Source organism: Rousettus aegyptiacus, unplaced genomic scaffold, assembly GCF_014176215.1.
Source record: "Rousettus aegyptiacus isolate mRouAeg1 unplaced genomic scaffold, mRouAeg1.p scaffold_m13_p_3, whole genome shotgun sequence".
Taxonomy (NCBI): Eukaryota; Metazoa; Chordata; class Mammalia; order Chiroptera; family Pteropodidae; genus Rousettus; species Rousettus aegyptiacus.
Window position 1 is genome coordinate 127150558 of NW_023416306.1, and position 60948 is coordinate 127211505.

At 39.8% G+C, this 60948-nt stretch overlaps 1 protein-coding gene across 2 annotated transcripts; it reads left to right on the forward strand.

Moving 5' to 3' along the window:
- The first annotated feature begins 25372 nt into the window (after positions 1–25372).
- Positions 25373–60588, forward strand: AQP9 (aquaporin 9). 2 transcript variants are annotated; one of them, XM_016160453.2, is made up of 6 exons: positions 25375–25726; positions 46195–46315; positions 51242–51379; positions 52469–52587; positions 53815–54032; positions 58792–60588. In XM_016160453.2, exons 1-6 carry the CDS (start codon positions 25616–25618, stop codon positions 58964–58966), a joined length of 882 nt encoding a protein of 293 aa, XP_016015939.1. In that variant the 5' UTR covers positions 25375–25615; the 3' UTR covers positions 58967–60588. The 2 variants fall into 2 exon arrangements, with proteins under 2 accessions (XP_016015940.1, XP_016015939.1); XM_016160454.2 differs by lacking the exon at positions 53815–54032 and having other exon boundaries at positions 25373–25726.
- The last annotated feature ends 360 nt before the right edge of the window (positions 60589–60948 follow it).

The window sequence follows — 60948 nt, forward strand, 5'->3', positions numbered from 1 at the left end:
TAGAGTTACGACTGCTGCCCCAGTATACTTCCTTCCTTCCTGCACGAAGTTGCTCCTGTCCATGAACAGAACTTCATCGGCCTCAGGCAGAGGCGAGTCCTTGAGGTCTGGCCGCGAGGAACACACAGCATCAGTGAAATCTATGCAGTCATGAACGGGGGTCTCAGGGTCTGAGTCTGGCAGCAGATTGGCTGGGTTGATGACAGTAGCTTTGGATTTTAGCCATACATTTGGGGTCATCCAGTGCTTCCTTGTTGTTGAACATCTTCTGGGCTATCTCAGCAAGTTGGGACAGGTTCATCCCTGCAAAACCTTCTAATTTTTCGGATATTAGGGGCTGCCTGAGTAGCAAAGGCCATATTAATTTCCTGCTGGTTCTCAGGGGCCTCAGGGTCAGTGGGGGTGTATGCCTCATTCAAGAAACGCTCCAGGGATTCCTGAGGTCCCACTCTATATAACTTCAGTTACCTTAGAAAGGTTAGTTCGCTGGTGAGCAGCCATCCTATTAGAATCTGGTGGTACTGATCTAATGTCACTCTCCCTGCCTGAGAATTATGTCCGCAGTCTGGGTGAGTGGAGAGAAATTCCTCCTTAATCTGTTCCCCTGCTTCCTCAACTCTCCTTCCTCCCATGGCTGTCTTTTGTGTTTCAGTCCAAATGTGTCCACGTTTTTCTAAGGACAAGGGAGTAATTAAAAGCTGTTGGCAATTGTCCCAGGTGGGGCAGTGAGTCTGAAAGACACTTTCTAAGAGTACCATTAATGCGTGGGGTTTCTCACAGAAAGGCAGATTCTGTGCCTTCCAATTGTACAGGTCACTAGTCGAGAAAGGCACGTAAACCATAAAGGGCCTGTCTGTGTGCTGCCCCTGGGGTGGTGCTTCTCGCAAGGGGAGGATGGCGGGGCGGTGGTATCGGCTGGTGCCCCGCCCGGAGCGGGAGCAGGAGGCCCATAGGGGTTACCTGCTGGCCGTTTGAGGAGGTGAGGCGGTGCTATTGGACCTCTGTTGTCCTGGATTATAAGGTGGGGGAAGGCCACTGTCCTACGGTGGAGATTGGAGGACTGAGGGACTGGGCTGTCTAGGAGATTCAGTTGCTGCATGTTTCAGTGTGCCCACAACTAAAATTTGTGGCCCCAGAGGCAGGCCACACTGGCGGAGACAAGGAGGGGGTTTCTGAACAAGGTTTAACCACTGATCAATGTAGGGAAACTGATAGGGATGTCCTGAGTCTTCCGAGACAACCTTCCAAACATTCCTCACCAAACCCTTGTCAAAAGAGCCCTCCGGAGGCCAGTTTACATCAAAAGACAGCCACTCAACTTCACACAATGTTCTTAGTCTGCCTGGAGAAAACTTTATGCCATAGTCAGCTCCCTTTACAAACCCTTCTTTGAAATGTCACAGGAGACACCCTAAGGGTGTCTTCTGTGAACTTGGGCTTCCCCCCATCGCATGCGCAGAAAACACAAAACAGAAAACACAACACAGACTCTCAGACAAGAACAATTACTGAGATGCGGATGGACCCAGAGAAGTCCACCACCTATAACCTAGACAGGACCAGAGACAATAAACAGAACCCAACAACAAGGCACAGGAGGCAGCGTCCCGTGGCCTGGCCATGGTCTGGGGGATACAACTGTGTTCAGTCTCTCCACAGACCCCCAATGACCAGTCAACAGAACCAGGAAGGTACCTTTTATCCAGACGCCGAGGCCTCGAAGATTCCAGATTCCCGTTGGGACCAGGAACAAAGAGCATGTCCTGAAAGTTGCATCCTTGACAATTACATTAACCCCATCACGGCATTCAAGGACCCTGGAACGTCTCGGGTTGGCCACCCCTTCGAATCCGTAAGAGACAGAAACCACTTCGGAGGCCGGTCTGGTCTTAGATCCCAGGGCCACTCCCTGAGATCTCTCTGGGGCCTCCACATGTTGTAGCTGCCAGCCCCCGAAAGACACACGGACCACCAGAACTCAGTGAATTTCCTTTATAATCTATCCCCTAGAGGCCATCAAGGAACCAGGTCTTTGAGCACTGTGTCTTTGAGCTTGGCGCCATTTCCTTAAATAAACTAATACTTTCTTTCCAGCAAACTTCTGTTTGTGTCTCCTCTGGCTTTGACATGTGCAGGCAAAAATGAACCCCTTAAGTTTGGTAACATCACTACCAATGATGATTACTGAAAATAGTTACAAAAAATTGGGAGTCATTTGCTATTTCCATTCTTCCCCCATTTTATGGCTATGCCATATTTATACTGCACATTGTAATATCATATGGCTATTACTATAATCTCTTTTAATCCTTGTTAATCTTAGTTCTAGAAGAACTGTATACCTAATGCTTTCCACCAGTCTTCATGCTGATGTCTCCATAATTACTTTGATTATCCGATGCTTGTTCTTGAGTACATTCTTTCAGAAAGGCTCATGGGGACAATATTTCCTGAGTTCTTATATATTATACCATGCTTGTTATATTTTAAGGTCAGTTTTACTACAGATAGAAAATCCTTGGTTCACATTTTCTTGCCTTCAGTACCTTAAATGTTATTTCATTTTTTCCTGCAATTAAACTGTGGATGGAAAAAAGAGGTTCTATGGAAAGTAACCTCATAGGGTGATTTGATCATAAATTCCTAACTAGGAAGGTACAGGTGGGTAGTCACACCCCAGGCATATAACTTTGCAGTAAAAGGTTTGCCTTCGCCTTAAGTAAGCCCAGTCCGTTGTTTCCCTGCATCCAGGTTAACCCACCTCTGAAATAAACAGTAACCAACCTCAAGAAAGCACATAATCTTGTTAACTATCCTTTAATCCAGTCCCCCACTGGCTTTCTCCCACCTCCATATAATCTTCCTTATGTTCCATCTTTAATTTCAAATACATAAAAGAAGCTGCAATACTGTTATTCTCAGAGCATTTGACATCATGCTTCCTAGCATACATTGCCAATTTGGCCAAATAAACTCATACAAAAATTCTCTACAGGTTTGGATGTTTCTTATTTTAACAAAGCATTGCTGTTGAAAAAGTCTAGTTTTCATTTTATTTCCCTTTTAAGTAACATGCAGTGTAAAAAAAAAAAAGTATTTTGAGAGGAAATAGTTTTAGATTTACAAAAAAGTTACAGTAGTACAGAAATTTCCCATGTATTGTTTACTTAGCTTTCTGATGTTTACATCATATATATCAGAGTATAATTATAGAAACCAGGAAATTAATGCTGTTACAATACTGCTAACTAATCTAAATTATGTTGCTTTACCTCTAATGCCTTTTTCTGGTTTAGGATCCAATTAAAGATTCCACATTGCATTTAGTTGTCTTATCTCCTTTTGTCCCCTGTTAGAGGATTATCCATCACTCTTTCTTTGTTTTTTATGACCTTGATACTTCTGAAGAGAAATGGTTAGTTATTTTCTAGAGTGTTCTTCAGTTTGGATTTGCCTAATGTTTTCTCAACTTAAACTGAGATTATGTATTTTTGGTAAGAGTACCAGAGAAGTGATGTTGTGTTCCTCTCATTGCATCACATGAGAGAATACGTGCTGTTGATATGTTTTATTACTGGTAATGCTACCTTTGATCAGTTGATCCAGGTGGTTAATCAGATTTTCCATTGTAGAGCTACTATCCCTCCCTTCATAATAAATATCTTTTTCTTATAGTAATTTTTGTAGGATCTGACCTCGATAGTGTTGTGTTACTAAGTTTTATATAAGTTCAGTTTTCAAATTTTGTTTTTCTCAATTTCTAGAAGGAAATGTGGTTCAGATATTCAATTGGTTCTTTAATTCCACAGAGTTCCCTCCTTCATTGCTTTCACTGTGTTCAAAGATAGGGAGGTTTGCCTTTTGAGATACTGACTCTGTTCCCCTCCCCTACTTTTACCTGGATCTTCTCTTTCCTTCATACCCATTTTGATTTCACACCCAGCACTTTCTTCTGGTTTTGCAGAAACAAGACCAGTGAGAAACCAAGCACCACTCAGAGAGTTGGAGAACTCAGGTTTCTTACACTGGCAGTCCCAGAAGAGCTAGAGCTCTGAAGATCTGGGGCCTGAGCTTGGGGGTATCCTTACTTTTATAGGGCTTAACAAGCAAAGGCAATACATCTGTTATCTAGACAGAATAAGCAAGGGGAGGGTGAGTCTTCAGTTGATCTCGAGGTCACCTGTCTTTTCACCCCATGCAGCAAGCATGTCTACAGATTACAATGTTAGCCATTTGAAAATTCCTCTTCATTCTCCCCTTTTGATACTCTTTAAATTCTTATAGGGCATCAACCTCTTGATTTTTCTGACCTAGGGGCTGGTACTTCCACAGCATAAGGATCTTTGCTGCAGTTTTCCTCTCTATTATAGCCTCTATAAGAGGCTTCAGTCAAGGGAGGGGGAGGCAACCCTGAGGAGGAGGAGTACTATTCTCACTAAGGTCTTAAATACTCCAAGGTGGAGAATCAACCTCCAAAGAAGTTATTAGGGTCCCACCCTTTCCAACTTTGGATGGGTAGACAATACTCAGATTAGTTAAACTTCCCGCATACCCCCCCTTCTTCTGCTAGCAAGTATAATACAGTGGGGTGGCCATTCATCCTCTCCCCACATCTGTTGTCCCTTTTAAGTAACATGCAAGTAAAAAAAAAAAAAAAAAAAACACATTTTGAGGGGAAATAATTTTAGATTTACAAAAAAGTTATAGTAGTACAGAGATTTCCCATGTATTGTTTACTTAGCTTTCTGATGTTTACATCGTATATACCAGAGTATAATTATAGAAACCAGGAAATTAATGCTGTTACAATACTGCTAACTAATCTAAATTATGTTGCTTTGCCTCTAATGCCTTTTTCTGGTTCAGGATCCAATTAAAGATCCTACATTGCATTTAGTTGTCTTATCTCCTTTTGTCCCCTATTAGAGGATTCACAGCAGTGGGAGTTGCTAATATAACATTGTGAGGGCCAGCCCAACTTGGCTGGAGTGGCTCCTTCTTCTAGTCTTTTACCCATACTTCATCTCCTGGCTGATAGGGGTGAACCCAATTCCCTAAGGGGATAGGAGCTCTTTTTAAAGTTTCCTGAGTGATGTGGCCAGAGAATCCTCCCTAAGGCCTGAAAGTGTTGGGACATTTCTAGGTCAGCCATTAATCGAGGGGCTTTTTTTAACTTCCCTGTCACTGAGGGAGGTCTCCCGTAAAGGATTTCAAAAGGGGAGTAGCCTGAAGGCCTTGGAGTGCATCATGGGCAGAGTAGAGCCAAAGGCAGCCAAGTCAATCCAAGGTAACTGGGTTTCCTGACAAAGCTTAGCTAGAGTGGTTTTGAGGGTCTGGTTGATGCATTCAACTTTCCCCAAACTTCGTGGCCTATAGGCTGTGTGCAGCTTCCATTTGATTCCTAGAGCTTTGAACAGAGTCTGGACTATCTCAGACACAAAGGCAGGTCCATCGTCTTGTCTTATAGAAAAGGGTAGCCTGTATCTTGAAACAATTCCCCTCAATAAGTCCCTAGCTACTTCTCGTGCCCATTCAGTGTGTGTAGGAAAAGTTTCAGCCCATCCGGAGTAGGTGCAAACCAACACAAGCAAGTACCGGTGGCCTCAGCAGGGCTTGAACTCAGTAAACTCCATTTCTAGGTCTTCAAATGGCATTGTTCCAATTATTTGCACCCACGAATTAGACCTTGGCTTTTGGCCAGTGTTGTTTTGTGCACAACCCACACACCTAGCACTGATCTGGGTGGACAGGGTTGAGAGCTTAGGTATGAAATAGTAGCAGCCTAACAGGCTTTCTAACTTTGTCTTCCCTAGGTGAGTCAATTCATCGTGTTGTTTTACTAGCTGAGCTGCCAGAGTAGGGAGAATAGCGTCTTTGATCTGGAAGCTCCCACCAGCCCTCCATCCTCTTAGTTCTCCCTTCACTTAAGTCCCATTGTTCTTCTTCCTTGGTGTATTTTGGGGATAGAGGCAATTCTAGTGCCAAGAGAACCTTGGAGATTGGCTCAGAGCCTGTTGTGACACTTGATTGGTTGGCAGCCTCCTTAGCTGCTTGATCTGCTAGTCGGTTTCCCTTACTAACAGAGTCAGGTCTTCTCTGGTGGTCCTTGCAGTGAATGACTGCCACTGTAGAAGGCTTCCAGACTGCCTTTAACAGTTGGAGGATTTCTTCTTTGTTTTTGATCTCTTTCCCTCCTGCCATCTCTTTATAAATGGCCCCATGTATGTGCAAGGTAGCAAAGGCATGCCTTGAGTCAGTGTAGATTTTGTCCCATTTCCCTTCAGCCTGTCACAGTGCCTGGATGAGTGCCCATAGTTTGGCCCACTGTGATGACCAATTCTTTGGCAGAGCCTCAGCTCTCATTACCTTATCAGTATTGCGTAACTGGCTTTGCGTTGTCCTTCATGGATGAAGCCCCTCCCATCTGTGAACAATACCAGTTCTGGGTCCTGAAGAGGAACATTTGTTAGATCTGGCCTGCTTGAATAGACTCCATCCGTGACCTCCTCACAATTATGGTCAGGAGGCCCCTCCTCAGTGGGCAGAAACATAGCGGGGTTCAATGTTCACACAGTTTCAAGGTGGACTCATGGATTTTCACAAAGCAGTCCCTGATAATGAGTTATTCAGACATTGGTCAGCAACTTATGTCCTTGATTATTTATTACCTTGGAGCCATCCCCGTGCTTCTGACAGAATCCAGAGTCATTCTTCAGTATCGAAGAGAGTTAGGAGGAGCTGACGGCAGTTATCCCAGGTATGCTGATGAGTTTGGAATATGGACCCGAGCAAGTCAATCATTGCCTGGGGTTTCTCCAAATAGGGTGGGGTGTGCTGCTTCTAGTTGAGGAGGTCTGTTGTGCTGAATGGCTGATAATAGAGGATGGGGTGGCCTGGCTGTAGTGTGCCATCTTCTCCCATCTCAAAAGGGCCTCGCACTTCTCAGAGGGGCATCTGAGGGGCCGTAGACTGCTGGGCTAGTTGCATAGCTGAGCGACGATACTGTGGACTTGGACTTGGCGGCCATTCAGGCTGTTAGGGTGGCAAAGGCACCGATGGTGTTGGAGAGCTGGTCTGAAAGAGAACCAAGAACACCATCAGGTGGTACACCTCCTCGTTCGTCTCAGCCCCTACCCCCGGCCCAGCCGAGCCACCAGTCTAGGAGCTCAAAGGTCCAGCATAGTTGGAATCTTGCTGGGACATCCAGAAATGTTGCAGAAACAAGACTGGCAAGAAACCAAGCACCATTCAGAGAGTAGGAGAACTCAGGGTTTATTACACCAGCAGTCCCAGAAGAGCTCTAGCGCTCTGAAGATCTGGGCCCTGAGCTCAGGGGTATCCTTACTTTTATAGGACTTAACAAGCAAAGACAATACATCTGTTATCTAGACAGAATAAGCAAAGGGGAGGGTGAGTCTTCAGTTGATCTCGAAGTCACCTGTCCCTTCACCCTATGTGGCAAGCATGTCTACAGATTACAACATTAGCCATTTGAGTGGAAAATTCTTCTTCACTGGGAGTCAGACCTCAAACTGGAAGGGAGCTTCGTTGGCTAAGTTTGGAGAGTTCATGAGGAGCTACGCTCCCCCAGCTTCTTTGGGCCTTACCGTGGGTCCTTTGCACTCACCAAGTATTAGACATGGCCAGAACTCTCCCAGTGTCAGCTGCTATTTGCTTTCTAGTGAACACCTGTTGGCTGTTTCAAAGTTTTCCTGTTCTCAGTTCTGTTTGATGTTTTCTTGCTTCTTTCTCCTTCCCCTTTTGCAGGAGCCAATAGAACTCATGTTTTGTAGCTATTGGTGGTTTGTTCACATCTGTTTATATTTTGGAAGTCATGGAGAGATCTTGTCACGTACTTTTGTTATAAGCGTTTATATGGACAAAAGCTATGCTGCCACAGTTGGTTTTATGTGCTAGGTTTTGTAGCAGGATCCCAAGAGAGGGTTGGGTATCAGGAGGAATAAGTTGCAGCTTCTACTATCAAAGATTTCATAGTTTAATAAAGGAAACAGAAGCCAAGTTCAGTTAAGATGTGCAGTGTTGATGGCTCTGTACACATATATTATGTGTGCCAATAAAGAGTTGCTTAACTTTGTGGAACAGTGGAATCGTGAGAAGGAGATTAGGGACAGTCTCCTTAAGAGGTAACATTAGGGCTGGGCTTCAAATGACGATTTGAAGTTAACCAGGTTGATGGAGTCAGAGAAGGTGTTCTACACCAAGTAAATCGCATGGGCAAAGGTGTGGAGTTAGAGATGATATGGCATAATCAAGGACCACACCTTAAACCACAGAAATTTAGGAACAGAGATTAGGGCTCTGAGAGGAAATGATGAGCCTAGAGAAATAAGTGAAGCTGAGGTTGTAAGCTGTGGGAAAGGATTACTCTGGGTAGGCATCACTTACAAATAGAAGAGAGATGTGTGCAATTGTCTCACAGTGTGCCCTGCTCTGCCTTGTTGCATGGAGAAATCATTCCAACTCTGATGCCCACTCCTTTCAAGTCTAAATAAACAGGCTCCTGTGTTCCCTACTAATTTTGGGTTATCCAAGTAGTTTGTTTATGGGTTCATTTTTCAGATTGTTCCGCAACCACTGCACACCCTCTAGCCCCAGCCTCTTTATGATTGCTGGTTCCATCTAGGACAACACTGTTCCACTTCCCGCTGTCCCATCCCTGCTCGTAAGTCCTGACTCTAAAACAATATCACATCTGGCTGCTATAGTCATTACAGCCTTCATTAATTTATTCCTTTGTTCATATGTTAAACTTACTAAGCATGTAGAATGTGCCAAAAAGTTGAATAAGAAATTCTGTCTTAGTTTGAAATATCCTCCTAATATAGACACTGAGACAAGGACTAAGGTGCAGTTGGTTTACTGGGGAGATAATCCCAGGAAGAGGAGAGGAGTAGGGAAAGCATGACAGGGAAGGGGTAATAGCCAATAAAGGGTGCATTAATGAGTGGGTCATCACTGTGGACAACCAGGGTTCAATCTCTCTGGGGAATCCTCTTTGGAACCATGTAAAACATGCCTCAGAATCATCCTATCAAAGGCTAGGAAGCTGAATTATTTATCTACAGATTTCCTCTCCTCATTGGTTGAAGTTTGCCCCTGAAAGCATTACATTTTTCACACTTCTGAGCTGCTCTGCAGCCATGCAGAATAAATTCTCATGGCGCAGGAAAAGCCTTCAGTTAGCAAAGATGGTTGACATAACACTTGAGCCAGAAGAGTGTCAGTGCATACAATAGCTGTCAGCTACAGCCTCAGGAGAGCTCAGAGTCAGCAAAGGGGACCTAGGGCAAGACATCCCCATCATCTGCTGCATAGTCCTTGCTTTCAAGAGGGTTTCTTCACATAGGAAGAGATAGGCATGTGAACAAACTGTATGCTGTAGTGCTATGGGTGCAATGGTAGAAAAATATGCAGGGTATGTGTGAGAGAAGAAAGAATGGAGAAACTGGTGCATCCTACTTGGAAAGGGCAGGGAAATGTTTCCTAGAAAAGTCACCCATAGACTCCACCTCATCCCACTGGGTCTGATCCCTCAACTGAGACACAGCCTGAATCAACCAATGGAGAACGGACAACAGGAGAATTATATGATGCAATCTGCATTTTGGAGAGTCACTCTTACAGCAGTGTAGAGGATGGGCTGGAGCAGAATAAGACCAGAGAAAAAGATCCATTAAGAAACTCTAGTAGAAATCCAGGCAAGAAAATATGATAGCCCGGATTATGTCTCTGGCAGCGGGGCTGAAGAGAAGAGAACAAATTTTAGAAGAATAAAGGAGCAAGATTGAAAGAACATGGTGATGGATTACCAAAAGAGTATGTAGGAGAGAGAAGAGTTTAAGTATGTTTCTGGATGAAGTGACTGGGTAGGAGGGGATATCATTCATGGAGGTAAGGACAAAGGAGGGAATAAAGGCTTTATGTGGAAGAGAGTGAATTCAGTTTGGGATGTGAAAAGTTTGAGTTGCCCTTCGGACATGCAAGTACAAATGTAACCAAAGGATGACAGAAAAAAGTGGGGGCGGGGAGGGTTGGGAAATGGAGGGTGGTGTGGCCAAAGAATTTGGAACTGAAAAGAATGATGATAATGGAAATAGCGAGGACTTAAGAGAGACATCTGTTTCCTTTGTCTCAGAGATACAGGCAGAAATGAGGATGTAGCAGAATGAGCCAATGGAAAAGCGTCACAAAGGAAACTGGATTCTTAGAGGAAAATAATTTAGTTAGAGACAAAAGGAGAAGCAAATGGAGAAGGTGGGTGTGGAAAGGTCCTATTACCAGTCAGGGGCTTTGCCCAGAGTTCTAAAGAGAATTTTATAAGAAGTTGACCAGGCACTTTGGACAAGGCCATCAAGGCCAATTGATGGGAAGAGGAAAAGATAGACTGAATGTATTCTCAACTTACTATAACTAAACAACACATTCCATTTGTTCTGCAGATACAAATTTAAACTTTTCTAAATTGTACCCTTTCTCTATCACGTATGGGGAGGGAAGGGTAGCAGTTTGGAGGGACCCTGCAAAATACTTTTAAATATCTTTAAAAGCCTAACTTTTAAATATCACAGGTCAAAATAAAGAATTTTTTTTCAGTTGAGTACTTTTTAAATTTTTTGTCAAACTTTTTTTCTTTGTGTAAGTCACATGATGGACCATGTTTCAGAATAGCTATTGTTGGATAGCAGAGGAAGGACCAGAATGGAGGACTTGGTGTATTTGTGGGATATAGAATTGTTTTCTGGGGAGAAATGGAAGGGAGAAAAGGAACTATTCATTCATAAGCTCCTCTAGGCATTTTGCAGAATGTAGAAGAAACTTTTTCTTTAGAATATTTACTCATCCTCAGCTAGAGGATGAGTCAGAATAATGCATAATTATAGTACTGGTCAGCAATGGCTCTAAGGCTTCATAAAGGAAAGCATTATCAATAATAAATTACATGAAGGAAGGTCTTTGATAAAACAGGAGGAAATTACAGTGGTGGTGGAGAGTAAGGATCTTATTCTCGTCAGGTTAACAATGGGAACAAGGGTAAAGCTGCAAATGATAATTCAGTCTTAGGGGAATAATTTAGTGTCCCAGCTGAGGAACTTTGAGTGTGAAATTGAAGAGATCAATTGGCATGCCCTGGCTAGTGGCCTTGAATGCTGGCCTCAGAGAATGCATTGATTTGATAGGTAAGAGGAAGTCATTGCAAATTTATACAGGAGATGGCAAGATGAGAGTGATGTTAGAGAAATAATTGTCTGGATAGTGAAAAAAGCCAGTTAGGACAACATATTTGGGGTATTGATTCCTATGGTAGGTTGAATAATGGCCCCTCAAAGAAGTCCATATTCTAATCTCTGAAACCTGTGACTTTTATGTTATATGGCAAAAGGGCCTTTGCAAATGTGATTGAGTTAAGGATCTTGAGAGGGAGAGAGTATCCTGAATTACCTGAGTGGGCCCAGTAGGCTCACAAGAGTACTTATGAGAGGGAGACAGATCAGAGTAGTAAGAGGTATGAGAGCAGAAACAGAGGTCGGAGTGATGCAAGGAAGAGACCACAAGCCACAAAATGCAGGCAGCCTCTAGAAGTTGAAAAAGGCAAGGAAATAGGAGCCTCCAGAAGGAATGCAGTCCTGCCAGCACTTTTATTTCAGATTTCTGACTTCCAGAACTGAAAGAGAAAAAATTTAAGCCACAAAATTTTTAGCAATTTGTTTCAGTGATAATAGGAACCTGATACAACTTCCTCTGACAGATTGATAGAAAAACCGCATGTATGCATACCACCGCACCAGTATTTTTAAAACTAATTTCAGGGGTTTTACAGATGTTAAAACTCTATGGACCTTCAAGAGAGTTTTTTTTGTTTTATTTTTTAAAGTTAAAAACTCCAGAGTTTACAGGGTATTTTTAATACTTCATATAGATAATGAAAAAGTTTAAGGCTGTGTCAGTGAGGTAGGAAAGGATAGTGTAAATGTGAGAGATACTATGGTAGAAGACTAAAGAAGAACAGAGATATATAAAAGGTGACTCCAAGATTGTAAACCTGTGAGACCAAAATAATAAATACGTGCTAACAAGAAATGGAGAGGGTGAGAAGACAAGAAAGCTTCTCATGAAAAGATAGTGGGTAAATCCTGTGACACAGAGCCTGCCATGTGGAGAGCCGGGATCAAAGTTCCTAGTTCATTTCAGGACTGAGCATCTCCAAGGGGAGCACTTGTGTGTGCAGAAAACCCAGAGTTGGACTCAGGGTCCAGGTAGTGGGCAAGGACAGAGTCTTTGGGGACTGTTTCCCTAGCCAAAAATTGATGGAGTTGGAGAAGAGATGGAAATTTGATCAACATGGAAACCACAGAGGTGGTGTAAGGATGGTGTCCTCGACCTGTAGCAGAAATTCCTCTAATGAATATGATGAATTGACTCTTACCGGAGAGTCTATCCCAGGACCAATTTTATCCCTAGAGGGAAGGGATTTTAGGAATTCTAGTTCAAGAATTCATTAACTCTAAGGTTAGAAAATTGGTTTTCAGTCAGAGGGTTATTGAGACAGAAAAGTTTGGTTAATTGTTTTTTTTGTTGTTGTTCTTAGGAATAAGAAATCCCGAATTGGTGCCAAAATAACAACAACAGAAACAAAACAAACAAAATGCAAGACAGACTAGTGCCAAAAGGTATGAGCCAAGACTTTTATGTCATTATTTTGGGAATCTAAGGTGACCTTACAATATGCAGACAACTTAAGGAAAGGGTCACTTTGAATTTTATGAGGGAGACAATAGAGAATTCTGGAGAAGAGTGTGGATTCTAGAACTACGAATATCTCAGTTCAAATCAGAGCTCGTCCAGTTGCTGCCCATCCCAGGCAAACGTCCTAATGCCAGGAAGCCCAGTTTTGTCATCTTTAGAACTGCCAGACAATACTTTTCTTTACAAGGATGTTGCCAATGTTACCTGTGGTAATAGTCATGAAGCAATTTGTGTGGTGCCTTGTACATAAAACTTGCTCAATCAGTGGTAGCTGTTATCTCTGTGATTAAGCAGCTGCTAAGTTATATACCTTGGAGATGGTAATGCAACGATGAATGTGCTATCTAATTTAATCTAGTCCTGAATCAAATCAAGAGGGTGTTACTCTGAAACTATAACCCACTCGATTGTATGGTGAAACATCTGAGGTCATTGAGCTATCATAAAGAAAAAGGGCTGTTTGGAATCTAGAAAAAGTATAGACAAAGAGTGGTGACAAATACTGTGTGCTTACTATTCGCCATATGGATCGTGTTATATGAAAGAATTCATTTATTCCTCAGAATAATCCTCTGAGGTCTGAACTATTATAAACCCCTTTCTACAAAGGAAGAACTTCATTTTAGTTTTCGAGGTGCAGAGCAGTTACTAACTTGTCCAAGATTCCACATTTCAAAACATACCTTTAACTCATTACCAGCCATAAGCGGTGGAGAGGAACTGGAAACCCAAGCTCTCTAACTCCAAGGTCTGCGAGTTCAGCCCCATATGCTACTCCCTCTCAAAAAAAGGAATGGGCTCCAGAACTCCTGATGGAGTCATGAGCAATGGACACAATTTTCTGGTTCCTTCCATGGATAGATCTCCACAGTAGAAATAGGTCTGTCAATCAGGTTACTTTCTGAATCCCCTCCAGGACAAAGCGACGGGGCTGGGGTGCTAGACTATTCATTGGAGAAGGATTCTGGTTACTGGGATAGATGTAGGAATGAGCAGGATCAGTGCCAAGAGTTATCTGAAGTACAGAAGCTAGGGGTGAAAATCAGGTTGAGAACCAGGGACCATCTAAGGACACATCAGTTCCAAAGCAGATGAACTGAAAGGTGAAACTAGTTTGAAGAAAAGGGAGTATGAAAAGAGCCAAGTAGATGCAGTCATCAGATTCAGGAGGATCTGGAGCCTGGAGAGAGAATCCTTGAGTGTGGAATGTGAAGTATATCATTTCTTGAAGTGAACCAGCCCCTGGGTAGAAGGAGTGATTATCAAGGCACCAGTTTTCTCTGTTCTAATCCATGTTTCCCAAGCTTGAAAGAGTAATTTGGCACATAGGAAGACTTTACTATGGAAGAGGTTTGTGTTGATCAGCCAAGAGGAGTAACATTTTTCATATTATAAATTAATGAACAGATATCTCATTTATTAGTCAGCACCTAGTGGATATGCTAACTGTGTTAGTCCTCCAGAGTTTAGTCAAATTTGGGTGACACAATAAAATTAAGTTTTAGAGCTGCAAAGCTGAAGACAACATCCTGGCTCTCAGCTGATTCCATTCAAAGGACAATCTCCTTTCAATGGGGAGTTAGCCTCCCCCTTTAACATCTTTTTTAGGTGCAAGAAGTTCCAAGAATTCTGTGTACTAAGAGTTTACTCAGTTCAGTCATTCATACGTTTACCAAATTTACCAGTTCTTAATAGGATTGAGATCATTTTGAAGGCTTACACTACTTTTCATTAATCTTCATGTGCCCAAGATCTATCACAGTGTAAGCACTTGTATACTCCAAAAATGTTTGCTGAACTAAACTGAATCAGTGTGGATAAGAAGAATATATCATACTGTAGATGATATAGGCAATATGCAAAATATGTTTTCAGAAAGTGGATTAAAACCACTTTCAAGACCTTACTTTATCTCTCTCCATCTACCAAAATCATAGTTATTTTAAAATGATAGATCGAATGCTCATTTGGTAAATATAATTGACTGTCATTTTGGTTCAATATTTTCCTTCGTGTTCTTTAGTAACATACCAAATTGCAATAGTCAAAAACCCTTTGATGTCATGGGACAAACAAAAACAAAAGTGACCTTGCTTCATTTAGTCAACACACTTTCCCTTAAACAAAGTCTCTCTGAGCAAATGTTTGAGTAGACATGATCTTCATCTTTGTACCCGGAAAGCCAATGAATCAAATCAATGAACTCAGATCATAGAGGACACAAAAGTCGCGGAGCGCGAAGTCCCCTCAGTGAGTACGCATTGGCTCTGACTATATTTAATTTAGATTGTTCAGTCAAAATGGCGTTGATTTTAAATTTTTTCTCTAGTTTATGTGATCATTAATAGGTCAGTTATTTTGATCCATTCAACTGTTAAAGCAGCTCAGCTATGTGAGGATTTAATCTGTTATTTAGAGCTTAATCTGTAAAAGGTCTACATGAGTAGCCACTATTTTAGTCTCCAGATTCTTTATGTTAAACCAGATGTTTAGAGGTGTTTTGAGGGTATACTCCATTGGTAGATATGTCATTTCAAAACATGCCTTTAACTCACTACCAGGGATAAAGATTTTGTTGCCAGTGAGTGGCCTATTCTATAGTGAGTTCTAGATAATGGACTATTTTAAACTACATGATTTTATTTTTAAATTTCTAGGAGTCATTATGATATATTTTTCACCAGCTAATAAGTTTTAAAAAATTAATTGTATTAATAATAAAACACTTGGTGGATTCAAGAGATGAGGGAAACTTACCTTGCATGTGTGCCTCAGTGTCTCTTGGGAGTCTCCCGGAAGTCTATGGACATAGACTCTTGGAAGTTCTTTAGATTAGGATGCCTCATTTCCTCTAAGAATAAGAAAAAGGTCACCTTTTATTTTGTCCTTTACTGGGAAATGAATTAGTGACCATTGCTGTCTCTCCCCCATTGTGCTACAACAAAAATAAAGTTAGAAGAAGAGGGCTACTTTAAAAAGAGCTCCAAAAACCTCTTATGCACTCTGTGCTTAATAGAGCAATTAGAATTGTAATTTATGGAGCAGCTTCTGGAAGGAAAGCCTTCTGACCTATCACTTTAAAAATCATTTTTTATAAGAGTTTATTAGAGTTCATTTGAGCCAAGCAGAGGACACACCTGGAAGCACGATCTCAAAAGACTGAGAAAAATGCTTCCTAATTTAGTACTTTTATTGACATGACTGACGATATAAGCAACTCTAAGAGTGATAGTTAAATGTTAGAACAAGAAGGCTTTCCCAGATTATCAGGACTGTATGGAGAACACATTGGGCTACTGTACAACAACCAGTAGGTGTTTGGGACTCTCCAATGGTAGAGTCCAAAAAGCAAGCAATGAACTCCTATCCTAGTAGCTGAGAGATTTGGGGGTTTTTCAGTGCCTTTCTCAGGATATCATGTCCAAAATCCTTGCTAGTGGGATGAAGCACGGACTTCAAAGGGAATAGATGTCTTAAATTTTAAGGCCACTATTAATGTGTGGGTCTTAAGACTCCTTACCCTGATCCCCAAGCTGATGAATAATTTAGCCTTCTGAAATACTAAGTTTCAGTTATATAATAGTAATTGCCCTATGCAGAATTGTTACCAATTCACTATCAGCAGGGCATGTGCTTTTGGGTTTTTTTGGGTTTTTTTTATTTTTTTTTATTTTTTTATTTTGCAGTTCTGGAGATGAATTTACACTAGATCACTCCCAGCCTGTGTAAGATTGGGAGATGCACATGGCTGGGGCTGTGGACACCACCTGTGCCATGTGTCATTTGCAGGACCAAGCCTTCTGCTTTACTCTCACGGAGAGCTGTAATTGTACCAAAGGAACTTTCCTCCAATTATACTGTATTCATTCTGTGAAATAGCATACTCATTAAAAAACAAAACAAAACAAAACAAAACAAAACAAAACAAAACAAAAAACTAGGAAAAGTTAAATAAAATATATCCATAAGCCAAAATCTCCTTTCAGTTTGTGACAAAATGGGATTTCTCCACTGTGTCCGAGCGATGGTAGAAGGCACAGTGGATCCAGAGTCCAAAGGTTCCAATTTGAATCCTCGTTCTCCCACTAACTGCATGATTTTGGACAGGTCACTGATCTTTCTTGGACTTCAGTTTCCTCCACTGTAAAGTGAGAGTTCTTTTACGCCCTAGTGCTACATGGGTTTATTCGAAGATCATGAATCACAGGCATACAAATTAATAGATATCTAACAGCCAAGATATTTTCTAACCCTCTAGGTATTTACATTGAGAAACAGCAAGTAACAAGAAATTGAATTTATATCTACCCCTTTTACTTTACTCTATTGTTTTGAGATATAGATAAATAATTTCTGAAAATAAATGTTAGATAATTTATGTTTGATAAATTGTGAAGAACTATTTAAAAAGGTCTGACATTCTGCCCATACTTGATTGTCCATACATATTTATTAAATTGTACTTCTATGATGATCATTTTATTGTGAAATGATTAGTATATATGGTAAAGACAGATAGGTTTTCCTAATTCATGATAATGGAGTACTATACATTAAAATAAGATGACATTTCTAAAGCACAATATTTGACAGGACCAACTTGATGGGGCTCTGCACTTTCTTTTTTACCATTTCCCAAATCCTTACCCACCTCTCTCAGTCTCTAAGACATATCGTTCCTTACCTCACTCCTGAAATCCCCTGACCAAGATGAGGCTATAGATGGGGTGAGTCTCAGGACACGGAGGGGAATGATATAATCTCACAGAATGTCTGTTATGCACATTACTGCTAAATTTTGTTTAAGCTGAAAGTTTAAAAGTTTATTCCTTTAGTCATGTAAAAATTCCCCTGCACCATGGTACTTGGGTAAAAATGGCTACATCAGAATGTGATGTTAACTGAAGGGATTTCTGAAGAGGAAGGGCCACAGGGAAATTTGAATGTCATACCACATATTACAAGTTAGACACACCCCATTACAGTAATATTAGAATTAATTTTGAAAACTTTCCAAGTTTTATTTTAGTTTGAGGCATTTTCAAAGCATACCATGCTGTGAAGAAAATTTTGAGAAAGCTTATTTATTTGTATGACAGATGTTTGCTGTGCTAAACCTTTTAGGCCATGCCAAGAAATATAAAACATAGTTCTTATTTTTGAAGAATTCTGTTTGGGGAGAAAAACACATGTGTGCATACACACTGACACATACAAAGATAAAAAACTGTATATGATTAAGAGCTAAGTGAGTAATTCACATCAGGAGTGGTATAGGCATTTGATTGTAGATTTTGCTGTTTAATGGAATTGTGAAGAAAGGATTCATCAATGTATTAGAAAGTGGACTTGACCTTCAAAAGATGAAGTTTAGATGGGAAGAAGGGTAGAGGAAGGGTGTTCTAGGTGAAAAGATACCACAGGCATGGATTTGAATGCAGAAACAAATAGGGCACTTTGTGGGACCTATATGGGCCCTTTCAGAAGAAATGGAGTGTTTCTTGTTGGGAGTATTGACTTGCAGATTTGAGCAAGTATGGAGGAGCCAGATTTGTGGAAGACCTTGAGTATCAGTTTAGGGTCTTTAGATTTTACCTTTTAGAGAATGGGGAATCACTGGGTTTTAGGAAAAGGAATGTTGTAATTAAATCATGTTTTAAAAAGATTTGTCTCTCACAGACATTCAGGGTGAGTCAATGAACAGAAGGAAAGACAGATACAAGACATATACACAGAAATAGTTTTACTTGTAGTGATCAGTTAGAAAATAGAATAAAAAGGTATAGTTTATCCTAACCCTAAAAATGAGTATGACTGAATATCAAATACCTAGAAATAAACTTAAGAATTTTCAAGATCCAATAGAAAAACAATGTAACTACTTGAGTACATAAAAAAGATGAACAAATGAAGAGATGTGAATTATATCTCTGAATGGGAAAATTCAATATTATAACTTTATAAAGTTAATACTTTTTCATTAATTATAATTGAGAGGGGAAGGAACTTAAAAAATGATTCTAAAGTTCATCTAGCTAATAAATATTTGAAAATAATAATAAGGATGATCTACTCTACCAGAAGGACACAAAAAAGTATAGTAAGACTAAAGTAATTAAAATCATGATTTTACTTCTAGGAAATTTTTATAAAGGAGAGATGGAATTTCAAATCAATGTTGTAAAACTTGTCAAACTATTTGGGAAAATATTAGAATTCCACATTACACTATACATCATAATATATTCTAGAAAAAATAAAATGTTAAGTGCAAAAAGTAAAATCATGAAAATAATGGAATAAAATATAGGACAAAGTTTAATATTTTTTTAATTTGGGGGGAGACAACAGGTCTTTCTTAGCATAAATACCAAGTTGTAAATCATGCAGAAAAGATTTATGGACTTAAGCACATATATTTTCTAAACTTTTATATGGCAGCCAAACACTATCATTATAATTGAAAGATAAATGATTAATGGAAAAGTATTTGCTACATGTAGTAGATAAAGGATTCACATCTTTATATTGGAAAGAGTGACAAAAACTTAATAACCAAAAAATTGAACATTATAGATTCAAAATGGGTAGAAGACATAGATTAAAAGAACAGAAAAACAACTAACACATAAAAGATGCTCAGCCTCACAATTAACCAAAGAAATTCATACTAAAACAATATCATTTTTTAACCATTAGATTGGGAAAAGAATGAAAGGATTTACAATAATCAATATTGAAAAGAATTGGAGAAATATGTACTTTAAAACCAATATATGTATAAAAGTGTATACATATATATGCACACACACTCACGTATATACACATATATACACACACACACATATTCTTTGATCAATAATCCAACTTTTAGATGGTTGTGCTAGGAGATAGAAAAACAAATATACACATAAGGATGTTCATTTAATGGGGAAAAATTGGAAACAACCGTCTTATCAAAAGAAACTTGTTTAAATTATGGCACATTTGTACAATGGAATATTACATAGTCATTAAAAACATGAGTTATACATTGGCATACAAGGAGGAATGGAATATTTTAAGTGGACAAAAACACTTTAGTACATATAGTATAATCCCGCTTTTAGGGGAAAAAAAGACCTATTGAAAATAGTTCTGGAGGGATGTATTTCAACCTGTTAACTGGTTATCTCTGAGGGCTGGGATAAAGAGAATTTTTTTTCTTTTAGTTTAAATACTTCTGAATTAGTTTGATTTTATCAATTTAATATTCTTTTATGTGCAAGGGGAAGTAGTTATTTCTTCTCCAAGTGAGAAAAAAAAAGAAAGTGGAGGAGAGAGATAAATCGTTACTATGAACTGAATTTTGTGTCTCCCCCAAATTCATATGTTGAGGCCTTGTTTGGAGGTGGGACCTTCAGAAGGAAATTGGTTTTGAATGAAGTTATGGGGGTGGAGTCCCCAGGTTGGGATTGGTGCCCTTAAAAGGAGATAAGGAAACCAGGGCTCTCTCTAGCCACGTGAGGTTACAGTGAGAAGGAGGCTGTCTACAAGCCAAGAAGAAGGCCCTTCCCCGAATCCAGGCACACTGGCACCCTAAGCTCAGACTTCCAGCCTCCAGAACAGTAATTAAAAAAAAAAAAAAAAGTTTGTTTTTTAAGTCACCCAGTCTATCGGTCTTGTAGGTTAAACTGACTAAGACAATAAAATTTGAGATGAAGTAACTTTGAAGGAATGCTTTCCAGAATAGATAAGACCCAAGCTTGTTTTAGGCCCTGGGAAAGAAAGCAGTGTGGGAAGAGATTGGGAAGGCGAAGGAACATTAATCAGCTGAGGTCTCAGAGGAGCTGGAGCAGTACGCCAATATCAGGGCTAGCTTTAGAAAGAAAAAGGAAAGCACAAAAGGATAGTATAAATGAAGTTAGGGCATCTTTTTGAGGAGGAGGAACACAAAAGGTATTAGAGCCAATGAACCCATTTGTTTTCCCAATGGACTGGGAGAAAAGATCATCAGCTGAGTGGGAGGGTTGGAACTAGAGCCGAAGGGACGTAGAAGAGGTATATTGATGCTACACAGAATGAAATGGGAAATGGTATTTGAATTATCAGTTATGCCTGTGAGATTCCTAGGCTCCATCCCAGATCTACCAAATCTTAGTCTCTGAAGATAGGTAATCCTAGTGCACACTAAAATCTGGAACCTTTGAACCTTTGAAATAAAAGGTTGAATAATGATATTGGGCCACTTGATGATGCTAGATTACAATTATTTAAAATAGGGTCTATCAATATATTTATATGATTTTCTCCAGCATTACTAATAACCTGGGAAGAGAGTATTTGACAAAAATACACAGCTGGGTATACCTGGAGTTGGGCTTTGGCAATGTGGGTGTAGAAGTTAAGTCGCTGGGTCAATTGAGATGCCGATAAGTACATCATTAACTTGGGTACTCACAAGGTAAGAACAGTGAGGAGAGGGAGGCATTGGACTGGGATTTATGAGGAGGATGTAAAGCAGCATCGTGAAAGTCAGAGAGTAAGTGAAATGTAATAGCTAGAAGTTTTGGTCAATGAGATGAATCTTGGTGTAAAAGATTTTGAAAGAGGAGATGGTGACACAGTTCCAACAGTGGCCATCAAAGGGGCTTCTGAACCAGAGTGGAGATCAAGTTGGCTCAAGTAGAAGTCCAGGAAGTGAGGTCAGGGGGTGAGAATGTTACCCTTATGAGCACCAGGCTTGCTGAGTCTCATGACTGAAGGCAAAGGTGGTGCACTCAAGATAAAACAAGATAGAGAAAAAGAGAATATTAGGGTCAGGGAGGGAGAGAGTCAACAGGAACTAAAGGAGCTGGGTAGACTAGCCCTGGAGATCTAGCATGGCACTGCACCTAGGAGAGCATAATTTTAGAACCCTTGGTGGCACGATAAATCAATATTTTGGCAATGGACAATATTTGGCAATGTGGTGTCTTAGATGTCCATGTGGCGATAACTGGAATTTTGGTTTAGTACTTTGCATATACTTCTATTTTGCTACATGATGTATTTATTTGAAGATCTTTGTCACTTAGACTATATAATTCCTTAACAGCAGAGATCTTTTTTTTCTAATATTGCTGGAAGAATGAATGGAAGAAATTAAACAGTCCCATATTTGTGACAGAAACTTTGGCATGAGAGTGCTTTGCAGAGGTCCCTTCCCAGGTGTAAGAGAGATGTTATTCACTGTTTATCTTCTCTGGATGCTCTTGAATATTTGATTTTATTTGGTGGCTCTCTGGGGAGTGTGAGTGGGTTATGTTTGGTGATGGGTTGTTATTGGTGATAAGTGAAAAGTGTGACTATTGTCTGAAGGTAGAATAAAAAAATAATAAAGGTTTCATTCTTCTCTACCTGAGCATGAAACATTCAGTACTGCAAGGTCAGCCTTTGCTCTCTTCAAACTCATTCTCTAGGTAACCTTACCTTTATTCATGGCTTCAGTTACCACCTCGATGAGCACGCCGGCCTTCCCCTTGAATCCAAACCCATATCATTTCCTTCTTGACATTGTCGATGTTAAAAACATCAAAACCTGTAGAGAATTTTTATGAGCTTTTTTGAGCCAAATTGACGACCACATGCAGGGAAGCAAGATCTCAAATGCTCTCAAGAATAACAATTTTGCGGCTTCTTTAATGCATTTGAACTTAAGGAGGAAGTAAGGAAAATTACACAGAGGTGGGAGAAAGCCAGGGCGGGGGGAGGAGTGGAGAGGTGGGTGGGGGACTGGATTAAAGGATAGTTAACAAGATTATGTGCTTTCTCGAGGGTAGTTACAGTTTATTTCAGAGATGGGTAAACCTGGATGCAGGGAAACAATGGACAGGGCTTGCTTAAGGGAAAGACAAACCTTTTACTACAAAGTTATATGCCTGGGGCGGTACTACCCACCTGGACCTTCCTAGTTAAGAATTTATAATTAGATCACCCCATGAAGTTACTTTTTTTCGTCCGTGATATCTTCTCTCAGAAACACCAGAAAGCCTCTTAGGCTCACCCTGCACAAGCAGAATTCATGATGTTCCACAGCAGTTCTGGTCCGCTTTTAGGATTTGCTCCCAGTTTAGCACCTCCTTCTCCCAGCAAGGCAGAAACCCAGCAATCAATCTTGACGAGTCCCTTTTCCTTATCTTCCATATCCAGTATACCAAGTCCTTCCTATTTTAAAACATAAAAAAACTCTTGAATACTTACTATTTCTCTCCATAGCCAAAGCCACCACCTAGTCCTGAAATTCTGTAAAACCCCGCAATGGGTCTACCTATGTCCGCTCTCCACCTCACAGACACAATTGTTGTGGTGCGATCAAATCAAGACCCACGGAGCCGATTGAGATGAATTGTGAGCCTTTATTAGCTGGCTGGCGACTGACTCCACCACACAGGGTTAGAAGAGATTAGCCCCGGGCTCCCAGAAGAGGCAGTTTACATAGCCACCAGCACATCCCTGAGCAGATCACCACACCCTGGGTAACAGTTGGCCGTTAACATATCCTTGATCAGATTACTCTGGTTAACAGCATCTCCTTGATCAGATTACCACACCCTGGTTAACAGAATCAAAAGTAAATATTTAATACTGGCTTACTGGAAAATTGTCCACCCATGACACGATGATCTTTTCAAAACTCAAATCTGATGTTGTCATGTTCCTGCTTAAACTACCTCAAGGACTTATTATTGATGTTAGCCCTGAATGAGATTTATGAGTCTCGGTATGGTCTGAGCCCTGCCCACAGCTGCAGGCTCATTTTGTACCACTCCTTCACTGGCTGCGGAAGACAGCCAGCAGGGGGTTTGTTTCATTCTTAGATAGGCATTATATCTTTCTTGCACCCAACCCCCAAGGCTTTCTCCGTGCTTTTCCTTCCCCACTTTCTGTCATTTACCCCTGCAGTTCCTTCTGATGTCAGCTCAGATGTGATTTCTTTGGAGGCGCCATCAGAGATCTGACAAGGTGAAATTTCCCTGTTATAGTCACTCATAGAAATATATCCCCTATCTTAATACTGTACATCTCACTTGTGATTTTCTATCTCTCTGTGTGTGATTATTTCGCTGTGCCTATCTCCCTCACTGGACTCTTACTCATTGCAGGGTAAGAACCCTGTGTGCTTTTGCTAAGTGTAGGGCGTATAATGAGTACTCTATAAATATTTGCTAGATGAGTGAGTGTAGAGACAAAAAAACACCCTTGTCCTGTGTTAGCTGTAGTTAGCAATAAAGTTTCGTTTCTCTAATCCATTCACTGGGACTTGGGAATAGTGTGGGCAAAATTAACTCTTCTAGGCAATGATAAATTAAACAGCAGTTAAAGCCAAAATGCTTTATTCTTATTCTGGCTATGCAATGGTGTGTCCTCAGGCAATACATAATTTTTTAGGCCTAAATTCTACATTTTACCTACAGATTGAGTATCTCCTTCTGCCCTTGAATTCTGAACAGCTGTTTCTCCAAGCCTCTCTTCTTTTCCTTCTTGCCTACCTCCCCAAATGCAAATGACTGTTGGCCTCCTGCAAAGGCAGGGGAGGGCCTAAAACAGAGCCAGTTTCTCCAGGGCAGGTGTAGGAGGAAGCATGGGAGCTAATTCCATTAGACTGCCTTTGTATTCAGAAACAACTGCTGGATTCTATTTCTTCGAGGAACTAGTTTTGAAAAACAAGGCTTGAATATTTGACATGACAAGAAACTAGTCCTAAACACTACTGCCTGAAAAGATGTGAATTTATGAAATTGAAAACCTAGGAGCCCTGTTTGGGCATATTTACCTCCTTTCTTGTTTAATTGAGGTGGTATATGCTCAGATTGATCTCTTTGTGGCTCAGTGATCTCCAACCAATATAAACTTTCAAACTGCTATTGCTTATTTCCCATGTATTGGGCCTAAATATTTTATGGTAAATGAAGAGGATTAACTTGATTTTCGTACTGGATTATTCTGCAGAATAAACTCGACAGGTTGCCTTCTTCATCTTTCTGATTCTTAGATTCCAAACTATCCTCAGTAGATGAAGTCAGTTTCAGTAATTGAGGAAGAGAGCCCATCCCGTCCTACTGACTTGCAATGTGAAACTGTCAATAGCCTCTCTGTATATTTATTCCTCCATCTCTAGAATGAACACAGAGGTTCTTACTGCTCTCAGGGAGGTGTCGTTAAATCACCGAAATGATATTGAGAGAAAATGAGTCATTAATCCTGCAGAAAAATACATCTATATTTTCTTCATGTTCTTCAATTTGCATGAAAATCTCCTTCAGAAAAGGGTGTTTACACTGTATGTGTATATGTGTGTGTGTGTGTATGTATGTATGTGTGTGTATATATGTATATCTCTGCTTTGATCATTCCAAACTACACCCCAACAATCCATTTTTGAATTGAAGAAAAAAAAAATCAGAAGCCTACAATTGTGTAACACAGAAATCTCTGGACTGGAGCCCATTGCTGTGGTTTGGCAACATAACCAGCACAACATCTCTTTTCTCATCTCTTGAAGGAAAAAAAAAAAACAAAAAACTAGAAAATACCTTGAGAATAAAGGTAATGATTAATCCATCAGGCACAAAAAAAAGGATAAAAGGGTCATTTTGGGATTTCAGGTTCTAACTTATTCAAATAAGTAACTAGAGCAGGGAGTGACAATTTCGCCAGAAGAGGAGTAAGTCACAGGCTGTAATTCGGACAGTGTTTTTGGAGGCAGATAATCTCATCGGAGATCTGGAATCTGAGCAGTTCTCAAAACTTCCTTTTTCATGTGTGAGTGAAGTAGGGACCAGAAGAAGTAGGTATTGGTGGAAAGAGTGGTCCTTGGAGAAGCCGCACAATGCAGCCTGAGAAGAGACAAAAGAGGAAAAGCCTCAAGCAGAGACTGGTTTTGAAGAGCAGCTTGGCTAAAGAAACACTCTCCGAGTTCTTGGGCACGTTTATAATGATCGTAAGTGTTTCCTGATTTTCTGAATTCCAACCCAGTAACATCTCCCTATCAACCTAGCCGTTGACGGAGAGTTTTGTTTTGGTTTCTTTTCTTTAAGTTCATCATTAGACGCGTGTCTTCCAGGAAACGGCAAGTTACTTCCAGGCTGTTTGGCTACTTAGTGGCACACTATTAGGTTTCCATTTACTAATTTCTTTTATCCATACGCGTTGATGCGGGTAGGAGAAAGGCAGTGAAGGTCCTTCTTTATTTTAGAGATTTACTCAGACTCTAAATATAGCTTTATGGTTAATGTCAGCCATTAGAAATTTTTCTCACTGACAAATTAATTTGTATATACCCTGCTCGTTTCATATAAACATTGAAGTGGTTCAGTCACTTGCAATAAGTATTGACAGTCAATAAATATGGATGGTAAGAAAAAGCTCATTATTACAAGTGCTTGGCAAAGACTGTGTTGACAGATCACTTGACTCTTAATAAATTAAAAATTGCATTAGCCGGAAATATTATATTGTGCAGTAATCCAGTTTTGGCTTTGTACATATATTTTTTTGCCCTTTAATTCAAGCTAATCTCTGAAGATCTTTAAATAGGCATTTACAATAACCTTCCACATATAATAGAAAGACTGATTCTTAGAACCTCACAAGGATTTCGTCCAGGGACTTAGACAAGTTCTTAATAAAAGACTGGAAAGTTTAGTGGCGTGGGCTCTAGGTTTCTGTCCTGTCGCGTATTCTTGCATTCTCTGGATCCTAAATTTTCAGCTGGAGCCAAACCATTTGTTAATAGAATATGAAATCTTTGATTGTTTTTATATATGGCAACTGTTGATTTTAACTTGCTCAAAAATAAACTGTTCAAGGATTTCCTAATCTAGGTATAAATAATTTCATTTTTCTTAAAATTATAGAGCGTTGTCCATAAACTTTGTACATTAAACGTTCTTTGGTAAAGTACAGCATGGCGACTACAGTTAATAATAACACGGTGTGACATATTTGAAATTTGCTAAGAAAGTAAATCTTAAAAGTTCTCATTACAAGAAAAATTATATCTATGTATAGTGATGGATCATTTCACAATATATAAAAATATTGAATTATGTCATACGCGGAAACTAATATAATGTTATGTCAGTTATACCTCAATCTTTAAAAAAGTTCTTCGCTTCGGTAAATACATAAAAATTTAGGAGAATGAGTCAAAATTGAGAAAACATGAACGCAAAAAACTGAACTAGTGAAAAATGAGAGTCATAAGTTTTCTGGTCTCGAGAGCCTCTTTTTATCTCATTAACTCAACTATTTTCAACGCGTTATGGACAATTTTTTGCTCTCATTGGCTGTCCTCACCTAGATGACTTAGGGGAGAGTTAGAAGGAAAAGGAACAATAAAAGCCTATGATTCTTTCAATTCCAATCACTACTTACTGAAAAATAGCCCTCAGGGAGACAGAAAGTTGATGGTTTGGTCCCAAAGAGAATGGTTGTCAGCACCAACTGACTTCAGCGCCACAGTAACATTACCGAACTTCAAGGGTTTGTTTTTGCCTGCATGCATCAAAGCCAAAAGAGACAGGGATAGGGGTTTGCAGCTAAGAAAGCAGAGGTTTATTTAAGAAAATGGCACCAAGCCCAGAGACACAGTGCTCAAAGACCTGGCTCCCTGATGGCCTCTAGGGGATGTAGGAAAAACTCATTAGTCGTGGTAGCTAAGGGAGTTGGGGTTGCAGGCCCTACTGATTGGTCAGGGCCAGAGTAGGAGGCGGTCAATCATTGCATCAGGCCCCGATGTCAGTCATGGTATAGTTCTGTCTGATTTCAAGGGGATGCCCTTAGGGTCATTTTGCCCTAATGGGTGTGGAGCTACAAAATGTTAACTTTAGTTTGATTGAAACTCTGTTTCTGTGGTCCTAAGGCTATTTGATGCTGACCTAAGGGCTTAATGATTAAGGGAGCAGTTGTGCCTTATGCAGAAAGATAAGGAAAGAAAAGAAGCAAGTGAGCCCAAGGGCAGTTTGAACGAAAGAGAAAGAGAAGAGAGAAGTTAAAGTGAAGATTTGCACTGTCATAATAACTCCTTTTCCAGAGAAGTGGAGCAAAGTGTTACAACTTCAGGTGTTCTGCAGAAAACACAAAAGGAAGTGAACTAAACATCCATTTTGCAACCAAAAAAGTTAAAACCTACTTTCTTAATGAGAACCAATTTCATAATCCCATCCTGTCTGGGTTGAGTGAGTGAAAATTGCTTTTAGTCATTCACAATTCTGTTATTAAAAAAAAAAAAAGTAAATGTGAAGGTCTAATTGGCTTTATTAAGCAATTCATCAGTTGGGCAACATCTGTTTAGCAACTAGAAAGGCGCTCAGAGAAGTTGTACAAAATGGAAGGTTTTATAAGCACAAAGAGGGTGGAATTAAGTTAAAAGTGGATTATTTTAGGCAAGGTCACCTTCCTTTAGAGGAAGACTAGGAGTTTTATTAGGAAGATTTTGTAGAAAAGAAAGGATTATTTGGGGGCTAGGATACTTTTCTCTGGGGGAGAAAGAAAAGGAAAGGTTTTTTTACCTTGCAGATTGCTTCTTCTTTCTGTTGATGGGGTGCGGGGGGCCAGTAATGGAGAGGGCTCAAGGGACAGATTACTGGTGTTTGGCCTGAAAATCCTAGACTGGTTGATTTAAGGTTGTGTTTAGGGGAGAGGTTGAAACTGCAGTTAGGTCAGGTACTAAATCCAGTTTTAGTGTCATGGGCTTTCAGCACAAGGATGCTATTCTGGACTTGTGGTTTTTTTGTTTAGCACTACTCATGCAACTAGTAGTATGTCTTCCCATAATATTCAAGGTGGGAACTAAAGGAATAATATCTTAATATTGTATGTTAAAATTAAACTTTATAACTTCTGGTTAAAGCCAATCATTTTTGAAAGGTTTCTATCTATACTGTATATTTATTTTCTAAAGCAAACCCTGATGAAATCTATAATTGTGATTATAAGCTTCAATTTTGTGGAGGCTTATGAGGATGTGTAAATAGGAAGTTTCTGCACAAATGCAATAATTTTTTAACCCATTCGTCTACATGATTTTGCTCAAAGATTTCCAAAGTAATTATCTCTGCTTTATTAGAAAATGTGCATTTCGCCTTGCTTTCTCTAGCAAAAAGCTATGCATGGAGAACAGGGAGACTTAAAAAAGGTGACAGAATATACAAGATTCTCGTTCTTCATGTTTGTGAAGCTGGTTTTTGCCTCAGACCCTAGGAATCTGGGACAAAAACTGCTCTTGGGGGAAGCTTCTCAAACTCATATTTGTTTATCCTTAAAATAGCTGCATTAGTAAGGCTTTATGTTCACTCATAAACAGTTGGGGAAATAAGGGCTCAAAGAGATGAAGTAACTGGCCCAAACCAAAAATGCATTAAACTGGGATTCTTTCTAACTCTAAAACCTATACTTTGCACACACATCGCTGGAATTGTTTCAGCAATGTCCTTGATATAAAGTGAATCAGACTCCTTCTACCTTAACAGTTTCATAGATTGGAGCCATGAGTTAGCTCATGGGCAGTTGAGCTTAAACCTGAAATCAACTGAGAACAGATTGTTAGTTAACACCCTAAAGCCAATGTCTTCACTTTCTCTGAAGCTGAAAAGACTACTCAATACCAGTGGACAGGTTTGAGGCGAAGGTAGAGAGTAGGGATTGTTCAGGCCCACGCATGTGAGCTCACGGCCTTGCAATTTCAAGCTCACATTAAATCCACATTACATGTTAAGTTCCTGACATAGGAAACACTCATTCAATGCCACCTCCATTTTGCCTTTCTTGCTCCTTCCCCTCTTCTAATTAAAGCCCTTGTAGTGTTTGAAAACAGCTGCTTTGTCTCCTCCTGACCATCTTACGGGCCCTTCCCCCAGTATCTGCCACAGAACTCTGCATATACATAAATGGGAGCCCATAAATGTGAGTTGAATTTAAATCTCTTTTTTGGGCTGGACTTTCCAGGATCTCTAGTCATTTCTCATATGTTCACTTTTCACTATTCTGTGTATCCTCCTCTCTCTTCGGACATTTCAGGATTTTTTGATACAGAGCTCATTTTACTGGAGATGCTCAGGTGAACAGCCCAGCAAGTTGTCATGTTTCCTCCTGCAGTGGAAGGGCATTCCTCCAAGGCTACACTTCTGAGCGAGTGGCACCTATTTGTGTACTGAAGAAGACCCTGTGTTCTTTTCTCACCCTGTGAAGTTTGCACATTAGAAATCTACTTTTTGGCATTTCTAAGAATCAAAAAAAAAAAATGCAAATATTTCTTTTAAAAGTAATACCCTTGATATATACCCTGAAGGGAAATAGCAAGGGCAGAGGCCTCTAGGACATAGGATATGGATGGCGTAGGGGAGTGGGCAGTACAGGAGGGAGGGAAGAAATGGGATGGACGGTGCATGAGAAACTTAGACCTCACAGCGTTTCTTATGTCCGCTCCCGCCTCCCTCCACGACTTCATGTCCAAATGTCTTTCCCTGCCAGAGTCACTGAGTTTGTCATGTCATTCTATGAGGGTTCTCAGATATGCTTGCTATGAAAATTCTAGGGCTTTGAAATTATTATTACAAAGTGTGCTCAGATCTTGTCATAGGTTTCCATATTTGAGAGATTTTCAAACAAAAAAAGATATATGATCAGCGTTTAGAGTGAAATAAGAAAGTTCTTAAGATAAGCCACTTCTTAAAATAAGTCTGCTTTGGCATAATTCAGGACAATTTTGGTCTACTGCATTATTTAGAATTCTTAGGTACTGGGAGGACATCTCTGACAGAAGGGTGAGATAGATGTCATTGCCCTTGCGTCGATGGGAAAGATGAGACACAGGCTGATGCAATCACAGCTCCTCTGAATCACGGTAGAGCTCAGTTGCTCTGCCTTATGTATATACTTGTTGTTGGGATTCCACTGTGCCTTTCCGCTGAGAGACATGGGGTGTTTTCTCACATTCATTCCTGTTTATTTTTATATCTTTCCTGGCAGAGAGAGAGGAGAAAGGTGATCAACTCCATTTTCCAGGTGGGAAAACAGGTGTAACATAATTAAGAGGGTCACCCAACGTTGCCCGGCCCACGAATGAGAGCAGGGATTGATATCTTGACTTCAGTCATTCCTAATACACCATCATTTGACGAAAACTGAGAATTAGCTCTTTTTGTGTGTGAAAGCGCGAGAGAACTTTACTAGTTTTATAGCCTAGAATACATTAGAAAGTAGGGGTGTCGAAAGATAGTTGTTGGAACAGACAAGATCATGGCAGGGAAATTTTATAGAAAATCTATTAGCATAGTTTTTGGACCTCTTTTTCACCTCCAAACACATTCATACTTCTTGTAACACCAGAGTTCTGAAGTGGGTCAGCTATACCTTTATGGCTCTAATGAACACACTGACCATGCATTACACTGTGTTTTCCACCAGGGTTTCTATTTTCTGTATTCTCTTTGAGACCACCCTGTGGCTAAGAACAAAGGACCCCATAACTCCTCGTGTTTTCTGCCTCAACAATCCCCTGCTCTGTTTCTTATGTTTTGTTCTAGCTTATTGCTTTGCAAAGGCATGCCCCACTCCAAGCCTTGGGTGTTCAGGAGGAGGGTTCCACACTGGAGCTGTCAGTTCGCCAACAGATAATAGACCAGAAGCCTCTGCTTTCAGCAGTGCTCTGGCTGATTCTGGCCATGGACGGCTAGTCTGCCAGAGGCGTGGAAGGATCCCTCGTCCTCGGGCTCTCAGACATTGCCTTTGGAATGAAATGGTCTCTGTTGTCCTGCCCCTGTGTCTCTCAGATAAGGGAAGAGAGACCCACATGCTCACAGGATGCTCTTTCTAGCATATCAGAACATCAGAGAGACTGTCTACTGTCAATCCCACCGGTTTCTTATTTTCTTATGATTTATTTCTAGTACTCAGCCATTCATGGATTTGCATTTCTGTATTTGGGTGTTCTGTCATTTTTAGAAAGTGCAAGTTTTTAAATCTGAACGTGTGGAAGAGCTAAACATGGAGGGTATGCCCTGTACCTTCAGCAGGTGTAAAGGGGCCTAAAGCAGGAAGTTAAAGACACGTCCATGTGTCTCTCTTCGAATACAGTGATGAGGGTAAAAGATAGCGAAGGGGTTAACATTTACTAAGCATACCCTATGTCCAGACACTTATTATTCCTTGAAAAATCTCATGAGATAAGGGAAATGTTCTTATTTTACAGATGAGGAAATCAATGCTCAGTCAGTTAAGCAACTTGCCCTCAGGCAAGTGTGTGGTGGAGCTGGAATTAAAATCAAACCTGATTTCTCTTCACTGTGGTTTTAGCATTCTCCTGTCTGCTTTAGAACTTTTACTACTGTCATCTGTAAAAATATATTACTCTCTTATAGGTTTTAAACATTTACATACATGGCTTCATAGCTTGTAGACCTTATACAATTTGAGATTTTCCTCAAAAGACACTTTTTGAGATTTATTTATTTGGGGGCATGTAGACGTCAGGTTAATTCATTTTAGCCATTGTGTAATTTAGTCCCCTCATGAACTTTTTTATGTAGTTTGCAATTCGTCGCAATTACCAACACTGTTACAATGAACATCTTTGTACACTTCTGCTTGTTCACGTGTTCCATAGTTTCTCTTGAGTATATACTTAGAAGTGGGTTTGGTGGCCCTAGTGCTTGTAAAATAGCTCTCCAAAGTGGTTTCAAGTTTATACTACCAGCAACAACATGTGAGTTCCCATTTTTCCACCTACTCACTGACCCTTGATATTGTCCAAATTTTATATTTTTGTCCTTTCACCATATAGGAAATAGAATTTTGCTGGTAATTTTAATGAATCCTTAGTGTAGTTAGTCATCCTTTTACATTTACTGAAACTTTAGGTTTCCCTTTTTGTAAATTGCCTGTTTATATCTTCTGCTTGTTAAAAAGAATCTTTTTCTTATTGGTTATAGGATATCAATATCTATTTAAAAATCTACATATTAAAGATATTTTATATTTTCTTATTATGGTTCAGTATCTGATTTTTGTTTTTAGGTCTTTAAATCATTAGAATGTATTTTGATGTATGATGTAGAGAAGGTGTCTCTTTATCTGGAAGGACAGCCAGTTGTTATAGTACCATTTTTGAGAAGCCTGTCCTATCTCTACTGATGTAATGGCCTCTCTATCATTTACCAGTTCACTTATAAATGTGGTTGATGTCCCTGTCCAAACCTGCGCCAATGCCATGTGTTTTCGATAATCACTTTCTAAATTATTGTTTATTCAATATTTTTTATTATTTTTTTAAATATTATCTTGACTACTTTAAGCCTTTAATTCTTCCACATGAATTTTAGGATTAGTTTATCAAGTTCCATATATACTCTGTAGAGATTTTGACTGGAATTGCACTGAATTTATATATCTTGTATAAAACTGATACTTTTATTAAAACATTGAATCTTCTCACCCATAAACATGAAATAGCTCTTCATTCATAAGTCTGCTTTTTACATTTTTATTCTGAAGTTTTATAATTTACTTAGTATGGGCATATATATCTTTCGTAAATATATTTCTAAGTACCTTATGATTATTATTATTGTGAATGGTACATTTTTTAAATTACATTTTTTAATTGGTTATTACTCAGGTTTAGGAACAATATTGATTTTTGTATGTTGATCTTGTATTCAGAAAATTTAGGATAGCCTATATAGATCAAAGCTATCAAATATGATAGCCACTAGCCATTTGTGGCTACCTAAATTAAAATTAAACGTAAGTAAAATAAAAAATTTAGTTTTACTGTCTTACTAGTTCCAAGAGCGTCATGTATGACTACTGGCCACCATATTGGACAACACAGATATAGAACTTTTCTCTCATTGGAAATGTTCTATTAGACTATGCTGATAAGATTTTTTTTCTGAGAAGATGAGAACTTTTTCTTTCTTTCTAGCCTTTAAACATTTAATTTATTCTTATTGTCTTGTTATTGTGGTTAAAACCTCTAATGCTATAATTGTGGCATTCACGTTTTATTCCCAACTTAAAGAATCTGCTTCTCACATTTTACCATTAAGTGAGATAGCTCCTATAGCTTTTAACTAGACACTTTTAATTTGAGTAAAGAAATTTCCGTCTATTCTTCATTCACTAAAACTTTCATTAGAAATGATTATTGAATTAAAAAAAAAAAGCACACCTTTCAGATAAGCATATGAGTTCCTCTTTTAACTGTTGATGAAAATATTACATTGATAAATATTTTTAGCATTAAATCATCCTCATATTCCTGAGATTTATTGCCACCTAATCACATAGCATTTAGTTTGCAATGTTTTATTAAGCATTTGGACTATGATTTTTTTTATTATTATGTTGTCCTAGTTTAGTTTTATTACTAAGTTTTCATTAGCCTCATGAAATGAACTAGAGTTCTTTCCCTCTTTTTATATTTTCTGGAACACTGTATAAAATGAGGATTATCTGTTCCTTGAAGATTATTTTGCATATGCATTTAAAAAGAGAAAGAGAAAGCAAAAGACAAATACACATGTGAGAGGTTTTTCTAAAAGTTATGTCTAATTTAGATCTATTTTTAATTCCATTTTGGCAATTTATATTTTTTACTAGAAAACTATTTCACTTTTGTTTTCAAATATAGTTTTTCAAAATTGTTATTACTTTCAGAAGTAATACAATGAAAGCAATGATTTTTAAATGATTTTTCATAATATTTGCTTATGGCTTTAAAACCTGAGATGATGACTTCTTTTTAATTTTTAGCATGTTTTTTGTTTTCCACTCAGTTTGTTTTCTTATATCCTTTCCTTGGGTTGATCAGTTTTCTCTATTTCTCCGTTTTCCCCTTACTTGCTTTTTCTATTCTTGAAATATTTACCCTTACATTAAAAAAAAAAAAAAAGTTTCTTGAGCAAACAAAGTATAAAATAAACATTAAAACTTTTTAAAAACTTCTAATTATAGTCAACCAATTCATCTTACATGTCATTATTCCCTAATATTTAAATTCTACTCTTATTATTGTTATTGGTGTTCTTAATTGTGAATACTTGCATGAATTTACTATCATATACTAGTTTATTTGCTAATCATTACTGTGTTCATCCATTACTTTTAGATGCAACCTCCTTTGCACAGTTAAAAAAAACTTTTTAGGGAATTTTTCAGGAAGGGCATGTAAGGGATAGACTTTCTCAGTCTTTTGTCTGCCAGTATATGTCTTTATTTCACTCTCAGGGTGCAATGATAAATTTTAGGTTGATGATTGATTTTGCTTGGCATTTTGCAGGTGTCATTTCAACGTCTCTCTCGTTGCTGGTGACAAGTCTGTTATTGGCCTAATTTTGTCCTTAATTATCTACATTTCTCTGGTTTCAAATAAGAGTTTCTCTTTGTTTTTTATTTTTAAATTTCACTATAATACAACTAGGCGTTAACTTATTTTATTTGTAGTGGTCAGGATTCATTGTTCATCTTTACTGTGAAGATTTGTCATTTTCACCAATTCTGGAAATTCTCAGCTTTATCACCTTGCCACTCCCCCAGTCTCTCTATTTTTATCTCTTAATCTCTCCATGACAAATTTTGTGTAGTTGTCTCAAATTTGTCTTCCAATTCACTAATTCCTTATTCAGTTGCATTTAACATCTGTTTAATATAGTCATTGTAGTTTCGTTAATGTTTTCATTTCTAGAAATTCTGTTTTGTTCTTTTTCTTAATTGTTTTTTCTTTTCTTATGTGTTTATTTCTTTTGTCTTTTTAACTCACTAAAGCTTAATATATTTATGGTATTTTATAACTATTCTATCATCTCAAGCTTTGGGGAAACTAATTATTCTGCTTATTTTATCTACTGACTCTCATCCACAATGGATCATTTTCTTTAGTGTTTTGTAAATTTTCACCGTAAACTCTTCAGGAAGGTTTATTTTTCTTTGTGGGAATTCCATATGGCTAAGTGGAAAACTGAAAAAAGAAAATTGAATGTGGATACTTTGTTGAAGAGCACTTTCCCAAAAGAGTGGCTGTCTGCTCCTTTTGTCTGACATGAGGCATGTGACCATGAATGACAGGAAACCCCATGCTTTCTCTAAATAGGCTGCTTCTCAAGTCCTTAGACCCTGAGTCAGTATCAGCTGCAGGAGGATTTTCCTGTCGGCTTCCCTTTATTAATGGTGAACATAAAGAGTCAGACTAGTCTGGAAAACTTCAGAGTTCCAAAGGACCTGGAGAAAAAGTCTATTCTGGGTCACTTTATCCAAAGGCTGCAGACTCCTAAAGCCAAAGTTGATTCTGCCAAACAGAATTCTGCTTTTGACCCCTGGGTTTTAATTTTGACCTAGGAAACTTGGTATTTTAATTCACTTTCAAAGGGGAAGTACTTTTGTTTTCTACTTTCCAGAAGTGGTTTTGGTTTGTTTTTCTTTAATGACACAGTGCGTTGCAACATGTTCTCATTATTTGACAAGAAAGGAGAACATAAGAATGAGAGCAGAAGTTGGATACTCTACTCATCAGCCTTATGATGAAGGTATGGCATAAAGTAAAGGACTATGAGGAAGACACGCCTCATAAAAGTGAGATAAATAAAACGAATCCAAATGCTAAGCAGCCCAGCAGTGAAGGTTACTTCCTTCATCCAGTCAGAACTTTATTCATGTATGAGGTAGGATTGCTACCTCATATGCCAGGAAAATGTGCCCCCTTCCCCCATCCTTCTCCATCTTGATAGATTGGCTGGTCATGCTAAGACACAGACCTGGGAAGGCCAATCAAGACCAAAAGGATCCAAGGGCTTAATTCCTCTCAAACTAGAATAAGCCCGCATGCCTTAGTCTCTGTCTGGAAGTTTAGACATTCTTAGGAGAAAATGTTCTCAGAATCTAGGCCGCTATCTGTAGGTGATTAGTTAAAGAAGTTGCAATGAACTCAGATATAGCTATTAAATATAATGAAGCCAATCTTTAGAAATCTCTTCATCACATACACATTTTTGACAGAGCATACCAGAAAGTATTCATGTTAAGTTACCTGTGGAGCGTAAAATATGAAATCTGGTGTGGGTAATAGACGAATTTCTTATATTTTATTGTATACTCTTTGTAATTGAAAAAATTTTACATGTGCATGTACATTTTCTTCACGCCCCTGTTCCTTGCTAAAAAGCTCACTCAGCAGAGTTTGTCCTTTCCAGTGTTTCAGGGAGTTGCTCAAAATGTGTTCTGAAGAACACTAGTTTCATGAAATTCAGATAAGAATTAAGTGAATGAAAATATGCTGTGCTTCCCAAACATACTTAACCAAGTTAAGCAGTTTTTCTCAACTGCAGAAATTATCAGAGCCTTTAATGTTCACTGTAAATATCTAACAGGGGAATAGAATATATAGCTGCCCCATACATATTTGATCACAGATTCCTTTTTTTTTTTTGAGGAGCATCTTATGGAACTGATGATCTGTGGAATATACTTTGGGACTTGCAGGGCCTAGGATGAACCTAAAACAAACCAACCCCCGGAACTCCTCCATCTTTAGGACTCTTCCAGATTGAGAGTGACCACGGATATTGTTGGGCCACCCTGAATAAAAAAGAACTGTCAACACCTCATCCACACATAGCACACTCAGACCCATGGCCATCCTAATAAGGAATGCACATCTTAAAGTAAATACTTAATTGGGTCCTTATTCTGGTTCTAGGATCATGATCAAGTTCTTGTCCAACAGCATTATTTGGGATGAGTTGAGAGACGTGAATGCCTGGTGTAGATCAGAAAAGGAGAGCATTGTTCTTTTCAACCTAATAGAAATAATGAAGTTTAATCATATTTCATTTCTGGAGGCCCAAGTTGCTCCTTGGTATTCTTTTCTACTCAGAGAGCACTGTGGTTGGCCGTTTGCCCATTCACCTGCTTCTCAAATCTGATTCCTCTCTTTTTATGAGCCTGCCCTAATGTCATCTCTTTCCAAGTACAGCTGGTCCCTCAGAAATGATTGATCTCATACGGATATTTTCTCAGGCTACATGCCACCAAATACTTTGTTTTAAAACAGAATATCCAGAGTTCAGTCTTGGTTCTTTGTGACTATTTTTGTTATGACTAAGAAAGTTTTATTTTTTAATTGGAAAGCTGACTGGAAAGCCATGCATCATATATGCATTCTGTCCTCATAAAGGGAGGGAGCAGACCCACTGAGAAGCAGCAGTTGCCACAAGAGAAACACAGGGCTGGGAATCACAGAACCTGGCCCCAGAATTGGATTCTACCACTTATCAGCTATATGAATTTTGTCAAGTCATCCAGTCTTCCACTTTTTAAATGAGGATTAAGTTTTGGGAGGAATAATGGAAGCAGTGTATATGAGAGTGCCTGGATCAGCGCATACATGCTGTAAATGGTTGATCATTCACTCATCCAGAGGTCAAAAGTACGTGCAGTCACACCTGGGCCTTTTCACTTACTACCTGTGTGAACATTAGAAATTCTCTTGACTTCTTAATCTTTTTAGGCTTCATTTCCTTATTTGTGAAATAGAGATAATAAGAGGACAATACTCAGGGTCATTGTGAGGACTAACCGGTTAATGTATGGAAAGTGCTTAGCTTATATTGAAGAAGAAATTTCAGGATTTTCATTAAAAGCTAATCAGCTTTTCTGTTCTGCTTCTGTAAATGTGTTTGCTACATGCAAGAGCTCACTGCAAAGCTCTTTTGCACCTTGTCCTACTTGGCTTTTACTCAACAAAATGTAACTATTTGCACTGTTTGTACCCCTAGCAGCTCCCATGTTCTGTAACAATTTGTATCTGTCAGCAACCCCTTGACAGCTCCCCAGCCTTACCCATGTTTAACTTGTAGTCCATAGCAACTCCTACCGTTTGTAATGGTTTAAGTTCAAACTGATCGATTACCTTGTGTAAAAACTCTGATATATAAGCAATGTTGCAACTGAGCCCACTGCTCAGATCTTCAGAGCACTAGCTCCTCTGGGACCATGAGTAATAAACCTGAGTTCTCCTTTCTCTCCGAGTTACTGCTTGGTTTTTCATTGGACTGGTTTGGGATTTTTCCACAACAATATAAAGCACTCAATATATATTAGTTGTTGTTGCTGTTGTTAATATTATCATTACGTATCCCAATGGATATAATCACATAATCTAAATAGGTGTGTATAGACAGATGGAATAGGATGTGGAACTTCTGGAAAGCCAAGGTTTGCAGAGAATGCCGTACTGACAGATTGGCATTTGTTCTCCTTTATCTCTAATTACAAATAGCAAAATGTTTATAGGAGGAAAGGAACCTCTCCCAAAGTGACTACCTTCTCAAGAATGGAGAATGTGTTTTTTGGTTTCCCTATCACCATCTGGCTATTGGAGGTCAAACTCCTGATACAAGATCATGGTCCTTCTCCCATTCTACCACCTGGCAAAATTAATTGAGGCAATAGTGTGAAAACCATTTTTTATTTCAGGCGGTATCAGAAGAGAAACCTTGATCTCATATAATATGAATCAAGTTTTTCATGAGGATAATCTGTTATACATTCATGTGTATATATTAATATTTCTTAGATTTAATAGTATTATGCCAGGAGATTCAGTAATTTGGAGTGTTAATCAATCAAATGAGTCAAAAATTTGGGGACACTTAAATGTCAAAATAATCATTATCTAGTCAATAAGGTTGACTTGCAAAACTCATCTCCATGCTCACTTTCCCTAGGGATAAATGCTTAAGCCATTCATTAACAACCAGCTTATTACATTAAATAAGAGTACCACACTTCATCTATACTTTACTTAGGATTTTTACAGTTCTCAGCTATCTTACCTCTTCTACTGGTCTGTGAGCTCTGAGTACCATGCTGGACACACTTAGAATTTCCAAATGTACATATATATGGAGGAAAGGAAGGAATGACTGAGTGCATGCCAGATCCCATCAGAGGTACTTGTAGATGTGGGTGGGGACCTTAGTTTACCATGATTTGGTTTTTTGAAAGACAAGGCTCCTAAAGCACAAATTTGGACAAACTACTTATTTGGCTCAGGTACAGTTGAGGACATTTAGTGTAAGTGAAGGGACACATACTTTGGATACAAATGTTAATTTCGTGTTCAACAATATCATTTCATTAGTTGTATATTCTCAGGCAAATAACTTAATTTCTTTGTCTCCAGGTTTTTTTTAGGTGAAAAAAGCAGACTTTTATTTTCCCTCAGGTTATCATGGGGACCGAATGAGAGTGTTTATAACAAACATGTATGTATGTTTGTGTGTATATGCATATCTGACACATATACACAAAGCAATTTTTAAAATACAAGTGTTTTTTTTTAATGCTGATTTCTTTCTTATGCGTTTGCATCATTTAATAGCAATTTATCTACTGAAGTATATTTTTCACTTAAAAATATGTCCTTACCTATTTCCAGGAAGACCTGCAGCAATGTACAAGGTAGAGTCATGTGTGACTTACATTCTTGGGCTGCATTGTTGCTGCAAACATGCACCACACTGACAGTTCTGAATTAAAGGGAGGATATGAACATCCTAGAAAAGTTTTTAAAACAACAATCATAAAAAAAATTCTAGCCAGGTGAACTTTGGAGGTATTGGGCATTTTAGAATGAACTCTGGTTCAGCAGAAGTTACTAATGGGGCAGGCAGAGCTAGGGGAATTTCTGTCTTCTTGGGTCTTGATGTTGAGAATAGATATGAATTCTAATAAGTTCCCCCAAATGCTGTCCAATGCAACAAGAAATCTTTGTGGCTCATGGGTGTGGTTCATCTGTGTAGAAAAGGCCTGTCCCACCATTATCTCAGACAATTCATTCCAGTACTAGGCAGGCACTAGGACTAGTCAGCACTGGGGAAATGAGTGTGACTTCTGCCGATGACCACAAAGTGGGGAGACAATATGAGGAAAGGAGATGACAAGGAAGAACAAGAGTGGAAAGGGTTTAACTTTGCTTTAGTTCTGGTTTTCCCCGGAGAGTGCTTGGTCATCTAGCAGAAGTTGTCTGTGCAAGGGGAGCTGGAAACAAAGCAGATAGAAATTAATAAATAGGTTTTCCATAAACTGAAAAAGCTGTACTTAAAATCACCAATGTGTCACATTGATCTCTGAGAAAAGAAGAGAAATGGGGCTGAAAAGAATTTTTCTCTGGGTCATGAGAAGCCTTGGTGAAAAAGCACAAGTTTTGGGGTACCCTTTCAAACCAGAGTGACATTTGTTGTCACCAGAATAACCACACTTGTCTTGGCATGATGATCAGGACCTACAAGGTGGCTCCTAAACAGGTTTTGGCCTCAGTCCTTCCTCCTTGGACTGATATATCTGGTGTACAATGAGGCCTTCAATACTGTGTAGATTGGCAACACAGGGCTGCTGCCTGGCACCTCTGAGTCTTTCTACATTCCCAGAGTGCCCTTCACTCTCAACATGCAGATGGGAAACTAGTGCCTCTACCCCACATCTGTGGAACCCCAGTGTTCTCTGTGAATATTTCTGTGAAATTGTGGGAGTATTTGTTGCTTCTGATGACTTCTGGCTCCATCCAACGTGTCATGGTTAAGAGCCTCTAAGACATGTGATCAAATCCTGTTTCTGTCTCTTTTCTTTTAATTATGCAACATTGTGCAAATCACTTGGCCTTTTTCACCCTCGGTTTCCTCATTCACAAAATGAACATACTAATACTTCCCTCCCAGGGTAGTCATAAGTTAATAATAAGATGATGATCAAGTAATACAGGTAAGGCATTTAGAATGCAGCCTGGCACAAAGAACAGACAAAATATATGGTAGCTGGAATTTATATTCTTTTATCCACACTACCCTAAACAGATGAGTAAAGATAGCAAATATCTCATGCAGCCTTTATTCCAAAGACCATGACAATGTTTCCCTAGGAGTTCCTTTCAACTTAAAATAAACAAACAAACAAAAACAAAAACAAAACAAAAAAAACACCTCTATAAGATAGGAATTATTTTCTTAATTCTGAAAATAGTGAACCATAAAAGGTAGATATAAGGCATGTTATTTTTTTCCTTCTTTGGGTAATGTTTGATGTCCAAAAGAATCACATTTCTTGCAATGATTGCAAGGTTCCCTGGTGATCCTTGGCCCCAGGTGCATGCACTTGCAAGTATTTTTTTAAGGAATTCCTAACCTTCATTGACTACTTCTTTTCTGAAGGGTTCAGTTTTTACATACTCACTGAACCAATATTTATTGTCCATTATGTACTGTGTACTGTGCTAGGAACATCTTGGTCTACACTTTAAAGGAGGTGATAGATGTGCAAGAGATCTGAGAAGGGTCAAATGAAATAAAATCTGTGGGCTTATTATTCTCTCTCACCATCCCCAGCATTGTGGTTTGCAATAATCACTTCATCACATTAGATTTTACATTGTGTCCAGTAATTAATTTGTCATAAGGGTCATGGCTAAGTTGGGAACTTCCAGCAGTCTCAACTGATAGTTCTTAGAAAATACACCTCCCAATTTTCATACTCTACCCTCAGAGTAACTTTTTCTCTTGAAAAGGCATTTACACATGGGTTTTTCCTGCATGTGTTTAGATATATCTTTCATCAAATGTTGTTTGAGCATGGAATATAAAGAAACCTGACCTGCCCTGGAAGGCATTAGAGCCTTGATGGGTGCCACAAGGCAAGGTGGGTTGTAATAAAATGACATTATAAAGACATGGTAGAAGAAGCAGAAGAGCCCTTGGGGCCTTAAGTTGTCAGAGAAAGTTCCACAAAAGGGAAGGACTTAGGCTTAGTGTTATGAATAGATTGGGTTTGGTTGGAGAAGGTGCAGGGAAAGGAGATCCTTCTGGAAGGTATACGATGAGCAGGTGTTCAGAGGTGGGAATGAGTGTTATGAGCTCAAAGCACTCAGAGTGACTAGGATGCCAGCCTGACTGATACAGATTTATGCTGAAGAACACGAGGCACTGGAGAGCCCTGAGTACCGAGCCGAGGGGTTTGTGCTAGCACTAGCTGAGCAACTGTGGCAGTGGGGGTGGGAAGGAGGGGTATATGACTCATGCCTCATCTGGCACTGAGTGGGGAGACACTAGAAGTGGGGGCACTGGTTGGAGGCTGCAGAAGAAGTTTCAGAAGATTTGGGAATGGTTGGCTATAGGTAGCCAAGGGAGAGAAGAGGAAGGGACACCAATGGATTCCAGAATGCTTGGCCCGAGTGATTGGGAATAACTGGAGGTATCTTGCTCACCAATCAGTCCTTCATAAGAATTCTGCCTTTCAAATGTCTTTCTTCCTTTTCCATTGAAAATTTTTCTCCCCTCCTGTTAGGGGCGGAACCTGATAACAACCACAGTATTTACTCTCTCCTCTTTTCTAATGTTGCTTTCCTACCAAAAGCATGAAAACCTTGCCAACTATGAAATGACTCATCTTTGGAGAGTAATCACAATTGCCAAAACAACTTAAAAGTCTTGTCAGCTTCCCTCTCCCCCTCTCCCTGCAAATTTTGATCCTATGTCTAGGAATGAAACAACTATTTCTAATATCTATGTTTTTTCCCCTGGATCTGTTGTCAGGCAGTTAGTTAATGGTTAAGTTCATGAGTCCTTTTGTCTTAGTTTATTGAATTGAGGTCTTAACTGAATTGAGGTTTTCCGTTTAAGTTTATATTAAAAGCAATAATATTCTGCACTTATTATTGCCCTTTGTTTTTTAAAAAGCACTTTTTGTAATGTTATCCATTTGAACCTTTACTGAACGATCCTATGAAACAAGCTTAGCAGATATTATTAGTCTTCTTTAATAGATGAACAAGCTGAGACTGAGAAATAACATGTTCGTTTACGTAGTAGATATGAAGAGTCATGCCTGGAATTAATACCTGGAATCTGGTTATTTAATCACCTTGAGACATCCAGGAGAAAAGAATTCAGAGAACCCTATGCCCCCTCCACTTATTGGAATGCTTGGTATGTGAGGGAAGCTTCTCCTCCATGGTCCTAAGAGTGAGCCAGGAACTAGTGGACAGAAGTTACAGGAAAGAAAAGATGTAAACCCAAATCGTTCCACATGTATTACATATCCATGTTTATAAATTGTATTTCTGTGAAGACCTCACAAATGAGCTCTGGGCAGGCTCTTTAGAATTAATTGATCACTATCGGGGAATTATATATATCAGTTTTGGACTTCCCTTCTCAGTCTTTTGTGAAGAGACGATATCTTTCTATTACCTTTCTGATAAGAAGCCTTCACATTCTTAATCTCTTTTTCTTTACCTATGTTTGTTTCTGAAACTTTTCATCCGTTTATTAAATAATATTTATTACTTGATGCTGAGCCCTCCCTCAAGTTGGTTGCTTTTCTTTAATTATAAACCCAAATTTGACTATATTCCAGAAAAAATTTGGCCAATTCAACATATGAGAACAATGATCCAATGATCCTATAGTTCGAAACTTATTTCTCCAGGACTACAATGACTCTTTAAACCACAGTGTGGGAATGTCTGATGGTCATTTGCTGTGTTGTTTTTCTACCAAATAAGTGAGATCATATAGTATTTTTCTTTCTCTAACTTATCTCACTTGGGATAATGCTCTTGAGGTTCATCTAGGTCATTGCAAATGGCAATATTTCATTCTTCTTTATGGCTGAATTATATTCTATTGTTTATATGCCTCAGTTTCTTACCAAATGTTTCTTTAATGGATCATGATTAAAAGGGTTTAATTGGTTGTTAAATGAATATATAGGATATACTAGGAAATTCATGGTGCTGTGGACTAGACGTGTTCTCCCTCCCCATCCCAACTTCATTTGTTGAAAACCTAATGCCCCAAGTATTAGAAGGTGGGGCCTTTGGGAGGTACTTAGGTCATGAAGGCAGAGCCCTCATGAGTGGGATTAGTGCCCTTATAAAAGACATCTCAGAGAGCTAACTTGCCTCTTCCACCATGTGAGAACACAGTGAGAAGTCTGCAGCCTGGAAGAGGACCCGCACCCAATCATGCTGGCACTCTGATCTAGATTTCTAGCTTCCAAAACTGTGAGAAATAAATTTATGTTGTTTATAAGCTACTCAGTCTATAATATTTTGTTATAGCAACCCAAATGTACTAAGACACATGGTAAAAAGAAAAAGGATATACAATGAAACACTTTCTTCCAACATGTACCCAGTCATTTACTTTCCTCTCACAGGATCCAATCCAAATTTCCTGTTGCTTGGATATTCATGGAGATAGCTCATGTGCAATTCGTAATACAATTGACAATGTGCTTTAACACTGCTCTGAATCTTGTTTTCAAACTAAATAATATACTCTGAGGATCTTTTCACATTGGTCCACACAGATCTCCCTCATTCTATTTTATGAATGAACAGTATTCTGCTGAGTGGATGTATCATAATATATTCAAAACCCTTTTGAATACTGATTTCATTCTCCAAAATATCTTCTACCAGCTGAAGACTGTCAGAGACTCACGGTTGTACTTTATCTTCATTTTATATCCATTTGCCAAGTACTTACAGCATTGTGCTTGGTGCCATAGGGAAAGCTATAAGTTTGGCAGCCTCTGCTCTCTAGGAAACTACAGCCTCATCAGGGAGAAAAGATATGGAGACGATATGGAGAAAAGAGAGAGAATGTCTTGATTGCGGTTCGATTCCCTCACAAATTTCCTTTTTTTTTTTGCTAATGGCCTTGTATGTGGTACAAACAGCCTTTCTACTTGTTGGATGTGCATATATGATTGTTTGTGAGCCTGATATGGCTTATACAGGGAGCCTCTAGAGCAGGGATCAAAAACTCAAATGCCTACAGGGGCCAGGACAGAGACCTAAATGAGCGAAGTAAAGTAAATGAAGCGAGCCAACTGAGAGAGCACAAGCTCTGTTTAAAGGGAGCAGCCAACTGCTACTCTGTTCCAGGAAATTCCTCCCTGTGGGTTGACAGATCTAATTGATTAAAAGGAATCCATGGGTAAAAGGTACATGGGATCTTTCTGTTTTATTTCTTACGAACTCATGTCAATCTACAATCATCTCAAAATTGAAAATTTAATTTAAAACTTAAGTCAGAAATCTGGATCATTCTGTGAAATTACCTGATTTTTAAATGTAGGCAAAATTTTTAATACTGTGCAGACCCAATCTCTGTCAACCGGATATCATCCAGGACCCCCCGTTTTGCTATCTGCGCAGGTTATGTTATGTGCTATTGATTTGGCTCTTACTCCTGATGACCTGTGCATAGCTGGGAACATTATAATTTGATTTGTATGACGCCTGTGGCAGCCCAATCCATGAGTTTGCTTGATAGGTACTTCTTGTTACTGTGATTTCCATCATTGACAGTGACCATGTTCACTTACTTGTTGAGTTTCTTCTCATTCCAGGTCCTTGGATGTGGCTCTGTTGCCCAAGCTGTCCTCAGTCGAGGACGTTCTGGAGGAACCGACACTATTGGATTTGCAATGGCAGTTGTAATGGCCATCTACGCGACTGGAGGTGTCTCTGGTAAGTACTAAAAGTATAATAGCTACTATTAAGCATTTCCATGTGCTAGGTGCTGGGCACTTTATACACCTTCATTTGTTTAGCTCCTGCAAGAATATGTATTCGATTCTATTTTTAGAGATGATAACATTAAAATAGCTAGCAAATGGCAAGTGACTTGTGCCAAGGCAACATTTAGCAAGAGACAGAGATAGGACATAGAACTCAGAACTGACTGATTCCTAAATCTGGCTACTGAATCATATTCTTCATCTGTCAATACAATTTTTTACTTGCTTGTAACCGTTTCCCAGGTACCCTGTGAGTAGCCCAGTGAAGACTGTCACTCCAACAGAGAGGCAAGTCCTGGACCTTTATCCACAGCGGTCGGAGAGAGTCTAAGTCACTTACCAAATGTCTGGTGCTTTCACAGAAGTGCAGGCATGATCCAGAAGGTCTTGGTTTAATTCTTCCCTGATTAGAAGCCATTTCCAAGGTTCAAGAAGCAAAATGAAATGCTATTTAACATAGCCTGGAAACTTAGGAAGGGACTATGAAAACGATCCATTTCCCAAAGGCTCCTGGAATCTTTCAGCAGCCTGGTCTGAGTGCTCAGAGCACTAAGATTGCTGATGATAAGGGAGGAAAAGGAACCTCTGTATGCTGGGCACCATGCTGGCTGCTGTACATACTTTAGCTCCTCTCTCTCCAGCAGGACTGAGATGAGTGTTAGTGTCTCCATTCTACAGAGAAAACTCCAGCTCTGAGGGATTAAGTTAATTTCTGCAAGTCCCATAGCTGGTAAAGAGGCAGACTAAAGATTTGACCCAGGCCTACATGACAGCAAATCTCATGTCCCCATTATCACACCACATTTCCAATGGCCTATTACAGGAAAGGCATTACAGGCAGAGCCTGCAGTTAAGCCAGCTAGCCTGGTGACAAGTACTGTTATTGGAGCACAGAAGAATGACGGCTTAGACCTCCTGGGAGCCTCCTTGGGCTGGGAACCTAGAACAGTCATTTGCTGGCAGGCGCCCTTTCAATAGCACAGTCAGACTCAGATCCTGGGGCAATCCTGGTTACAGATTCCTGTATATGTCATTTGTTTGGGATGAGCAGTGTTTCTTTTCAAACTCCTGCCAAGCCTTTGCTGTGATCCCAGCACTGTCCTTAGCACAAGAATGAGCAGGGAACCACCCTGAATGTGCCAAGGCTTAATTATAGTGCAGGCCTCAATACCAGACACAGGTGAATTAAAAGAAGCATACAGGATGTTCCACCGCCACCCCATACATTCACGCAAGTGGAGTTTCTACAAACTGCTCTATAAACGTGGGCACGTTCTCAGCTAGTTTGTTTTGTTTGCTTTGTTTTGTTTGTTTTGTTTAGGTAGAAATGTGGGATGTGGTTTTGGAGTGTTTTGCTTAAATAACGCCCTGAATTGAATATCATCAAATGTTTACTTTAGGATTAATTGGTCTCAGACGCGACCAATGTAACTAACACCCTTTACCACCACTGCTGTCCACATCTTTTTGTATCCACTGACATACTTGGGAATTCTGGCAGTCACCATAGGAGAGAAAAGGGAGGAACCAGCAGGAAGGCGGAAAGGAAGTGAAGTTAACATGGAATCTTCCCATCTGGCCCCTGAACTGAACTAGGGTTAAGCCCCTGCGCTTAGAGGGGTGAAGGCCAGAACTGATGGAACTCTTTTCACTAGAATCGTTTCTAGGTAAGGGTTGGGAGCTAGCCAAATTTTTTATGAGAGACATCCCAAAATTCAAGTAGAATAGCCTCTGAGCCTGGCTGATAAAAGGTAGCACTGAGTTGGAAAGGGAACTTATCTCCCTCTCTCTTTTTGGAACCCAGCACTGTTCAGGCCTCCTGGGCTGGTGGCTCTGGAAATGTGCACAGACAACACATTGGCCCATCAGTGACATCCATACAGACTCAGTATTGACTTCAACAGCCGCAGGAACAGGAGAGGAAGATGGTGTGAGGGAGGCGGCTTTCTCATGGTGGCTGCAGCTAACATAATGGTTTGTGGGCACCTGTGAGGCCCTCTTTGAAGATTCCAAAAATAACCAATGTATATTGGGCACACACATAAATGGGATCCCATTGTGTGATCACAGACTGGTAAGGTGAGCGACATTCCAGTTTTGAAACATAAAACATTACCTTGCTGCTTCCCTTGTGAACATGCCAGTTCTGGCAACCCAGTCGGGCCAGTCAGAACCCATAACGCCCTCATTATGCAGTGTCCCCCACCGAGCATCACACTGCCTGCTCGTACCTAGGCTATGGTGGTTGTTTCTGATGTAGCATTCTCTAAGTAATATAAATTCACTGAAAAAGCAAAATTGGTTTGCTTAATGACAAGGCATTAAGATTATCTCTATCATAGAACTGTCTGTAGGTGGCAAGGAGGAAGGGACTTGTCTAGAGCAGAACCATGAAAGAGTTCAGCCTGTTCACCTAAGTTTTTTCATCTCAGACCTCATGAGCTCCAGCTGCCCCTCGGGGCTCTTCGTGTGAATAATCTGATCATCACAACAAAGTGGCAGGGCCAAACTCTAGTGCAGCACTCTCTGGCTGTAGCACTCATGTACTTTCTACTACACTGTTCTGCCTTGTCCTTCAGGTAAGCCAGAGTGGCCACTCATCTCTGGAAGGAGAAATCTTCCTCGTTGTTTAGCAAAGCTCCCTCCCAGACACACCCTCTCTGACCACCAAACAACTTTCCCTCTCTATAGATCATTGTAGTCCGAGCTATCTGGGTAAAGGCCTCTGACTATTTAGTTCTTCAACTTTTATATCTTAAACACCTACTAAGTGCCTTGTACCATATGAAGTACAGGGTGAATAACAGTACCTGCCTCCAGGTGGTTAAGAAAAGTGAAAAAAACATAAACCTACCTATGGGAAGTTTTATTTTGGAAGAGGAGCTTGCTAAATAACTCTCCCATTCGTGGACTCATCTGAGGGAAGTTAGCTTTTTTGACTGGAGGTGATTTTTTTGTGTTCCCTTGTCCTTTCACAATGGGTCCTTCCCATCTGGCTAGGTGGCGGCTACCTAACCAGGCTCTGGGAGAAGTGGAACAGGGCTGTGTTCCCTGCTCCTAAACCCTGTTTCTAGTTTTTCTAGTAGGCCGTGCTGCTAGTGTCCAGAATAATGACTCTGTTGGATTTAAAAGTAAAGCAAGACAATTGATATAATTCTTTAGGAAACCTGTGCTTTTAATATTTGCATTTTCTTGCTCTTGTTAGCCCCTAAGCGGCAGAGGCAGGTGTAGAAAGGACTTTGTGGTTTTGCCAGCAGCCAGAATTCCTCCCTGCTGCAAGTCCACTTTGGCTTAGAGACTCGGGAAAAGCATGGTTTTCTTCAGAGGGGGGAGCTTCCAAATACAAAGTCACTTTGAAGTTCTGTGGAGAGTCAAATGTAAAGTATCATCATCATCATTATCATTATCATCATCATCACCATCGTCATCATCACTCATCGGTTTACAACTATTTCTACAATCCAAAAATCCACATTTCCATGTGATCATATTAACAGTGACTCTAATTTCCCCTGTACATAAAATCTCACCTATAGTCTTCAGAGGAACATCATTTGTCCCTAAGAAGTGAACCAAACACGCAAAGATGATTTTTGAAATTCTTTTTTTTTTCCTGCCCAATGTAGCAGAGAAGCTTTATAAACTTGACAAAGCTCTGTAAGTGGTTTAGAACATAGGATCTAGAGTTCAGATAAACCTGGATTTGAATTCTAGTTCCACCACTTTAACCATGTGGCCTTAACAAAGTTACTTTAGTTCTGTGCCTCAGTTTCCTCACCAGTTAACTGAGATAGTATTTATCTCACTGAGATCTTATGAAGATCAAGTGTGTGTAATACCTGTGATAGCATTTGGCAAGTTTTCAATAAGTGTTGTTACTAGCAGAGCCAGCTGATGATATTGGTGACTTACTACAGAGCAAACTCTCTACCTGATCTTCTGTCTAGATGAAAATCTAGAAGGCCGATGTAGGTTGGGATGACAGAAGTGTTGCTACATTTCTGTGTTTGAGAGAAATATATTATTTATGCAGAAGAACTGTGGAGAATCCCCTCAGACACTGTGATCACGCAAAATAAACTGAGTCCCTTACTTCAGTTGAGAGGCACAGCCCACCAACCAAGGGTCATTTGCCCTTAAAGAGATGTCTCTTTTCAGTACGAAGATTGCTGTTATAGCCTTTGGACATGGACTGAGGAATTGCTAGTTATAGATTTAAACCTTATAAGTGTATTGACCTTTAAAAAAATATGTTCAAGTTAACAGTTTACATCAATTTCTTTGAGATTATTGCTTCATAGATAGAGAGAACCCAGTAGATGATAGATAGATAGATAGATAGATAGATAGATAGATAGATAGATAGATAGATAGATAGATGATAGAAAGAGAGAAAGGGGAAAGAAGGAAGAAAAGGAGGGAGGGAGGGAAGGAAGGAAGGAAGGAAGGAAGGAAGGAAGGAAGGAAGGAAGGCAGGAAGGCAGGCAGGAAGGAAGGAAAAGAAAAGACAAGACAATGAGCCACTTGAGTACAAGTTTCTTTCTATATCTGACTCCCTTTTCAAAAAGCTAAACTTCTTAAACAGTGTCTAATGATGCTGTGAGGATTATTATTTCTCCCTTCCTCCCCACTCAAACTCTTTCCGTCTCCCTCTCTTTCTCTTCCTCTCTTTCTCTCCCTCTCTTTTCCCCTCTCCCTCCTTCTCTCCCCCACACACAGCATATGCATACACACATACACACAAGACTTTGTGTCCTCACGTATAGTTCTCTACTTAGAAGACTGAGTTCTGCCCAAGGTCTCTAGATAAGGGTTTTCTTCGTAATAATTCTTCCTGACCTGCCCCGTGACATTCCTAATCTTATCTTTATTGCAGGTGGCCACATTAACCCAGCTGTGTCTTTTGCAATGTGTCTTTTTGGACGGATGAAATGGTTCAAATTGCCTTTTTATGTGGGAGCCCAGTTCTTAGGTGCCTTTATAGGGGCAGCAACCCTCTTCGGCATTTACTATGGTAAGTAAGACCCCTGGGTCCTGAGGTTAGGGAAAGCTGGGCATAATTTGAAAGTCAGAATCACTTGGTAGGAAGAGGCGAGATAAGGCAAGAACAGGAAGCTGCAACGATTGTCAAGAGATTCTAAGAGTTTTCGGTTCTAAATAATAGGGCCAAAACTATCATTAGGGCAAATTCATGAAGCCTCTTAATGAAAATGGTCACAACTTAAAAGGGGGAAGAATTTAAAGGAAGCTTCTATTTAGGCCCAAGTGGTGCTACAATGTGAATGTGCCCAAAATAAGTAATAGGCTGGTGGCTTCTCTGTGGCTTTCTCTGATTTGGCTGGGAGAGGAGGTGATGTCTGGTGGCGAAGGGTATGATGAGTAAATATTTAAAGAAGGAATCCGGAGTGAAGTCTTTGAGAAATGGGCTCAGTGAGGAACTGCTTCCCAATTCCCAACAGCCAGGACTTCTGTTCTGCAACAGTCCTGGGGGCAAACACAGTACTGATGATCGAAGACCCAGACGCTAGTTCTTTGTGAGCTAAGTAAGTACCTGTGTGACTTAAATAAGTCATTTGACCTTACTCGTCTCAATTTCTTCCTGGGAAAATGAGGGAACTGAACCTGAGGTAGGAGAGACCTGGGGTCAGTGCCGGCTGTGTGGCGACTGCTGTCTCGAGGGCAACCTTACTGTCCCACAAGGCCCCACATCGTGGACTGGTATTAGGGGTTACTAAGAACACTCTGGGAATTGTGAATTCTGCCTAGTGTAGGTCTCAGATTCCACTTTGGCTTTTGGTTAACCTCAAAAATTTGAACAATTCCCCACAGAGAAGATTGGTTTCCAGGGCCCACAAGCTAAGGAGTCGACGCGAGTTCAGAGTAAACCGTGGAGAGCAGCCAGGGCTCCTATCCTTGACCCGCCATCCTGTGATTTTCTGGCATTTCTTAAACAACCTTTTCTTATAAGTGAAGAGAGGCAAACAATATTGTTCTGCCAAACCGAACCTGAGTGTTTGACTGCAGTTGGTTAGCGCAACACCTGGCATAAGCCTCCCTCACCCCTGCCCGGAGAACACTAACGTGCCAGAGCTGTCTTCCACAGATGGACTCATGTCCTTTGCTGGTGGAAAACTGCTCATCGTGGGAGAGAATGCAACAGCGCAGATTTTCGCAACATACCCTTCTCCATACCTGTCTCTGGAGAATGCATTTGCAGACCAAGTAAGTGTACATCCAGAAGGCCTGACTTTGGTGAAAAGACACGATTTCTTAATGGGACTGTATGGGAGCAGTGTAGACCTATCAGAAAGGCCACATTTCCGAACTCAGCAATCACTGGGCATCACCCAAGCTTTCTCGACAAATTTTTGCCTTTGTCAAAGTTGATACTGTTAAAAGAGTTTGCTGCTTCCTCTTTAATATATACACTTGTTTCACATCAGTTGAAGTCCAGAAAAGAGTGGATGACGGGACATTTCACCTCCTGCAGGGGCAAATGAGGTCTGCCTCACTGTTACATCTCTTTTGTGCACATGATCTAAACATGGAGGCTGCAAGAAAAGACATTGCAATCTCAATTTGAGGACCGTGAAGTGTGGTAGTTGAGCTTTAGGCTATCACAGATCCTCTGTGTCTGCCCATGTGCACAAGTTCATCTAAACCCTTAAAGTAACTCAAAGTGCCAAAGTGTCTCTGGCTTACTGACATTTAAACACGCTGCATCCAATCTGCATGTGAATAGACCCATGTAGTTCAAACCCATGTTGTGCAATGGTTGAGTTTAATGGTTAAGTGAGCATATTTACTTTATGATTTTTCCATATTTTAAATTATTTATGGGTATGGTTCTCAAATATCCAATGGGGTCATACTGAATAGTTAATTTGGTGGGGTTTTTAAAAAATGCGTATTTCTAAATTACTGCTGCATTTCTTTTCCAAAGTGTGGTACATGTTTAGTTCTACTAGAAAAGCCTGAGAAAACAAGTATCATTTCTCCAATATTTGGTATTGTTTGCAGTTTCCATCACAAATCAGTTTTTTCCACTTGCTTGTTTCTTTACTTTTCTTTTATGAATTTTCTGTTTATTTCCTTTGAGCATTTATTTGCCCATTGATATATCGCATAGTTTGTCTCACAAATTTTAATGAGCCTCTTCATTCTTCTAGCCTGAAGTTTGTGTTTCTGTTTTAGCTGGGTAGTAATTTAGCAGGATAATGTTGTAAAGACAGTCTCTAGAGTTGAACTCTGGGTCTACACTTAACTGCCACTGACTAATCTGTAAAGGAGAATAATATTAGTGCCCATGTCTAGGATTGCTGTGAGAAGAGCATCTGGCATGGTGTGCTCACCTAGTGTATGTTAGTTATTATGAGAAGGGGTGAATTTTGAGGTGGACAAGTGGGCCGAATATAAGCTAAACCCCTTGTACAATTTCTCCTTTCCCAGGTCGTGTCCACCATGTTCCTCCTCATGTTGGTCTTTGCCATCTTTGACTCCAGAAACTTGGGAGTTCCCAAAGGCCTAGAGCCCATTGTCATCGGCCTCCTGATTATTGTCATTTCTTCCTCTTTGGGACTGAACAGTGGCTGTGCCATGAACCCAGCTCGAGACCTGAGTCCCCGACTTTTCACTGCTTTAGCAGGATGGGGGTTTGAGGTCTTCACGTAAGTAACGATGGTGGTGGGGAAAGAAAAGATTTATGCTATGTTTTAGCAGGGAGAGCTGTGCTTTGAGTTGGGATCCAGGAGAATACAGATAGGAGAGTGGAGGTCCAGTGCAAAACCTGGTCATGAATGTGGAATGTTTCACTGGTGATTTGTGATATGGTGGGGCTGTGTGTGTGTGACAGGCACAAAGGAAGGGAACTAAGAATACAATGAATTTTCTAAAACAGTGATTTTCAATCAGAGGCAGTTTTATCCTCAGGGACATTTGGAACATCTGGAGACATTTTTGATTGTTACAGCCAGAGAGGGTGGGGGAAGAAGTTGTCACTGGCATCTAGTGGGTAGAGGCCAGGAGGCAAGGATACAAAGATACTGTTAAACATTCTACAATACCCAACACAGACCCCCAGAACAAAGAATCATTGGGCCAAAAATATCAAGAGTGCCACAATTAAGGAGCTCTGTCCTGGAATGATTACCACTAGAACATGAGAGGGTTGAAAAATATGTCCCCAGCAGGAAAACGTCCTTTGTATTCTTCCAATGGAGAATCAAAACAAATCCTACAGATATTCTCATTCCCAGAGCCCAGAATTAGTTCATGAGTTTCCTTCAATCTCACGTTCTTGAGCTCACTGCTTACATCAGCAAGTCACCTGTTAGCTGCACACAGACCCCTAGAACAAAGATGTCCCAAGGTGATCTGGCCTCTCTTAGAGCCCTGCTTGGTGATTCAATCAAAGGTCTATGCGTGATGGTGGTTCTTGTCTGGTAGAGATCTTGCCTGTTCTCTCTTTGCTTTGCTAAGTACATGGTAGGAGACCACGTCTGCGGGAGAATGCTGAATCACCTAACACCAAACTTTGAGCTCCATATTCCTTGTTAGCATCAGGGTCTTTTCCTTTATTCATCCATGCAGCTACCTGATCTCTTATTCAAGGCCCCTTACCAACGATGGTAAGGCCCAGTTGCTCCCCTTTATGTTCTGTTTCACAGGGGTTAGCATAGGCACTCACACAAGGTTCAAGCTAACAAGTGCCATGAAGGAGATTTGACTAATTCACTCCAGGAGCTGAGAGAAGTTTTGCAGCTCCACTTTTAGGAATTTTGAAGGTGGAACTACAGGTATTTTGTCATATCTGGACATGCTTAAATGGAGGACAGAAAGAATATTTCAATCAGGCAAAATGCTAAAACAATAAGTAACCCAGTCTAGCTGGAAGGCACATTAAGAAGGCCAGAAAGAGTGATTTATGAACATAGAGGTCCTAGACTCCCAGAAAAAATTTCAGATTTGTGCTGCTCCCTGTTCTGTAGGTTATGGGAAGCAGCAACGGATTTGGGGTAGAAGTTTGGCATGTTTAGAACTTCAATTTAGCAAAATTAATCTGATAACATATAAAATGTTGAGCCCTCCCCACTCCCAGCCTGCAGACGGATGCAGGCACCACCATATCTGACTCGCCATCAACCTGGATAACACAGGTCTCCACCCAGGTAATCCCCCGAGACTCTGCCTCTCCCAACTTATGGGCCCACCCAAGCCACTTCCACTGGTTTATTTCATATAAATATCCTGTCTTGGCTCTCGCTACAGACTTTCCTAAAATCTCTCAAAGGCTCACAGAACCCAAAACACCAGCGTCTGGCTTGGGCATGCTCTGTACTTTTTGCTGAGCAACCCCAAGCCCCGCACTAGCGGTAGCCTGCCTCAGTTTCTAGCTTGGCCTCTTGAAGCACCTATAAGCCCAACATGGGTGGTAGCCATCTGTAGATTGCTTGGTGACTTTTACCAGGTGGCTCTCGAGGTACACAGGCTGTGGCTGAACTTGGCCTTCAGCTGGACGCCTCCCAGGACTATGCCACTGGGCCCCACAGGACACTACTACATAAAGCCATTCTACTAAGACCAGGAAACTTAGGAGTCCTATCTAATACATAGAAACAGACACAGGGAGGCAGCCAAAATGAGGAGACAAAGAGAAGCATGTCCCACAAGAAAGAACAGAACAAAGCTCCAGAAAAAGAACTCAACAAAATGGAGACAATCAATCTATCAAATGCAGAGTTCAAAACACTGGTTATAAGGATGCTCAATTAACTTAGAGGAAGAATAGATGAACTCAATGAGAACTTTAACAAAGAGATGGAAAACCCAAAAATGGATATGGAAAACATAATAGGGAACCAGTCAGAAATGAAGAATACAATATCGGAAATGAAGAGCACATCAGAAGGAAACAACGGAGTGGATAAAGCAGAGGATCAAATCACCAATATAGAGGACACCCAATCAGAATGGCAATGAGAAAAAAGAATCCAAAAAAACAGATCGTTTAAGGGGCCTCTGGGACAACATCAACCCTAACGACATTGACATCATAGGAGTACCAGAAGAAGAGAGAGGGCAAGAAATTGAAAACCTATTTGAAGAAATAATGACAGAAAACTTCCCTAACCTGGTGAAAGAAATAGACATACAACCCCAGGAAGTTAAAGAGTCCCAAATGAAATGAACGCAAAGAGGCCCACACCAAGACACATCATAATTAAAATGCCAAAGATTACATACAAAGAGAGAATCTTAAAAGCAGCAAGAGAAAAGCAATTAGTTACCTACAAGGGAACACCCAGAAGACTCTCAGCTGATTTCTCAACAGAAACTTCGCAGGCCAGAGGGGCTTGGCACAAAATATTCAGTGTTGAAAACCCAGGATCTACAGCCAAGATTACCCAGCGAAGCTATCACTTAGAATCAAAGGATAGAGCAGGGGCTTCCCAGACAAGGAAGAGCGAAAGGAGTTCATTACTACCAAGCCAATATTATAGGAAATGTTGGAGGGACTTCTTTAAGAAGAAGAAAAAGAAAGTATCAAAAATATGAATAAAAAAAGGCAATAACAACATATCTATCAACAAGTACTTCAAATGAAAAAGAATTAAATGCTCAAATCAAAGGATAGCATTGCCGAATGAATTTTAAAAAAAGATGAAAAATATGAGTAATAAAATGGCAATAACTACATATCTATCAAAGGGTGCTTTGAATGTAAATGGATTTGGTGCCTCAGTCATAAGATAGGGTGGCTGAATGGATAAGAAAATAAGACTCTTAAATATGCTGACTATGAGAGACTCATTTTAGCTTAAAAGACACATACAGACTGAAAGTAAAGGGATGGAAAAAAATATTTCGTGATGGACCTAGAGGGTATTGTGCTGAGTGTAAGTCAGAGAAAGACAAATGCCATATGATTCCACATACAAGTGGAATCTAAAGAACAAAATAACGAAAACAAACAAACAAACTCATAGATAACAGAACATTTTGCGGGTTACCAGATGAGAGGGGGGTTGAGAAGTTAGGTGGAAAAGGAGGAAAGAATTAAGTATAAATTGGTAGTTACAAAATAGTTATGGAGATATAAAAAGTATAGCATAAGGAAAATAGTCAATAATATTGTAATAACTATGTAAGGTATCAGGAGCATACTAGATAGCTTGAGGTATTCACATTGTGAGTTACATAGATGTCTAAACACTGTGTTGTACACCTGAAACTAATATAATGTGGTATGCCTACTATAATTGAACATTTTTTTAATTATTAAAAAAGATGCTAATGACTTAATGGATGAGGCTCTCAAGAGTAGTGTTAATTTTTAAAAATTTACCCAAAGCAATGAATTCCTGATGATGGTACTTTAAGCAATTAATACAGACATTTTCCTGGCATCCCCCAAATCATACCATGCAAATGACCCTGTGTACATGTAAGACTGGGCCAGTCAGGGAACCGCATCTGAGCTCCTTCATTGATGACTTGTGACTCTGGCCCGAGGTATTCAGTTCTGATGGAAGGAGGAGGGTTTATCCAGGGAAAGCGGAACCTGTGTCCTGGCAGGTATCTTGGACCCTAAAATGTGAAATGGCAGTGAAAGATACACCACGAAACGGTGATGGAAGAAAGGACATGGTGGGCCAAATAATGTGGCTTATGCTTACTTCATGTGCTTCTTGAAGAGGAGGCTCTTAGCTCTTTAAAGCCCATGCGCCTCTCACAGACACCTCCATCTAGATTTGGGGGCGTGGGAAAGGGTGCTGCAAAAGAACAGAAAGCAGGGTCCTCTCTCCCATGTAGTAAGAGTGACATCTAGCGGATGCTATGTTCAATCTCAGTGCTCTTCCCTCAAGCCTGTATTTAGGCTCTGGATGATCCAAGTGAAAGAGACCACCATGAATAAGGAAGAGCGAAGCTCAGAGAGGGGAGACTTGCCCACAGACCTTCTAGACAATCCTGAGATTAGAACTAGTTCTCATGAATTCTAGGACGGTCCTCTTTTTTTGTGCTTATTTCTTTTTCTTATTCTTTCTTATTCTTTGTCTTATCAAAATTTGATACAAAACGAAAGGCCCTATGGTACATGCGTGTAGTTATTAAGCATAACAGTCAAAAGCACGCCATGTGGCCTTCCCTTAAACCTCATACTGCGGAATCCTCGTGTGTATCAGTGTGCCCCTTCCCACCCCCTGCTTCCTCTGCTGTGCCTTGAATTTTTTTGTTCATCTGAAATGGGGCGTACTGGAAAATCTAGGATGCTGGTTGCCAAGCTACAGTGAGTTCCTTTATACTTAGCTCTTGCCTAGTTAAAAGGGAGCCATAAGCATGAGAAAGACTAGCTGGTTAGTGAATAACTAGCATTAATACCAGGAGGAAGGCCACGTGGTGTATCACTAATTTCTTATTTGATTTCAGAACTGGAAAAAACTTCTGGTGGATTCCCGTAGTGGGCCCTTTGGTCGGTGCTGCCATCGGAGGCCTCTTCTATGTTCTTTTCATTGAAATCCATCACCCAGACCCAGACCCAGACTTCGAGGCAGAATCACCTGAGGACAAACCCGAGAAATGTGAACTTAGCGTGATAATGTAGTAGCATGCTCAGTTCCAGGTTTATAGTTGACTGAGCCAGTGTTCTCTTCAGGAAAGATTGTATTCAGGTATCTGCGTTTTCACAAGACTACGGTGGATCTACCCAATTTTCTCTGCTAGCTGTGTGTGTGGAGCACTTAATTGGAAGAAGCACCTGAGTGAAGTTTTGAAAACACTGACCTCTTCTCTCCCATTTCCCAGAATAGCATGGACTGTCTCCTGAAACAGCCTTCTCTCTTGCCCTGTTAATTTCATCCTTTGATGGGAATCGTTATTACTGGATAAGCACTATTAACTTGGAACCTTGACTATGAACTTATTTGGATGGTTTCAGCTGCATTGCCTATATGAAATAGTGTCACAAAAGCCTTATTTTCAAACTCACCAAGGTTATGTTCTGACAAAACAGTGGTTTCATTTAACACATCCATGAATTAGGGAACTAATGGGTTAACTGTGTTATTACAATTGTACAAGTATTGATATTCTCCAAACCTAGTGGGTGTAGGATGCAGCAAAATGCAACTGGAAAGCTCAGGAGGACATTGTGGCATTCAGAAACCTCAGGAAACAAGATAAAATTTGGAACACCAACTGGAATTTTTTAAAAAATGGAAATCATTTATTGGATTAATCTCTTAGTCTTTGCATTTTAAGAGGATATTAGTTAATTTCTGGTCTTTAGTATATAATAACTTAAAATACAATCATAACCTCAGTCATGAAAAAAACATCATTCTGTATTTTTAGCTCTAATGCATTTTCCTAATTGCCTACTTGAGGCCGGACATTTGACAAGTTAATGACTACACTCATTCATTATTCTGTACATGCTCTGTAAGCCAATACTGAAAGCCATTGGCTCCTGGTCTAGTATCACCTTTAGAATGGGAGGTCCCTGGAAAGATAATATACCTTTTGGGCTTTACAGTTCACAAAACACTTTCACATGTTATCAAATTTAATTTATTGTGAGGTAAATACTATGCTGCCCATTTTTCAGATAAGGAAACAAAATCTCAGGGAAGTAAGTGAGTCGCCTAAGATCATGTAGAAGTTGAATATCGCATGTATCCTACACCTTTCAGAAGATCAATATGTGGCTGAGACTCTTGACCAGCCCTTCCTGGGTGGCCATAAGAAGTGGGATTGGCAGCTGCCCTAACGTGTACACCTTCTGGACGTAATTCTCTTAGATCTTAAGATACAAAGACCTTCACTGTCTGGTTTTATTCCCATTGTTACTGAAGCATTAATAAAGGGAAGAGGTAGCAATTTGATCATTTTTTTTTCCCCTGAAAACATTATCAGAAGGCTTCCTGCCAGTCTCAAGCATTATATTCCTCTAATTGGTGTCACTTTAGTCAGAAGAGTCTCTATGAGTTACAAGCACCAGAGAAATTGCTATATCCAGTGATTCACCTTCAGTCAAACTGCTAGAAAGCCCAGAATTTCCCAACTGCTTTGTGATGATAACAGAACAACAAAAAGTCAATTTGAAATATCTCCAGTGGCCTGTGTTCTGTAATCTACTGACTGACATGTGGAATTATTTTCCTGCTCTAAAACTACCTGGATATTTCTGATTTGAAATAAAATTTTTTGTTTGAGTTTTTATAAGTATTAAGACTGCTAAGTACACTTAACTGAGAGGTTGCCTATCTTTTCTACAAATTGGGAGCCTTTGAAAAATGCCAATGCCCAGTTGGTCATTTGTAAATATCTAATGTGCAGCCAGGGTGGAGCAAGCACATCTACTTGGTTAAATTAAATGGGCGTAAGGTTTCTTGGAGAACCAAGTCTAGTGGTGGCCGGGTAATCCCGGCTGGAGTCTCAGTCTTGGGATGAGATTCTCATGGACTAGAGAACGGTGGTTCCCAGTAAGGGGCAGTTTTGCTCCCTTCGCACTCCCACCCACCACACTTGCAAGGGGTCAATGTCTGGAGACGTTTTTGGTTGTGACTGGGGAAGGAGTGTCACTGG

Bases quoted from the DNA above. Each gene is read 5' to 3' on its own strand.
- AQP9 (XM_016160453.2), top strand. From the start codon at position 25,616: ATGCAGCCTGAGAAGAGACAAAAGAGGAAAAGCCTCAAGCAGAGACTG. The intron at 46,316-51,241 runs GTAAGTACTAAA...TCTTTATTGCAG, and splicing joins CGCGACTGGAGGTGTCTCTG to GTGGCCACATTAACCCAGCT. The intron at 54,033-58,791 runs GTAAGTAACGAT...ATTTGATTTCAG, and splicing joins TGGGGGTTTGAGGTCTTCAC to AACTGGAAAAAACTTCTGGT.